The 57,798-nt window shown below is 35.0% G+C and overlaps 3 protein-coding genes across 6 annotated transcripts in view; 1 reads left to right on the top strand and 2 right to left on the bottom strand.

Moving 5' to 3' along the window:
• LOC144956180 (protein timeless-like) overlaps positions 1 to 1,840 on the bottom strand; it is an 81,731-nt gene extending 79,891 nt beyond the window's left edge. The window contains exon 1 of the mRNA XM_078886580.1: positions 1,528 to 1,840. The gene's annotated coding sequence lies outside the window, so the exon portion shown is untranslated. The remainder of the gene's footprint in view (positions 1 to 1,527) is intronic.
• A 10,814-nt stretch (positions 1,841 to 12,654) lies between these two features.
• On the bottom strand, positions 12,655 to 36,182 carry LOC144956181 (splicing factor 3A subunit 1-like). The gene is made up of 19 exons (XM_078886581.1): positions 35,939 to 36,182; positions 32,883 to 33,047; positions 30,389 to 30,411; positions 29,029 to 29,159; positions 28,613 to 28,772; positions 28,185 to 28,247; positions 27,747 to 27,837; positions 26,947 to 27,018; positions 24,857 to 24,939; positions 24,027 to 24,143; positions 22,087 to 22,276; positions 20,436 to 20,540; positions 19,302 to 19,471; positions 18,278 to 18,417; positions 17,118 to 17,374; positions 15,040 to 15,269; positions 14,308 to 14,409; positions 13,518 to 13,589; positions 12,655 to 12,874 (listed from the first exon to the last, which is right to left on the bottom strand). Exons 1-19 carry the CDS (start codon positions 36,048 to 36,050, stop codon positions 12,773 to 12,775), a joined length of 2,385 nt encoding a protein of 794 aa, XP_078742707.1. The 5' UTR covers positions 36,051 to 36,182; the 3' UTR covers positions 12,655 to 12,772.
• A 445-nt stretch (positions 36,183 to 36,627) lies between these two features.
• LOC144956182 (uncharacterized) lies at positions 36,628 to 45,927 on the top strand. 4 transcript variants are annotated; one of them, XM_078886586.1, is made up of 5 exons: positions 36,628 to 36,813; positions 38,452 to 38,646; positions 40,250 to 40,648; positions 42,047 to 42,141; positions 44,532 to 45,927. In XM_078886586.1, exons 2-5 carry the CDS (start codon positions 38,502 to 38,504, stop codon positions 44,631 to 44,633), a joined length of 741 nt encoding a protein of 246 aa, XP_078742712.1. In that variant the 5' UTR covers positions 36,628 to 36,813; positions 38,452 to 38,501; the 3' UTR covers positions 44,634 to 45,927. The 4 variants fall into 4 exon arrangements, with proteins under 4 accessions (XP_078742712.1, XP_078742710.1, XP_078742708.1 ...); XM_078886584.1 differs by lacking the exon at positions 36,628 to 36,813 and adding an exon at positions 36,913 to 36,931 and having other exon boundaries at positions 44,532 to 44,771; XM_078886582.1 differs by lacking the exon at positions 36,628 to 36,813 and adding an exon at positions 36,980 to 37,066 and having other exon boundaries at positions 44,532 to 44,771.
• The last annotated feature ends 11,871 nt before the right edge of the window (positions 45,928 to 57,798 follow it).

The following is a 57,798-nucleotide window of genomic DNA, read 5'->3' on the forward strand; positions in this document are numbered from 1 at the left end:
ATCATGTTTCCCGATAGCTCAGTTGGTAGAGCAATCACTTCACATACAAAGGGACTGAGATCAATCCCGGGTGCAGTCGAGAATTTTTTTCTGATCCCCCTGTCCACCCAGCAGTGATTGGGTAGCTGGGTCTCTTAGATATGGTGGAAAGTATTTCGCAATAGACTAACATTCTATCCAAAGGGTAGCAGGCAATTGCTATTGTCAGTTTCGTACTCTAGAAACTGGGATAAACTCTGGGTCCATGGGCCGAATGGCGCTGAAGGATTACACACTTCATTACTGTAATGATAACACACATGGCAGTATTCACACTTTGTTATATATAAAATACACTTTCTAACGATAGGACAAAATCAAATGAAATAAAGCCTCTCTCTTCTTTTTTAAGAGTAGCGATGTTTCTTTTCTAACTTCCCTTGTTTGAAGGGAAACCGAAGGGTCTCATTCCAGTTCAGATACAGGAACACAAAGAAGGTGAAAGGATATACATGATATAGATGAAATGAAATCGACGTCACTCAGCTCTGTGTTATTGTTTATAGTATAGACAGTCATTTTAATGATTAGTTCTCATTAAATTAAATCAATTCAGACTATAAACCTTCAATGTTAAAAAAAAGTTTTGTGTGTTGTCACATTATATCAGGCTGGTTTACCCTGTGAGTTAATTTACTTAAATGCATCACATCTATATGGGAATGCAAGTACGAGGGACAGCAAAGGTAGGACAGTTAAAATTAATTCCCACAACCTACGTGACATCCAAACAAGGCGTTGACTTTGATCATTTGAGGAGAATTACAAGCAAACTAAAAACAACTAATACTAATAATTCCATTTTTAAAATTATTTTTTTTTATATTGGGTGAAGACACCAGGCGCGATAGGGGGTTAACCGAGAAATTAATTGGCAGAAAGAAATAATTATAATAATAATAATAAATATAATTACAATGCGTAATTTGTATAGCGCCCTTTTCCATCCAAAAGTGCTCGGAAGTACTTACTTATAGACATATATGCACATGCGATCATGCATATCATTCAATAAAATCAATAAAATAAAATAAAATAAAATTTTGGGACAATTTTTATATCAACATCTATGGTCGTGTTTTTATTTTGCTCTATTTTCTTTGCACACGAAGAAGTAAAAAATACCAGAAAAAAAAACCAAATCAAATCAAATACTAGAACTATGGTCCTAAATAGCAAGTGTTCAGATTAGTCGATCAGAGAGAACAAGAGACAGTACCAAGAAAAATAAGAGAGAAAATGGCAAAGACGCTACATGGAGCGATGACCATATAGATGCTACTGCTGGGGAGTCCTAATTAATAATATAGTATATAGTAGTGTAGCTACGGACGCCTCCAGACATGGAAATGGTATCTAAGTCACTAAGTAGACGTATTTCGTGTCAGTATCAACTTGTTAAAGTTAAAGGTACAAAAAAAAAGTCTTACTAATATTATTTTCATTACACGATTCTTATATCAATCAAAGAATAAAATGTTCACGTACCAGGCGCAATTTTGTATTATTTCTTCCTGCCACTGGTCTAAATCCCAGATTATGACACAGAGACAGAACACGAACAACCACAAAATGTATCTCAATTCACACAAAAAATCCAATTCAGGTTGAGAAAGATATGATCAAAAGTTCGTAAGCTTGTTGTGAATCACTGACTAAAACAAATTTCAGACGGCTTATTCAAGTTAAATAAAACGTATAATTAACATCGACATTCAGTGTCAGTGTCACCAATGATGATACCTTACTGGTTGGTGTCACTCGGACATGTCATGTAAGAGCTAAGACTGGGGAAAATACCACTGACAGCTGGGCAATGATTGGAATCAGGAGGGATGGGCGGTGATCTCTGTACTCGATACTAACAATCCTCCTCACTTCATTTCTTGTTGTTATCAACAAAAATGCCTGCTCCACTCACTTTTCTGAATTAACAATCAAAATGTGGGTTTGCTTACGTTAATTTATTTTGTTAATTTTTCAAAAACAAAAACAAATGAGACAATTTTATTTATATTTCATTTAAGAAAAATTATTAACCGAAAAGACAGGCTAAATATTTCTCTGCCGTCTGTCTATCTGGTACTTAAAGTAATATAATTATGTTTTTATAGTGTTTGTTATTGGTTGAAGAAGAGTTTTGAGCCTGAAACGTTCCGTGTTTTGTAATTTGTTCTTTTTAAAAGCTGTTAAGCATTTTTGTTTATTACTTTATATAGTCCGCAGCTTCTAGCAGCTTATTATCACAGACGAAAAAAATCTTGGTAGCCGCTTGCACTCATAAATTGTAAGACTATTATCTAGATAAAGCCAGTTACTCACGCCTGCGTCTAGTGTAAAAGGCTACTTGCAATGAAACAATGCCGAGGTTATATTTATACCATCATTTGATTATCAATGTGGTGACAAACAATTCTCAATCTCGCTTGACTTACAAGACGAAACACAGTACCACTCGGCAACCACAGGAGTTGTTAGAAACAGTTCTGAATCTTCCTTTATTAATGTCCACCTTCACTCAAGAAGATTTTGACATGAACGATAACATTAGATCAGAGTTGTCTTCAGGAAATTTTTAAAAATCGTAGTTTCCAAGTGGAAAAAAAAGAAAAAGTTATTTTAAATAGCTTTAGAAATAAACAATTTGCTCTCAACATGGTCCAAAAATGCTCCAAAGTCCTGAATATAGGTTCTAAGAAGCTAAACTTTCCTTTTCAACAGAATTTATTGATTGAAAGAGACCTATGCAGCTCTGTAGCTGAAGACAAAAAATCGTAATTCTACGAATTTTTTGTAGTACTTGGCAGGAATGCATCAGGTTGAAAATTCAGCAGTGATCTAGGAGCTATGTAAATAAAATTAAAGTGGGTGCAGATGTAACTCCCCGCGGTAAATTGTTCCAATCTGTGATAGTTCTGGGGTAAATGAGAATTTTCTGAGGTCTTTGGGGGATGAAACTGTCCTATGGGAAGTCCTGGATGCTCGCAACGGTGTTGTTTTATTGTTGTTATTTTCTTCTTGTTATTTATTTTTTTAATTTTTAGATTCAGAATGCATTATGTTGTCATCAAAAACCTTAAAGCTTAAAAATTAACTGATCATGTAGGATTATTCGATCTGAAGATCAATTCTGGGTTTTGGTTACCAAGCATGGCAGATCTGCACAAATACTGCTCAGAAAATTAATACATTTCACCATAATAATTTCGGAAAGCTGTTAAGAACAGGGTAAGAAATAAAAAATTAAATCATAAAGATAAGAGAGAGAGAGAGAGAGAGAGAGAGAGAGAGAGAGAGAGAGAGAGAGGGGAGAGAGAGAGAGAGAGAGAGAGAGAGAGGAGAGAGAGAGAGGGGGGGAGAAAAAGAGAGAGATCTACATAAATAGATAGATAGACAGATAGATAGATAGAGAGAATAACAAAAGGAATTAATCAGCATAGTGATGACGACGACGACGACGATGATGGTGATGATGATAATACATGTGTTTTTAATTCAGAAAAGTGAGTGGAGCAGGCACTTATGTTGGTAACAACAAGATATGAAGTGAGTAGAAAAGTGCCAGAAGACAATAGAGAATAAAAATTTATTTTTTTTCGCGGCGGTGGTGGGGTTTGAACCTGCGACCTTATTGGTACGACAACTCCGCCTGGCAGGTGAGAGCGTGGGTCTACCGTGTGAGCTATCCACGAACACAAAAATATTCGTTTCAAACCCAAAATCATTTCTAGATCCCTCTCTCACCACTTCTTGAGACCGCCGATTCGTTCACCACCATCGCGAAGTAATTTTGACCAGCAGTTAAGCTTAATAGCCAATATTCTCATCACAAACATATAACATAGAAACGATTGAGACATTGAGTATGCTCCGGTGTATGGGGTGAATTTTTAATTCAGAAAAGTGAGTGGAGCAGGCACTTATGTTGGTAACAACAAGATATGAAGTGAGTAGAAAAGTGCCAGAAGACAATAGAGAATAAAAATTTTTTTTTTTTTTCGCGGCGGTGGTGGGGTTTGAACCTGCGACCTTATTGGTACGACAACTCCGCCTGGCAGGTGAGAGCGTGGCTCTACCGTGTGAGCTATCCACGAACACAAAAATATTCGTTTCAAACCCAAAATCATTTCTAGATCCCTCTCTCACCCACTTCTTGAGACCGCCGATTCGTTCACCACCATCGCGAAGTAATTTTGACCAGCAGTTAAGCTTAATAGCCAATATTCTCATCACAAACATATAACATAGAAACGATTGAGACATTGAGTATGCTCCGGTGTATGGGGTGAATTTTTAATTCAGAAAAGTGAGTGGAGCAGGCACTTATGTTGGTAACAACAAGATATGAAGTGAGTAGAAAAGTGCCAGAAGACAATAGAGAATAAAAAATTTTTATTCTCTATTGTCTTCTGGCACTTTTCTACTCACTTCATATCTTGTTGTTACCAACATAAGTGCCTGCTCCACTCACTTTTCTGAATTAAAAATTCACCCCATACACCGGAGCATACTCAATGTCTCAATCGTTTCTATGTTATATGTTTGTGATGAGAATATTGGCTATTAAGCTTAACTGCTGGTCAAAATTACTTCGCGATGGTGGTGAACGAATCGGCGGTCTCAAGAAGTGGGTGAGAGAGGGATCTAGAAATGATTTTGGGTTTGAAACGAATATTTTTGTGTTCGTGGATAGCTCACACGGTAGAGCCACGCTCTCACCTGCCAGGCGGAGTTGTCGTACCAATAAGGTCGCAGGTTCAAACCCCACCACCGCCGCGGAAAAAAAAATTTTTTATTCTCTATTGTCTTCTGGCACTTTTCTACTCACTTCATATCTTGTTAATACATGTGTTTGAGAGGTTGCGTACAAATTAAATTTTTAAATAATTTATGATAATAATAATAATAATAATAATAATAATAATATATTATTATTATTATTATTATTATTATTATTATTATTATTATTATTATTATTATTATTATTATTATTGTTGTTGTTGTTGTTGTTGTTGTTGTTGCTGTTGTTGCTTTGCTTTATTATTAATTTTACTTACTTTGATTTGTTGATTGGAAATATTATATTCATGTATGAGTTATATTGGCAATTGTCTGAAAATAAACCTTTGAATTGAATTGAATTGAATATAATCAGAAGATGTATTGTTGAATCGTCAGGCGGGCGAGGCCGCCATGTCCCACTGATACAAAGTGGCCATAGCACTGGACCATAGTCACCCAGACTATCCTCTTGATGAAATGGAACCCTAGAAGCTTCCCAACTCAAACTAGATAAATCTGCCCCAGGGAACCAAGTTAAAAATCAATCGAGCGGCATATAATTTATTGGAGGCATTATTGATACAAGATAAACTATGTTCAGTGAACAAAGCCGATTACATAATCTGCGATATGATTCCAGCAGAATAAATAATGTAATCGAATACAAAATACCCCGTGCCCTCCTTTCCCAAACACACAGCTCTTCTCGTGTGAAATTTCAAGGCCAAGGTTAGATGAGGACGGTGCCAGTCAGTAAGAAATAGGACCCGGATTATATATATAAACATGGATCACGTTGGATGTCAGTCTGTCAGTACCAGCATTACATCGGTCGTGTTGCAGTTTCGATTAGCTGATTTAAAAATAAATAAAGTAGAAATTTGTTTACAAACAACTTGGATGATATCTGGGCTGGTCCGTCGAGGAATATCGATTGTTGTGGTTTTGGCCACGTGACCCTACGTCATATGTTGAACTTGAACTTGAAAATCTTCTGACTTCACGAATGCCAGTTTGGTTATTTAAAGACTTTTTTTTTTTTTTAAATCGGCGTGTTTATTTTTAGAGCCGTTTTGGTATGAAAAAGAAAAGAATGTATGAATTTGGCATTTCTTTTTTTTTTTTTTTCCGAGTATCATTTTGCGGGCAAATCTGAAGATCAGAAATCTATTTCTAAGCAAAAGTAGCTGTTGTGCAAAGGTTGTGACAGTCGGATAGATTGTTTCTTTTCTTACTATTTTATTGGCGGCATTTCTTACGTGCACCTCGACGTGTACTTAGATAACGTACATTGTTACACCATAAGGCAGCTTAATATGCTTCTTGTATTTCACATTTATTTTTTCGAATCATTTGATTTTACAAATTGAGTCAACAAATGTATAGGTACTAATTACAATAAATATATTCATTTTATTCTTAAACAGACAAGACAAGGGGGAATTTTCATGAAGTTGAGACAATTACATAATGACAAAGGGGGGAAGAGAGAGAGAGAGAGAGAGAGAGAGAGAGAGAGAGAGAGAGAGAGAGAGAGAGAGAGAGAGAGAGAGAGAGAGATATTTCTACTTTTATAGCAGAACAAGGGAGGCCAACAGAGCACTTTTTATACCATTTTTTTTTCAAATTTGGCATTCTTTTGCAAAATTAATCTGGTATTCTGAATTGACCTCATTCGTGCCCTTGGTGCACATGCACTAGACTTAATGTCAGAATGAAGTAAACAAATTAATGCTGGGTTCAAAATATCAAAACATACTCCTCACACTTCCGGATAAAGAAAAAAACAACAACAAACCAATGTTCGGAAGTGTGGGACAAACAATAACTGTTACGGGGTGTGGCGTGAAGACCGTGATAAGGGGAAATAATCGTGGATTAATTCTCTGAATGCAAACTGTTAAAATAAGTTAGAATTATTGTTATTTTGTTTGTTAATTTATTTTATGTTTTTCGTAAAAAAAAATGTTTTATTAAAATATACTACAGGAACGCGTGTCTCATTTAATTGGATTAAATAGTCTGATGTCACGTCGACCAGCAACGGCGGACATCGTGGTTCTAAACAAAGAAAATCGGTACTTTTTATTCTTCATGTTGGCTTGAACTCTTCATATGTCCTGTGATCAGAATGTGTAAAAGTCAAAACATGATCAGATTTATAATGCTTTTTTTCTCCTCTGGATACGCTTTTATGCTCGTCGGGGAAATATTTCATAAGGGCGTCCGCCATTCATTGTTCCGATTGTTTAGAGCCAGTTACTAAGTTACCATGAGTCATTACGAGGGAAGTGACGTTACGACTGTTGAAGTGTATTCCTTGCATTCTAAATGCATACGTTTGATCCCACGTGCACTTATTTGCAGGTATGTCAACCCAATTCATTACGGGCTCATTGTTGCCATGGAAATCTTTTTTTTTTTAATGACGCAAAATATTGTCCATTACATGACAATGTTAAACTAGACCCATAATTGCGTCCGGATGTCAGACCTGCATTATATTATTCGTACAGGTCGGCTTGGTCGGATTACAAAGAGATATAATCCGAAAAATTGCCACCGACCAAGAATTCTCAAAACATTTCTTTACAAAATTCTTTTTATTTTATTTCATTTTTTAAAAATTAATTTTTTTTAATTTTTTTTTTGCTGTTATTGGGTTGCCCATGTTCAGACAGAAGTACTAATGTGTTGTATGATTAATGTCTAAAACTAAATACGCTTCAACAGTCGTAACGTCACTTCCTCGTAATGACGTATGGTAACTTAGTAACTGGCTCTATACTATCGGAACAATGGCGGACGACCTTATGAAATATTTCTCCGACAAGCATAAAAGCGTATCCAGAGGGAAAAAAACAAAACATTATAAATCTGATCATGTTTTGACTTTTACACATTCTGATGACAAGACATATGAAAAGTTCTAGCCAGCAAGAAGAAGAATAAGTACCGATTTTCTTTGTTTAGAACCACGATGGCCGCTATTGCTGGGCGACGTGACATCAGACTATTGAATCCAATTATAGATAAGTAATCATGAATCGTTTCGCTTTTTAAACAAAGCCAATTTCTTTCGTTTCTTTCATGAAAAGTAAAAAGAAAAAGAATATGAAAAAACGGATCCGACAACAATACCCCCCCCCACTTTTTTTTTTTGTTTTCCAAAAACAAAAAAACAACAACAACAAACAAAAAATAAACTTGATACCGTACCCATAGTCGTATTCATTTTCTATTATTACCGCTATGTACTCTCATGTAAAACTAATATGAACAGTAAAAGTTAATGCATTGAGTATCAAAAATTTGTGCGCATGCAATAGATGGTGTCTCTTATCAGATAAAGCAGGGCAGCGTGGCTCAGCGGTACGGTCTTTGCTTCGTATCCGAAAGGTACCAAGTTCGATCACCCGCCGCTACGGTTGTGTGGCTTTGAGCAAGTGACCTCGCCCTAGCTCAATGTGCGGCGCTGCACTGCGGCTGACGCCTGGGTTATTCCAGTCTTCCCTTGGAATAGATCCTAAAGAAAAATTTCTCCTTAAAGGATTTTTTAAAAAATATTATGTCTCTTCTGTAGATTGAAGGATTTGTTATCATTTATTTTTAGCACAAGTATACATGTGTACGTTTTTGTTATAAAATTTTCCCCTCTGGGGATTTTTTTTCTCATCGTACTATTATAAAATAATATGACAACTTTATTTATCCACTTCCGGAAATTTACATTGGGTAATTATCATCTTAAATGATTGGGTAAGTTTGGTTGCTTTTTTATTAAAACTTTTTTAAAAATTAATATTTTTTGTTTTTGTTTGTTTCTGTTATTGTGGATCACTACCTACTTATGCTCTCTGGGTACTTAGTGCTTGAGCAGCACATGAGTGCTTCTGTTTTATGTTTTTAAGGGTTTTACGGCGCTTGCAACACATTTAGGTCATATCAGCGCCAGTAAAAAGGAAGAAAGTGGGATATTAAAATGTTCTAGAATTACAATTAAAGCACCCAAGACAAGGTAAGACAATGGGGAATTGGTTCAAACAGGTGTAGATTCCAAGAGCACACCGTCAAAGTACTTAGTTTGAGATCACCTAAAAGTCTCATCCAGACACAAGCACAGGTCCCAACTAAGAGGAATACACTCAAATGTTTACAAATCATATAATATAATATGTAAACTAAATATAATACAATTCATAACAGAGAGATGATTTACAAGGAAAAAATATCATCTCCCAAAACTATAACTATACATTCGACTGTTTCCCTCCCAGCCAAGGAACTCCGACAAGGATCAGGACAAAACTAAGTAATCTCATTCCAAGACAACGACAGGAAACAATTGGAAAACGGGTATGGGGGGATAGAAGACACAGCATGTACCTCCCTGCCCACTATGGGAGGTCAGGATCCCCACCCAGCATGAGTGATTCATTGTGGTTGGGGAGATTGTCATTGGGCTAGCATGAATGACTAGGTATGTATGACTATTATCTAATTTTGCCAATAGGATTCGATAATCTGATGTCACGTCGCTCAGCAACGAGCAGCTTGGTTCTAAACAAAGAAAATCGGTCCTTTTTATTCTTCATGCTGGCTAGAACTAGAACTTTTTCACATGTCATGGGATGAAAATGTATAAAAGTCAAAACATGATTAGATTTATGTTTTTCTCCTCTGGATACACTTTTGTGCTGGTCGGAGAAGTATTTAATAAGGGCATCCGCCATAGTTCCAATAGTTTAGAACTAGTTACTCAGTTACTATGCATCATTACGAGGGAAGTGACGTCACGACTGTTGAAGCCTATTGCTTGATATCTGCATTTTTAATTGGCTGTTATTGTTATTTTTTAATACATAATAGCAGAATATCATCGTTAGCCAATTTCTGCCCTTGTGGCTCGTGGGTGGCATATTATTTTTATGATGTCATTTCCCGAGTCGAACAGAGCACATATGGGATAGTCTAGATTTATTAAAATAAGTTACTAGAATAAGTAAGACAAAGGGGATTGTTTCAGATAGGGAATAGATGCAGATTCCAAGAGCTCACTATCAGTGTACTTAGTTTGAGATCACTTAATATCAATAATCTTATCAAGTCACAAGCACAGGATACTATCAGAGTACTTAGTTTGAGATCACTTAACAATCTCATCAAGTCACAAGCACAGGATACTGTCAGTGTACTTAATTAGTTTGAGATCACTTAACAATCTCATCTAGTCACAAGCACAGGATCCCAGCAAGGAACACACTCTAAAGCTTAGAAAACATGACATTCAAAACAAAAAAGGTATTACAGTACTTGACTGTTTCCCTCTCAGCCAAGGACTCTGACTAGGGACAGGACAAACCAAGTAATCTAATTCCATGACAAAGATATAAAGCAACTCGAAAAACAAATATAGAAGACTCAGCAACTGACCTCCTGCCCGCCATGGGAGGTACGAAGACCCCCGCCCAGCTTACATTTTGTTATCCATTGAATAGATGTAAACAGGAATTGCTCATTACGGCGCTTGCAACACATTTAGGTCATATCACCGTCAGTAAAAAGGAAGAAAATTGAATAGTAAAGACATTCTTGCTGTACAATTAAAAGGGCTAGAAGAAAAAGAAAGACAAAGGGGAAATGGTTCAAATAAGGAACAGATGTAGATTCCAAGAGCACACTACATGAGCTACAGAATCACTATCAGTGTACTTAGTTTGAGATCACCTAAAAGTCTCAACCAGACACCAGCACAGGTCCCTTCTAAAAGGAATACATTCAAATGTTTACAAATCATATGTTAAAAATAAATAAAAATAACAGTACATAACAGAGAGATGATTTACATGGAAAAAAATATCATCTCCCAAAACTATACATTCGACTGTTTACCTTCTACCGTGCCTTGCACAAAGTGACATGTCTGACCAAGTGTCCAAACCATTACATTTTTTTCTTCGTGCAACTTTAACAACTACAAGCAATGGTTCTCGTCTTCCTGCCAGCTTTTCTGGAAACTGTTCAAAATACCTTTCCTGAGGACATACTGCCAAAGTGCCATGTCACTAGCTCAAACTTGCTAACCCAGGACCATAATGCTCCATCACGACACTATAGGTATTCAATAATCTTACAGAATGTGGATCCCTACCCTGGGTTGCCTAGTTCAAATGCAATGCTTCATCATGTATGTCGCTCCTTCCCAAGATGATTTTACAAGAACAAATAACATCATCACCCATGGAAACATACATTCATCCAGTATTTCATCTCACATCCCTGACGCAGACATCCGTGAACTACCAACCACATGTGTATTCTACAACATTGACCTTTTTCATTGACGTTCATTAATATTAAAAAGATGTGTAAACAAACTTTTTTTTATTTTATTTTTTATTTCACAACAACATTATGTAAACAAATAAAAGATAACAATTAAATGAAATGACAAAACAAAACCATAACCTCTTAAGATCAATAAATAAATCAAATTTTGCTCTCTGATTTGCTTTGAAATAAAATCAATGACTGACCTCACCTTTTTTAATGGATAAAATTCAGAAGTAAAATGAGAAAGTGACATTGGCATCCACCACACAATGACATCAATACTTTGATATAATGATTCACTGAATTACCTTTTTTAAAAAGTGAAAAGAAGGAAAAGAAAAAAAAAGGAAAGAAAGAGGTCCAACCGAAATAACTACAATTTCCTTAGAGGATTAAAAAAAAAAACATCGCTTAATCATAAAATAAAAAACAATTTGAACGTTTGACCTGTTAAAATGATTTCAGCTGACATTATCGGCTTTCTGGTAACTAAAACCACACAATATAAAAAATGACCATGTAAGGAAGGCAAATAAAAATTCAGGTAGGATCCGTCACTGAAACATATTTATGATGTGTCTCATTGATTAAGATTCCATAAAGAAGTTAAAAGTTTATAAATGGGGCAACAGATTATTCATTTCCAGTTTGTGTGAAGACAAATGCGGGCAACAGACAAATGAAAAAGATTATAAAGGGGTGAATAAATGACTGACAGGATGCTCTATAACTCTTGAAAAACAATAGCAAAAAGGGAATAGAAGCTTTAGTTCAATTCACGAAGACAGCCGATGTGGAGTTTTTCGGTCTCTCCTTTGTTGAAAGACTTGCATTCGTCTTTAGTGTCTCATTCATTGTATTTTATTGAGAAAGGGGAAACCGAAAAGTCTCCCATCATCCGTCCTCGTGAATCAAACCAAAGCCTCTATTCCACTTCTCACTATTGTTATTTATTTCTTCAAGTTTCAACATTTACATTTAACCCTTCAATAAAATTTCAAGATAAGAAAAGAACTTGATGCCGATACATTGTCTTGATTGTTGTATGTACAAGGATTTTGTTCATTTATCTATCTTCTAGATTATGAATTGTAGAGACCAAGGTCTTTAATAATAAGAAATGAAATGAGTAGAGAAGAGTCAGAAGACAATAGAGAATAAAAACTCTTCAAAGATGAGGACTCAAAGTCAAACCCACAACCTGACTATTGTGGCACCTCTGCCTGAGGGTCTACTTTTTAATCTCCCTTTTTCAGATGAAATTTAGACATACATTTATCCTGAGGACATACTGCCAAAGTGTCATGTCACCAGCTCAAACCTGCCACCCTAGGACCATAATGTTCCATTATGGTACCTCCGCCCGAGGGTCTACTTTTCAATCCCCCTTTTTCAGATGAAATTCAGACATATAATATATATATATATATATATATATATATATATATATATATATATATATATATATATATATATATATATATATATATATATATATATATATATATATATATGTTATACCTACATGTACCACATATAAAATGAAAGGACAAAAACAATTACATGTCTGACATGAACCAACAATAATCAATCCTCCGAGAGAAGCTGGGGTCGTGGTCTACTTCTTACGACCACCTCTTTCCTTGAGCTGCAGATGTACTTGTGCTCCATCCAGGAAATTGTAGAAAGCCAGACTGTTGGAATCTTTGATAAACATACCCTGGAAACAAAAAAATGCATTGAAAGAGAATTTGTCAAATCGCTCTCTTGTTTGTTATTTGGAGGTCCTTGTTAGCTCAATAATAAAGCTCTCACCTCACAAACAAAGGGACTAGTAAAGCGTCTGGGACAGACAATTCATTTTTTTCTGACCTTTGCCACATCCCCCCACCCCCTACTCAAAAAACAGCGCAAGTAATTATCTCCCAACCACATGAGTTCATCAAATGATGTCAAATTTGGCACGATGAAGCATCAACATGTAGGCTACTCTCAAACCCAAATACTGACATTTATTGCTTTCTTCAATTTTTGCTGAGGCATATCTTTGAAATGGCCACCTTCTTGGAGACTTGATCAAGTGCATTTCCCTAACCCTATGCCAGCAAAGATCAGCGAGAAGAAATACCTGCGGCGCTAAGACTGAACAAATTTAATATGTTATGTCTTTCGATTAAAAAAAAAAATTCTTTAAATATTCATCAATTTTACAAAAACTTCACGACAATAGATGCACAATTACAACTTTTACAACCATAAATCAAATTTATAACCTTTCAGCAACATTATTTGCTTGCTGGACACCCAGCATGATGAGAGTATAAATAATAAAGATATCAAATGAGTTGTAACAACTTGCTTACCTCGAAAACCAGTTTCTGTTTGGTAGCAGGGATGCCTAGACTTTCATTCAGTTTAGCCTTGATGACGGACACCTAAGAAAGAGAACAATAAACAATGAAATAGAGAAAGTTGTTTAACTAGATAGTAGGTGACACAGATTACCAGCCACGACTTTTGTTTAAAATACTGTGCCAGATCTAGCCTGTTTTGCTATTAAGGGTTTTACAGTGAATGTGACACAGCTAGGTCAGATCAGAATCAGTAAAAAGGAAGAAGATGAAACGGTCAAAAAAATTTGATTTACAATTAAAAGCACCCAAGAAAAACTAAGATAAATGGGAATTGTTCAAATAGGGACAGAAGTAGATTCCACACTATCAGTGCATTAAGTTTGAGATCATCTAAAAGTCTTATCTGGACACAAGCACAGGATCCCACTGAGAGGAATTTAACTCAAAGGTTGACAAAATATTATATTCAAAATAAAAAAATTATAACAGTGCTTAACCGAGAGATGATTTACAACGAAAAGAAGTAGCATCTCCCAAAACTCATAATACTCATTTGACTGTTCTCCTCTCAACCAAGCACTCTGGCCAGTGTCAGGACAAAACTGAGTAATCTTGTTCCAAGTCAAAGACAGAAAGCAACCTAGAAAAGGAAATACAGTCTTTTTTCCCCCCTTTAAACGGAAATGCAAGTCCAATCTTATTCATAAAATTTGTATAGAATGTGTTGAAAAATGAATTTTACTTACACAATCAACAGTTAGGACAAAAATGTTGACAGGATGTAAATGAATGTACTTACGGAATCTGTAATTGGTAGAGTGTAATCCAGGATCTGCCCATTCAGCTTCCATTCTGGCTTGTCACTGACTTTAGGAACAACCACTGTCATCTTCACATTGCCCTGGACAGAAAGTGACAAATACATATATACAAAGTCAGATATGATAAACATTTCACATACCTACATGAACCAACGATGACTTGTTACTCCCTCAAATGAAAGGTAAATAAATTTTTAAACCCCCCCTCCCCATGTAGCATTTTGATCCAAGAAAAAATTCACACTAGAAAAATAACATCAAAACTGATCCTCCTAATCAGCATTTTCTCCTTCACCTAGCTGAAGCTTGACCTTGAGACGAGAACACCTTTTACAAAAAAAAAATTTTTTAATGAAAACTTGTGCATTTACATAGCGCAATATACACTTAATGTGCTCAAAACCCTTTTCAAGAGTCCCTAGCCAACAGCAACACTTAACATGTAGGTCGAGGTATGAGGCCTTTGGTCAATGTTACAATTTTTTTCAGACAGAGACAACGCTGTCAACGGCCAAGTACTCATTTTACACCTGAGTATGGCGAGAGAATATGAGCAAAGAGTTTTGTCCAAGAACTGAACTATGCACTGCTCTGAGCGGGACTCAAACCCCAGACCTTCCGATCCCAAGACGACTGTCATACCACTAGACCATGTAGCTGCATGTACGTGCCCAACATATACACACACACATATATACATAAATGTTTACCCTGTTCTTCTGTAAGAAGATATCCTCAGGAATCAAGCTCTCCTCCGTCTTCTGTTTCTTGTTAGGTGGTTCATCAATGGGCTCAGGTACCCTTGCTCCTACCGGCCCACCAGGGCCTCCCATCATTGGGGGCTGTGGAGGACCGGGGGGCCTCATCTGAGGGGGCATCATGGGTGGTGGGGCTGGCTGCATGTTCATCCCAACCGGTGCCATCATGGGAGGTCGCATTCCTGGATAGAGACAAAAAGGCATGTGACAATTGCACATTTACCTATATAAACAAACAAACAAAAAAAAACTTGAGCTTTTATATAGCACAATATCCACTAAACATGCTCCCAGCGCTTTACAAAAGGTCCCTAGCCAACAGCAAGACTTAACATGTAGAACGACACATGACGCCTGTTAGGTGATATTACAATTTTTTTTTCGGACAGACACAACGCTGTTAACGACCAGGTACTCATTTTACACCTGACTACAGCGACAGAATGTGAGTAAAGAGTCTTTTCCAAGGACTCGACTATGCGCAGAGCGAGGCTTGAACCCAGGACCTTCTGATCCAAAAGCGAGTGTCATACCGCAAGACCACATAGCTGCACTAAATATTGAGCTTTTATATAGCGCAATATCAACTAAACATGCTCAAAGAACTTTACAAGGGGTTCCTGGCCAACAGCAACACTTAACATGTAGGACGGGACAAGACGCCTGTTAGGCAATATTTAAATTTTTTCGGACAGAGACAACATTGTTAATGGCCAGATACCCATGTAGATATGCTTCTTTTCTTCATATCATAAGGAGAAAAGAAAAAGACAAAATAGCAATGTTGCTTGATGGATGGAATTAATCTATGCATTCCCAGCCTCCTCCTACCTCTTCTTTTTCTTCATCCTCTCCTTCTTCATCTTACAATTCTTCTTCTATTTAACTGATTTTCAGGAACTGAAGCTAATTGGTTAATTGTTTTTAAGGGTATTTACATTGCTTGAAATACACTTTTAAGTCATTTTATTGACAGTAAGAAGGAAGAAGATAGGGGAAGTCATAAAATTCTAGATTTACAATTAAAAACAATCAAGAAAAATGTAGAAAAAGGAGACTGTTTTGAATAGGGAACAAAGAGCAAACTATCAATGTGCTTGTTTGAAATCTTCTTAATAAGTCCCATCCAGACATAAGCAAAGGATCCCAATAAAGAATTATATTAATACACTCAAATGATAACAAAATAGGTTTAAAAACTAGAGCAATAAATAACAGATTTTATCTGGCCGCCTAAAAAAGGATAGAAGACACCGTAAGAATGACCTCCTTCCTAGCCAACTCTTCAGGTAGATTGTTCCATAGTTCCAGTATTACAGTTACAGTTGATGGGTAGAACGAGTAAAGATGAATGTGATTGAGAAAGTGTAGTATCAGAATGTGGTGATCTCGACAATGTCTTGCTACTATGAAAGTATTTTGATAGCAACCTCTGGGCCCTGGAGAACTAACTTGAAAATTTTTTTAAATCGTTTTTTAAATCAGTTTTGATGGTGATAAAAAGCAAAAGAGGGAGGAAAATTTTGAATGGTTGCTTTTTAGTCCCATTTTTACTGCAATAACCACCATTTTTTTTTAGAGCAATTGAGATGATAAACAATCAATGATACTCTACCTAATTTCTGGAGAGTGGGGAACTGCACCTATTTGTTCCACCACACATCAGGTCCCTCTCACGCCAGTACATTTGATTGAGGGAAATGTAATTTTATCAAGGAGGCAATTCCTTCTCTGACTCCAAAATTGCGTTTTTCCGCGGATCCGAGGAAAATGATCAACATTGCAGAGTTGCCAATTCAGGAAGCAAAAATTTACTGAACTTTTACACAAACACATTGACCGTCCCATTTCTGAGTGCTGAACTCCAGTAAAAAGACTTTTGTACCTCTTTTTTTCCCGTTTAGCAGGTGATTGGAAAATATATTTAGGGTTTATAATATATAACATACTGAATTCCGTAAATATATGGAAAATTGGGAACCTTGACACTGTCAAATGTTAAAAATGCAAGGGGACTGACTGAGACTTACCCATCATCATAGGAGGCCTGGGTGGGATGACCATCATTTGGGGAGGCATACTCATCACCCTCTGCATAGGGGGCATGACAGGAGGGCGCGGTGGAGGCGGAGCTATCTGCTCCTTGGGTGGAGGAGGCGGGACCACAACCTTGGCCTGGGGTGGAGGGGGAGGTGGAACCAAAGAATTGGAGGAGGGAGGAGGGGGTGGAAGTGGAGGGGCATGCTTTGGTTGAGCTGGTCCAATTTTTTCCTTTGATTCGTCTGGACTGAAATTTTAAATGAGAATGATTACTGTCTTTGGGTCTTTAATTCATAAATAATTTACAGCATAAAAAAAAGGGGAAAAAATATAAATAAAGAAATGGATATATAGATCATTTTTGGCCCAAAATTTCATTTTACAAGACATGTAAAACAATATTTTTACTATTTAATGGGTAAATTTTTGTTTTTCGGTTTTCTAAAATGTCAATTCAAAGGTTCTCTTCTGCAAAAGTGGAGGCATCTTCATGAGAGATGAGAAACTTTGCCAATTCCATAATTTCACTTTGCTGCCTTTGAAGGGTGCATTATATTAAATAAAATAAATATAAACTTATCACATTTCCATGGTTTCATCCACCTCAATACACTTCACAATGCTTTAATTATCAAATTATTATTATTATTATTACTACTTTTATTCATTTTATGATATCATCATTATTATTAACATTGATTTTATTATTATCATCAATTATCATTATTATTATTTTTATTATTATTATATTAGTAGTAATATTAGTAATTTTAGTACAATAGTAACATTAGTAATATTATTACTATTATTAATTTGGTTATTGTTATCATTATTATTATCAATGTCATTATTTAGTAACACTATTCATATTATCATTATCGACATTCTTCTCCTCTTTAAATTTATCTTGTATGATAAAAACAAAAAAGAACTGAAATGTCATTGCCTTAACAAAAGGAGCAGAAGAAAGGCAGATAAGGGGATACAGCACTAGAAACATACAATGTTTACTTTGGCTTTCAAGCCAGTGCTCTTAAAAACAACCATTTTTAGACACTAAACAGGTCCTAGAACAATTCTTTTTGCCAAATCCCGATGAGGAATCAAGACAAAGGTTCGAGAGCATATTTTTTAAAAACGTATTACATACACAAGTCCCTGAGCCCTCCTGATGGCAGCAATCTGGTCGTCGGTTGAGATATTCTCTCTGGCAAGCTGGGAGACTTTCTCCATGGAGGCTGTGTGGCCATCCCACACAACTTTCGTCTCTTTCCTTTCTTCCTCTCCAATCTAAAGAAAAAAGTTGAAAAGAGGAAGGATATTAGGCCTCATGTCATTTGATTTTTCTGCCTCAAAAAAGAAAAACACAACTAAGAAAAACACACACACAAAAAAAAAATCCACAAAAAACACAAAAAAAAAGCCCAATAAAAATATATTTTTTAAAAAGAAAAAGAAAAAAAAAACAAAAAAGAAAAAGAAGAATAGAAGAAAATACAGGCTTTTACATATTTACAAAAGGGTCCAGATAGCACAGTCAGTTACTCTTTCCTTACCGATCATTTCAGTATTTTCCCAAAATGGCAGGCTTACCCAGCAGAAAAATTGATATTTTAAACTCAAGCAAGCTCTCTACAAAATTCTCTACTTTTATGTTCTTATTGATTAAAAAAAGATCATTCTTCAAAGTTTGTGATGTCCAAAATAAATCTGAATAAGAAAAACGTATATTGGGCCGTAACAAATGTGACGAGTTTGCTGTAGGTGGTAAGGAGAGGGTTAAGAACTTGCCTTACCAGCAGAGGGATCAATAGACTGGTACCCCATTCAAACAGTAAAACATAGCAATAAATTGTAACTATCTGATAAATATAATACCATATCCAGCTTTCATGGGCCATTTAAAGAAAGTGAGGCAAGTGGGTGAATACAACAACTTAGTATATATGACATTGCACAAGAAATTATTGAATGATGCATTAGCTACTCTAATCATGATATACACCCATAAAAAACAAAAAAAAAAACAACAACAACAAAAGAACATTTTGTTTTAATGCTGCTTCGAAGAAAAAAATATAAACATAATTTTGCTTTTAAAACAGTTCTCTTTTTTTTTTAAAAGGATGTTTTTAAACTATTTTAAATTCTTTAAATGAACTACAGCAGCCTACCTTTTTACCAATCTGTGTCTCCTCAGTACCAACACCAAAGATATCGGAACGTCTCTCTGCCAACTGTCTGAGACTGGAATCAATAGATGAACCAGGGGCCAACACCTCCGTGTCTTGGTTCTCTGCCATGGACCTCTGACGATCCTCCATCCATTTAGGATCCAACAATCCTAAAATCATTCAAAACAGTTTTGCTTTTTAAATAAATGATTATGAAAATGTCTGTGAATGAAAATGTGTGAAATTTGAAGATGATGATCTTGTTGATATTTTGTTCCTTTGAAGGCGGTTTAAGAGTTACGAAAGGTCATTTTGACTTACTAGGTATTATGGCATGATCAGATAATATAAAAAATGATCATGATAAATCTAATTGTCTACAAATATGGAAATTTAATGGTTTACATTGCCCAAACATAAATAAGCCCATTAATGTTTGGATATTGTAGTCATCACAACAAAAGTTACTCCATCATAATATACACAGACATGCTTAATAGCTTAAAGCACAACAGTGAACATAATGTTTTGATGCGCTGAAATTTAACTATTTATAATAACTTTTACCCACTCTGTCCACTCTCTGTTCCTATCAATGCATGTAAATAGAGCTTTTCTCTCTCATTTCATTCATATTGGTATGATAAATGTAATATTTGACCTAATAATAATAATAATAATAATAATAATAATATAATCATATAATAAAAATAATAATAACAATAAGTAATAATAATAAAACAATATATAATAATAATAATATATAATAATAATAATAATAATAATAATATAATATAATAATAATAATAATTAATAATATAATATAATAATAATAAATAATAATAATAATATAATAATAATAATAATATAATATAATAATAATAATACTTTATCGCATCCCAAAAAGGACATTTTTTGTACAGACGAGTTATAATTTACACAGTAAAATAAATAGATAATGGAAATATGATGTATAGCCAGAGTTATGCTTTATTAATGAATAATTTCAACGCTGTAAAACTGCTGAAATTGTCACTGTAAATTGAAAATTGAAAAGATAGCAAAACAAATAAATTAATAAATTAATATCTACATTAACTACCCACTGATATAAAATGATAAACATAAACTTACCAATTCTCATATGTTCTTGAACTTTGTGGGCTGGGAACTTCTCGCCAGTGATAGGAGATATCATGTACTGGTCTCCAGAAGCCTCTGGTGGAGGCGCTGGTTTCACTGAAAAAAAAACATGATGATGACATTTCAGACCAGGGATCATAACATGAAATAAATGATAAATCGGCTTACAAACATTGACAGATGGGAAAAACAAAAACAAAAAAGAAAAAATAAACAACAAATAAAAAAAATTTTTAAAGGGCATGTTAAGGTAATAGGAAAGACCTGCAATTGTGTGGGAAAGATGATGATGGTGATGATGATGACGACGACAATGATGATAGATGTGATTATAGCATGAAGACCTGCCTAGTACTACCAAAAATTCGTAAAAATATGAATTTTTGGTTCCAGCTACAGAGCTGCACAGGTCTCTTTTGACTCAATAAATCTTGTTAAGAAGGAAAGCCTAGCTCTTTAGAACCTATATTCAGGACATTGGAGCATTTTTGGACCACGCTGAGAGCAACTTGTTTTTTTCAACAGCTATTTAAATTGAAATTTTCTTTTTTTTTTCCCTGGGAAACTACGAATTTTAGAAATTTCAAGTTGGCAGCTCTCTGACATTAGTGCTTATCATGTAGAACCACATTGTTTTATCTATATCAGCTATTTCCACAACAATTTCTTTAATGACCTCATCTCATCCAGCCTGGAGGTAAATGATGTCATCAGGTTTTTGAGAAATAAGACTATTCACAAAACATTCACAGACGCATTTAAGTAAGCGTTCCACCTGGAATGGAAATAGATTCCTTGTTTCATTGTGATTTGATTTGTTTAACTTTGAATAGCGATCAGTATTTTTCTTTTTTTCCTTCCTTATAATAAATAATAATGAATTATTTTTCTTTAAAACAACAACAATTAATATCATGAAAAGACTACAGTCTGCTGTGAATATCTAATAAATCATAAAATGGAAAACAGTAATTTGGAAAAACGAATATAACAATTTATTTTAATTTTAAAAGGAACAAAACACCAAACACGGAACGTTTCGGGCTTAAAACCAATCTCCAGTCAATAACAAATTACAGTTAAAACATTGATACATCACACTAAATCCAGGCAGACGACAGGAAAGGGTTTTGAGCCCAAAATATTCTGTGTTTGGTATTTTCTTCTTTTTTTTGAGGCTATTATATTCATTTTAATACAATACATTTTACAGTCTACAGCTTTCAATCAGTAATATATTCTAGTGGGCTTTTAGTCTTATTCTCCATCGAAGCGAGGCGACTGAGTACACTTGATAATATTTGGACGAATGGATGATATTGAGCGCATTACCACCCAGAGGAAAATCGTCACATTTGTTACGATGCAGCCAACATTTTTGTCATTTAAATTTCTTTTGTACATCATAATATTTGAACAAAATGTTTGCTATAGTTAAAGTATATTAACACTGTTGAAGTGCTCGTTTAGCAACAAAAAAAATATTTAAAAAAATAAAAGATATATATATATATATTTATAGAAAGAACTAACAGCTTTTGTGTTTGGGTGAAATAAATCTATTTTTGTATAGGTCGAGTGTGAAGTTTTGGGGAAAATCCGGAAAATGCCTGGTAAGGAGAGAGTTAATCACCACTCTTACCTTTAGGATTGTAATTCTTGATAACAACTTGATCAGGGGTGGGAGGTAGTGGAGGAGGAGGAGCGGCCGTTGGTGGGGGTGGAGGGGGAGGTGGTGGAGCGGGTGCCACTGGTTTCTGAACTTCCTCATCCTCCTCCTCCTCCTCTTCTTCCTCTGATTCTGATTCGTCAGATGATGATTGCTCCATACGCTGCAAGTAAGACATGTAACAAAAATGTGGTAACTTGAGATGACATGTGTAATATTACAAGTATAAGAAGCATTACAAAAATTTGATAGCTTTACCAAGCATAGAAACAATTAATTGTTAACACTAACAACAATAATAGTAATGAAAAAAAACCCCAAAAAAACCCCAAAGATATGACCAAAAAAAGCCACTAACAACGACAAATAATAATAATAATAATAATAATAAAAACAATACCATTTAATGCATCATATATAATTTGGTTATTACTCTTGATCATTAGTTTTCGAGAAGTTTACAGGTGTTTGCATTGCAATGCTTGTGGAATTTTTGTGCACTGGGATAAAATAAGGTTTAGATATTTATAATAATGGTCTTTGTTCACAAGCTAACTGGTAATTATCATGCATAGAGCTCAAGACAATTTCCTCTTCTTTTTTTTTTGTTATGCAGAAACCTCAAGTTTGAGGACAGAACTATACACAATTAATTTTCTAAAGATATTAGGAAAAAAAAAAAAAAGAAAAGAAAGAAAGAAAGAAATTGATTGCTGACTGTATCATATAAAAAAACTCTCGAGTTGCATCAGGTGTCCACCCATCTAGAATCTGAATAACCCAATCAAAGGTGTCAAGAAACCAATAGGAAAGTGAAAGAACACTAGCAATGTTTAATAACCTAATAATGTAGCGATGACTATGAAAAATGTTTTTTTTCTCTTTTTGAGGAAAATTTTTGTCTAAAATTAAAGCCCTATCTCCACTGAGTAAAAATGTTTTTGAATTTTGAAAATCCATTCATAAATAAACAAATTATGCAGTTTCAAAGGTGTCATTTATTTGGATGACCCGCAAAGAGGAAAAAAACGCGAAAATATGGGACGCTAATTCGACATTTTTTTTCGACCTTTGGTTGTATCTTGCGTAATAAATAGATTAAAAGATTGAAACTTGAAGAGCAAATTAGGATGGTGTTTTGTAAAATACGGGAAAAGTACTCGTCATATTCATATGAAATTTTACAACCAAAAAGAAGAAATGTTCATGTATTACCTTGTCAGCGACAAAACCTCCACGCCCGGTAGTTTTAGAAATATTTTACTCCAAAGAGTAAAAATCTATTTTTAACGGTCTTCTGGTAATCGCACGAGTTTTGTCGCTTGACATAATCTAAAATGACTTTTTTTCTAACTGTGTGCCAACTTTCAGTCATATTCATCGATAAACAGCGTCGTAATTAATTTTTTAAAACAGCAAAAACGAAACGGCTTCGTCCCATATTTTGACGCGAATTCGGGCACTTCGTGAGCGAAAAAGAGGCCCAAAGATTTGTGCGGGATAGTCATTGCTAAATAATGTGCAGCAGAAAAAGGCGTGCAAATCTACAGAAAGATCACTAATAGAGACAATCTATATTCTTTTTCAACACATCCTCTAGTCATTGGTCACATTGCAAAATGTGCTCAAGATGACTTACATTATAAAATGTGTTCTCAGTCCTCGAAATATTGAATATTATTATAGGTCATTTTGTTCAGCTTGACCTATGATAACAAACAAAGCAGTGTGTTTATATTTCTTTTAAAAATATCCAATCCTTGGACAGCAACAAATCATGTGATTAAAGACTCAGTTGGATAAAAACCTAAATATACATAACTCCCATTGTGTTTAAGTATTCTATAACAAGGAATTTTAGCTCTTTCCAAAACTCTTATTTTTTTGTTTTTACTACACAGTCACTGACTAACCTGTGTGCTGGGAGGTTCTGGTGGCAAAGCTGGTCTTCCATCCTTCTCAGCCTCTTCTTCATCAGATTCCTCCTCCTCATCCTCTGACTCAACTTCCATTTCAACAGCGTCGTCCATCTGCAATCAACAGTTTTATGATATACAGGAACTTGTCTCTTTGAAACCATCAGGTTAGAAAATCAAGTTATAAAATGTATAGGGGGAAAAAAAACTCAAGGAAAGAACAAAGTTTTTACCTATCTGTTCAAACAATGCCCCTTGTTTTTACTTAAAACACAAAAACTAAAAATGAAAAATGTTAAAAATGTACCCAGATGAAAACCCATCTTCTTTTCCAGTAAGATCGCTTTTAATTATAAACAATTGAAAATATTTTTTTTTAAAACAAAAAAATAGTCACTCAGGGCCATTAAATTTAGCCCAGGGAGCAGAAGTTTATCCAGGTTTTGATAGTTTGAAAAGGACAACAGCATTTGCTTGTTACCCTTTGAATAGGACACTAGTCTTTTGCAAATTAATAACATGCATGTCAAGTCTCAAAGTATCAAAACAAGAGAACCTTATTAAAGTCTTGCAAAAAAATATCTAATAATTCTCCCAAGTCACCAGTCCGGTCCTATATTAGATACTCACTCCAAATGAAAGTATATATCATTCGCTGTCTTTTGGCAATTCTTTACTCTTTTCATTTCTTACAATATTGCATGTGAATATTTCTAAACTCTGTTGCAGCCCAAACCTCTAAAAAATAGAAAATTCCAACCCATCAAAAATATTTTTCATTTATTTTAAAAATAAATCTCAACAAACATATTCAAATCACAACTTACAGGAATCTCCCCTTTGACAAAACGTTCCATGTGGAGAATACGAGCACCAACCTCTTCTGGAGTGGTAGGCGGGGGCAAATTGCCTGTAGAATGGAAGACATAAAAATGTTAAAACTGTAATTGGCAACACAAACAAACCAAATAATAATAATAATAATAATAATAATAATAATAATAATAATAATAATCATAATAAATAAACATGAGAAAGTAAATGAATGTATTTCTGAAAATCTAAAGCCAAAGAGCAATGACCCCCCCCCCCCCCCCACCCCCCCAAAAAAGTAATCAAAAAAATATCATTAAATAAAATTAAAAACAAACGACAAGCACTACTGAAATTAAATAGGGCAAGTAGCCAACAGTACCACACTGATACAACCAATTTGTTACTGGCAGCATGCAATAATATCTCGATCTTTACTCCTATCTACATTTTTTCCCCCTAGACATGTCCTCATTTTGTGGGACAACCGTCATTTAATTCATATACAGTAAAATTACTTTAAACCGAAAGAAGCTAAACCGAAAAATACCTTAAACCGCAAAGAATTTAATAAATTGTACTAGTTTCTTCATTATCTTTGTACTAATTCTTACGATGAACCGAAATACTTCTAAGAAGGACTTTCTTTAAACCGAAACAACTTGAAAGCACCTTCCCTTTCTCTCTCTCTATTTTTCTTCAAAAATTCGGGAAGGTGGCCCCATATAATAATGCCCGGCGATATTAAAACAAAGAGCGTAAGTATAAGATCAGGGTGAGGGGTGGGGGGAAGGCAAACACTTCAATCACTGCACTTGGGTTTGGCCAGCACCACGACCGCAGACTGGAAAAGGAAGACAACGGGTGACTGGCAGGCGAAAAATGAGGAAAGAGAGGGAGTTGGGGTGGAGAATCACGCAAGCGAGATGTTCTCGCTCGTGTGTTGATGCTTTGGAACTGACTGGATTTTCAACACGACAATAAGAGGGGGGGGGGGGGGTAGACAACTTACCATTGACATGCCATTTCATTTCCACTTTGATTGAATGGGTGTGTGAGAGGGTGGGGGAGGGGGGAGGGGGTTCTATGTAATTAGGCCTTTGAACCTAATGGCTTTTCAACAAAAGAGAGGTGTATAGTAGACAGTTTAGCATTGACACGCCTTTTCATTTCCATTTCACTTCACCTCTGAGTAGCTGCGCATCATTCATTATCAATCATCGCACAAGAACTTTCGATCTTATTTTAGCTTTACATTTTACTAAAAGATGTCTAAAAGAAAGCACTGTGCTTACACGTTGGAGTTTAAAATTAAAATATTATGTGAAGTCGATGAAAAAAAAGTTGATCAAGACGGAGATATGTAAAAAACACGGCATCCCGAACACAACTCTTTCAACAATTTTGAATTGAAAACGAAAACCCCCAAAAATATTTTTAAAACACACAAAAAAAAAAAAAATAATAACATAAAAAAAAAAAATGATTTTTAAAATGGTTACGAAGACGGCATTTATTCAACAACTACATTTATGGGGAAATCCATGATACGATTAAATGAGCAAATTTCTTAAATAGTTACTCCCCTTGAAAAACATCGCAAAACGGGAACTTGCTTTAAACCAAAATGTCTTTAAACCGAAATGGTTTAGAAGGTCCCCAAAATTTCGGTTTAAAGTAATTCTACTGTATTTGTTATTTCCAGGACACTTGTCATGCCTGTACATGTTAAGCATTGCTGTTTTTTTGAGATCCCTTGTCAAAGGTTTAGAGAGTATTTATTGGATTAAAATGAAGCCCTTCTGCCATGACATCATAAGATATCGTCGCCTAGGCATTCCATAGATAATTCATCAAACAAGATGTCCGATGTCAACAGGAATCACCCATGTTGTCCAAGTGAGCAAAATTGGGGGTTAACAATATTGCTCAAGAAAAAAAAAATAAAAGTGCCTGAAGTGGGGCTCGAACCTGGGACCTGCCATGTCACAATGCAATGCCTTAACCACTTGGCCACTTCAGCCCTAGTTTTGGATGCTGCACTATAAAAGAGATCATGTCTCGCATTATTCAAATTCAATTTTGGTTCACGATATACACTCACCAGTCTCAGACGGTTGAAAATCAACAGTTTCAACAACAACAAAGTCATGCCAATCGATCTGTGCGTAGGACACTGAGGAAGGAAACACGACCAAACATTTTTTTTTAATGGACCTTTAGACATAAAGTACTTAATGAAAAATGTTAATCATGTAACTTGATCATGGAGTAAATAATAATACAAATAAATATTTTTTTAAAGTTCAAATGTTTAACAATGTCAATAATAATAATAACAATAATAATAATAATAATAATAATGCAATTTATTTATATTGCGCCTGTCCTATACAATATAGCTCTTGGTGAACAATAGACATGACATGCAATATACATGATAAAAATTTACTCTTACATATCATCAATTACAATTAAAAGATAAGAATGCACGAGGTGAAACTACCAAAAAAAATTAAACATTTCAAAATAAAAAGAAAGAAAGAAAAAAAAAAATTTCAAAATAAATTGCTCCATTAATTCTTTCTACATATCATCTAAATATAGTCGAAACAGATGATCATTTAGTTTTCTTTTAAAAACTGTTTCAGAATTTGTAAAACTAGAGCGCTGATAAGAAGAAAATGAATGATGATGATGATTATGAAAATCTGCTCTCCTGGCTGTTGACACAAGAATTAATTGAGCACTAATGAGACATTTACAACGGACCTCAGACCTTCACAACAAAGACTTTTTTAAACATGATGTGTAACGACTGTATAATCTATAAAAGTCAGTCAGTGTCCAGGAAGAATAAATTAAAATAGATACAATGTGGATGACTCCTACAGTTCATTTTACCTCTTTCTTTTTCTACAGCTTCTTCTTCCTTCTTCTTCTCTTGGTCTTGATGTTTGGCCCATTCCACTCGATATTTCACTTGGTCCAGCACCTAAAGCAATATAAAAATATAGTAAGTAGAACATTGATTGAAGAAAATCACTTAATCAATCCCTTATACTTTCAAGCCTTTTTTATTTTTTCATCCAATCAAGGTTAATAATGTATTTCTCAATGCTCAAATCCTTAACTTTTCTGTTTCAAGCATTTCATTACATTAAACAATAATAAAAACTGCCATAGTGCTACTTTTGTGGATGTTTTAGACTTCTAAATAAAATCATTGCCATCATTCAGTCTTTTCTACTTTAAATGCCTCCTGCTAAGGTTAATTTATTTAAATATATGATAGTGAAATGGAAAAAAAAAAAATTAATAAAAAAAAAAAAAACCTCTTACCTCTTTAGGTTGACTGGCCTCTTTGTCTAGCTTTTCTCTCAAATTTTTGGGAGGAATCAAAATCTGCAAAGTAAAATAATAAATCGATAAATCATTAATACTTGCTAAACAACGCTTGTTTTAAACACACACACGGAGAGAGAGAGAGAGAGAGAGAGAGAGAGAGAGAGAGAGAGAGAGAGAGAGAGAGAGAGAGAGAGAGAGAAAAGGGGGGGGGGAGAGAGAGAGAGAGAGAGACAGAGAGAGAGAGAGACAAGGGGAGAGAGAGAGAGAGAGAGAGAGAGAGAGAGAGAGAGAGAGGGAGAGAGAGAGAAGGGGAGAGAGAGAGAGAGAGAGAGAGAGAGAGAGAGAGAGAGAGAGAGAGAGAGTCTATGTGTGTGTGTTTAGCAAAGACATAATAACTAAACCTGACAAACATAGAATCCAACCTTTGTATACTGTTCAATCAGTTTGGTGAAATAGGTGAAAAGACTGTGCTGTGGTCGAAGAAAGTCAAACAAATAGTTCCTCTGTTCTCTCTGCATCACAGTGGTCAGAAACTGGCGACCATTCCTGGCAACAAACTGAGCTGTTAGTTTAACAACATCCCTGGAAGAAAAAGCAAGACAGAAATGTTATTGACTTAATTGTAGCCTGAACAAAAATTAATACACTGAAGACATTTTATAGATCAATCAGAAACATTTAAAAGAAAGGAAATTTGATTAATCCTAACAAGTTTTGAGATAGGAGAATGATTTGAGAGTCAAATTATGAAAATTAAGTTTTGCAGTTCATGACACTTCATTCACTCTTGTCAATGAATATTCGAAGTATATACTAAACAAAACAATAGTTCCCTTACAAATCATATGCTGAAATAGAGGGAGGGTCACAGATGAATTCATATTCCGGTGGTGGATCCTTGGGGACAAAAGTCTCCACAATTTTGATTGGCTCTTGAGGCCTGAGGACTCCGATGAACTGACTCTGTCCCTGGTAGAAAAAAAATAATTTTTTAATGAAATTATAGGACTAAGCATCAAAAGCGGTGAAGAAAGGGTGGATCATTGTTTGTTTTTTTTGGCTTGTTTTCTTTTTTTTAAAAGGTTTTACAGCGCTTGCAACACATTAAAGCCATATCAGTGCCAGTAAAAAGGAAGAAAATGGGATAGTAATAAGTTCTAGAATTGCAACTAAAGCACTCAAGAAAAGGTAAGACAAAGGGGAATTGGTTCAAATAGGAAACAGATGTAGATTCCAAGAGCACATTTTCAAAGTACTTATTTTGAGATCACCTAAAATTCTCATCCAGACACAAACACAGGTCCCCACTAAGAGGAACACACTCAAATGTTTACAAATCATAAACAATATATGTAAACAAAACATAATACAGTGCAAAACAGAGAGATGATTTACAAGGAAAAAAACATCATCTCCCAAAACTAACTATACATTTGACTGTTTCCCTCTCAGCCAGGGTGCCGACCAGGGTCAGGACAAAACCATGTAATCCCATTCCAAGACAAAGACAGAAAGCAAGTTGGAAAACAGATAAAAGGGGATAGAAGACACAGTAAGTACCTCCCTGCCCACTATGGGAGGTCAGGAACCCCACCCAGATGGATCATTGTGAATGTCAGAACTAAAAGCTTGGCATGTGTATGAGTCGAGTATTATTGCCAGTTCAAGAGATATTCTATACTGACTTACACAAGCTTTATCTAAAAAATAAATCCAAAAAAATAATTAAGAAATTGTTTAAATATGAGTCAACAAATTTATCAAAAATACAAAACAAAGAACGGATTGAATAAGTATATTAACTCACTCAACCCTAACACCGACTATATCCGTAGTTAACCTGGGTTACTTTTACCCCAAATGATAGTTGAATAGAACTATGATGTACATGCTCATCTTCATTACATTTTTTCCATTTATTGAAAAGTAGCAAAAACGTCTAGGATTGAGTGAGTTAATCAGAAAATATAGTCGTCAATGGTGAAGAGGTGAAATTGAAAATCATAATTTAATACAATTAAGATATATATATAATTTTCTTTTAAACAGAGATTGATTGGGTGAAAAAAAAAAGGGCAACATGAGGACCAAAATGAGTTTTGTACTACAAACTAAAAACAAATTTCTCTTTTTGGAAAAATGGCAATAGGCTTGATAAATATGAAAGTTCTAGACTAAACTGGACACAGTTTACAAACCTTTGGAGCTTGAGGTTCTTGACCTTTAAAAAAAAAAAAAAAGAGAGAAGAACATTGAATAAAGACAAAGGTATAGACACATTCATTATCTTAAGTATCATCTGAAGCTTGTTTTTTTCTTCTTTTTAAATTCTCAGCATGATTTGCAAGTGATTTTTCAATTATTTTAATTAACATTTACCATTGTCATCAACAAATAATAATAATAATAATAATAATAATAATAATAATAATAATAATAATAATAATAATAATAATAATAATAATAATAATAATAATAATAATAATAATAATAATAATAATAATATAATGATAAGAAGAAGAAGAAGAAGAAGAAGAGAAGAAGAAGAAGAAGAAGAAGAAGAAGAAGAAGAAGAAGAAGAAGAAGAAGAAGAAGAAGGAAGAAGAAGAAGAAGAAGAAGAAGAAGAAGAAGAAGAAGAAGAAGAGAAGAAGAAGAAGAAGAAGAAGAAGAAGAAGAAGAAGAAGAAGAAGAAGAAGAAGAAGAAGAAGAAGAAGAAGAAGAAGAAGAAGAAGAAGAAGAAGAAGAAGAAGAAGAAGAAGAAGAAGAAGAAGACAGTCGTTTACTGCTTTCAACTTAGTTCGACAGGTAAATTTTGCCGGACCCTAGTTCATAACAGACGGCGAATCACGGCCTACACCGAAAGGGAGACTGAGCAATTTTGTCTATTTTGATGATTTTTTTTCTTAAGTTCAAAGTAGCGTAGTAAAGATGCTATAAGATGTTGCAATAAGATATTTTAGAGACATAACTAGTGATTTACATACTTTTATTTGATATTATTTTAATAGATCATTTGGGATTAGATTGTAAAGGAAATAACCCTAAAATGGGTCAGAAATTTTAATTACTTCAAACCATATAAAATCAAAAATTACATAGTTATCGAGTTTATACAATTTAATGAGAAATACTGCAATAATCATCAATATTCGCAGAGCAGAAATATATATTTAAAGTCATTTTGTAATGAAGCATTGTTGAGATATCCGCTCACCTGTACAGTAATATCCTTTTTTGACAACAATAAAAAAATAAAAAAGCGTGATCACCACATTGTCGGGGTTTGTTGATCAAATGATCAAAATTAACTGGTTGTGGTAATGTTAATTGACAATTCTTAGGTAAAGATATGTTATATGCATTCCTCTGCAGTTTGTATAGATCTAAACTATATAATAATAATAATAATAATAATAATAATAATAATAATAATAATAATAATAATAATAATAATAATAATATAATAATAATAATAACAAAAATACTAATACTAATGATGATGATGATAATGATTATTTTTTATGATAATAATATGGTGGTTATCACCTAAATGCCTGCTAATTTGGTAAAACGCTATAATTTCTCTTTAAAATATCATTCTAAATGCCCGTTTTAAAAAAATTGAAATTCGCCTATATGTCCACTCTGAAAGAAAGGAAAAAAAAAAAAAGGAAGAAAGAAGAAAGAATTTTACTGATCATTTGCGGCCAAAGAATTGATTCATCATCTGTTTCTGAGATTTTTATTTAACTTCCCAACGCCCCAAATTACTATCAATTCATTTCATATAATTTACTCCACCCCACTCCACGTTCTCTGGCAATTTCCTTCCATGTCCCTCAAACTGCTTTCTTCCCATGGAGTGTCCAATCAGCATTTCATAAGTGCCCATTTCCAATTGGCTGCTGAATAAGGACAATTATAATTTTAATTGTCCACCAGTCGGTCATCAGCAAAGTCAAGAAAGCTCCTCCGCCAACAAGGAAATATAGCAATATGTATTTACACATCAATTGTACAAAAGCCTTTCATTACAAAGTTTTGAAAAAAATACCATATTAAAGGTAGATTATTACCTTACTTATATTCCCTACTATGGGTTAGGGTAACAAAACTCAGTAAATATAAATTTTTAATATTTTATTAAATTAAAATATTTTTCATGTTGATTTTTTAAAAGAGAAATAAATATAGATTTTTCAAGGAAGAGTAAAGTACACTCGCCATTTCTTGATATCAATGAAAATAATTGCGTCTTAAAAGTGAAAATGTGGCCGTTCTATCCATATAAAATAGAAAAACATAGAAGAAGTGTACGGTCAACAATTGCAGTGTAAAAATCAATGATTTTATGAAAATTGTCCTATTTCCTGGCTGACAATGAAACCCAAGCAGTGATTCTACCTGCAGGGATATATTATAGCCATTCCTCACGTTCTGGACAGCTGTTATGACATAACCACATGGTGGGCTCCCGGTCATTGACGGAGGTCGTTTGCATTGGGAGCGAGTGGAGAGAAAACTAAAGTGTAAGATTCCTAATGAAATATACGGCTGTGAATAATAATAATAATAATAATAATAATAATAATAATAATAATAATAATAATAATAATAATAATAAAATGAGTATTTACAAAATATTCTGAGTCAATTAGGACACAGCTAAAAAAAATTCTTTATTCATTTACCTCTGCCCTCTTTAAACTCTGTGACTTTGTGTTGGTAGTAAGCATGATAGGCATCGGTTGGTTGCAGGAAATTGAACTTGGGGTTGTTCACTTCATTCTGTCTAATCCGATTTTCAAATTCGGGGCCATTTCTAGCAACAAAACTAGCAGTCTTGTCAACAATGTCTTAAAGGAATCTTGGTTAAGAAACAAAAGTAAAAAGTAAAAATAATTTAAATAATCCCAACTATTTTAACAACAAAATCCGCAGCAGCTCATTTGAGACTCAGTTAACATGAGTGCTGCTGCTCTCTTTGTGAAAACAATAAGACTGTGTAAATTAATGAATAGGAACGGAAAAGTCATGGCTGTGGCTGTAGAGGAAAAAGTAGGCCTGTTTGGCTTAAAGCTCAGAGAACCCGAACCATGTTTCCAAAGACGATCTCTGAAAAATGGATGTGTATACTAAGCATTATTCTCTAAGTATATATTCAAAACTAATTAAAACTCATAACTTTATAACTTAATACCTTACCCCATACTTTAAAAAAACAAAAAATTTATTTTTAAACACCAAAGAAAAAAACAAAAGACGAAAATAACAATTGGTACATTGTACTGCAGACATTTTTATTAGTATCAGATATGATAAACTAACACCTAGTGCTGGTAGTGGCTTTTTTAGTGATATTGCAGCCAACTTTTCCGAACATTCAGGCCAGACCAACAGTTTAGGCACAAAGGATCCATGGGTTTAATTGCTCTGAAAGACTACCTGCTTACTGCTTTCAAGTACGCTGTGATTATCCCCAGACACATATTTGAAACTCCGCTCTTTTAAACAATTATCCAGTTTCCAGAATATGGAATGTTTCCAAATGCACATAGAAATAAGGAAAGTTAATAAAATATCTATATAGACATAAAATTAACCAACATTAAATCAGTTGTTACTACATATACATAGAGACGCCAACTGTAAATTTGGCTCACAGGAATTTCAGAACATAAGAAAAGTGAATTGGAATGGTATTTGGCATTGCATTTACATTTACATATTGTATAGTTCTAAATAGAGAACTGATTAGAATTATATTATGCTATATAAACACATTGCCAAATACAATCCCCAAGTTTCCTTATTTTAAATGAAGTAAAGCTCCAAAACCTAAAGCTAGTGATTGTAGTACTGGTGATAGTGAGGATGATGTGGTGTTGGTTGTAGAAGTGGTAAAGATGATGAGGATGTGATAGTGGTTGTAGTAGTAGTGGTAGTGATGATGATGTGATAGTGGTTGTAGTAGTAGTGATGATGTAGTGGTGGTGATGTGGTGGTGATGGTTGTAGTAGCAGTGGTAGTGATGATGTGGTGGTGGTGGTTGTAGCAGCAGTGGTAGTGATGATGTGGTGGTGGTGGTTGTTGTAGTAGTAGTAGTGGTAGTGGTGATGATGAGGTGGTGGTGGTGGTGGTTGTAGTAGTAGTGGTATTGATGATGTGGCAGTGGTGGTAGTAGTAGTGGTAGTGATGATGATGTGGTGGTGGTGGTTGTAGTAATATTGGTATGATGATGATGTGGTTGTGGTGGTTGTAGTAATAGAGGTAGTGATGATGATGTGGTGGTGGTGGTTGTAGTAGTAGTGGTAGTGATGATGATGTGGTGGTGGTGGATGTAGTAGTAGAGGTAGTAAGGATGATGCGGTGGTGGTGGTTGTAGTAGTAGTGGTAGTGATGATGATGTGGTGGTTGTGGTTTTAGTAGTAGTGGTAGTGATGATGATGTCGTGGTGGTGGTTGTAGTATTGGTAGTGATGATGATGTGGTGGTAGTGGTTGTAGAAGTATTGGTAGTGATGATGACGTGTTGTGGTTGTAGTAGTGGTAGTGATGATGTGGTGGTGGTTGTAGTAGTAGTGGTTGTGATGATTATGATGTGGTGGTGGTTGTAGTAATAGTGGTAGTGATGATGATGTGGTGGTGGTTGTAGTAGTATTGGTAGTGACGATGTGGTTGTAAAAGTGGTAGTAGAGGTAGTGATGATGATGTGGTGGTGGTTGTAGTAGTAGAAGTAGTGATGATAATGCAGTGGTGGTGGTTGTAGTAGTAGTGGTACTGATGATGATGTGGTGGTGGTGGTTGCAGTAGTAGTGGTAGTGATGATGGTTGTAACAGTAGTGATGATGTGGTGGTTGGAGGGGGGGATCCGTAGAACAAATTGACCTCACCGGAATTTGACGGAGGTTGCCTGGAACCCGGAAGTTTTTGCTCCAGACCGGAGTTTTTTCCGGTGAAACCGGAGTTTTGGCATCACTGTATACACAATATGCGTCGACTTCGAAGTGGGTGTTATGGCCGAATGGTTTAGTTGTCTGCCCTGGAAGTTTTACCAGAATCGACGTTGTGGGTTCGAATCCTGGTTCCGCCACTTTTAAAATTTTTATTCATTTTTTTTTTTAATTCCGTCTTCTTTTTACAGAACGTTGCAAGGGATAAATGTCCAATCCATCCTCCCCCCACCTCTTTATTTTTTTTATTTTATTGGAGCGAGTCTATTCTTTTCTCCTTTTTGTTTGGCCTTTTGTTCCGATTCTGAGCATGAATTTCTTAAAATTGTTTGTTTTTTAAAATTATTGTTTTTGTTGTTTTTTTCTCCTCTATCTGTATTTTAACGAATTTTCGTTATCCCCAGACAGGTGTCTGGGAATAACGAATTTTCATTATCCCCAGACAGGTGTCTGGGGATAATGACAGCCTTTCAAGTATGTCTCTTCTGCCTGTGTGACAGCATGAACAAATGTTTAATTCGTAGTGTTTATTAGTTCTCTCCTTACCAGCCATTTTCAGGATTTTCCTCCAAACTTCACACCCAACTTTACAACCCAACTAACCCTAACACAAAAATTTATTTTTTATTTTATCACTCAAACAATGTTAGAAAAACTGTTATAGCACTTTATGCGTGTTAGTATTGTAATAAAAATTGACCGAAAAAAGGGAAAGAGAACTCAACAGTACACATCAAAACATAGCAAACTGAAAACAATCAAAGTGGAAAGAGTGAAAATGAAAGTGAAAGGATACTCCGGACTTCTGGCGGGGGGTAAATTATTCCCACCGTTGACTTTGACGCGGGTGCTTCTTCCTCCTGTTTCCCATCTTCTACGGGTGCTTGCTGTATATCAATTGAAGGCATTCTTTAATTTACGTGAACACCACAGTTTCCCATCAATATTTTTGTCCACATCGATCAGAAAAATGAGGCTGCTCTAAATTCTAAAACACGAACGATCGGTAGCCGATGCTGTCCACTTCCGTTTGAGGCTGTCTATGAGAGGACAGATCATTAATTTGATATTACGGTTAAGTTAAATCACTAAAATGTTATCATTTTGAACCAATATCTCTCATAAATCTTGATTTAATTCAATAAAATATTGTTTAAGGCTATTGATACTGATTTTTATTTGTAACAATGCCTTTTTTGTTTTAATAATTTTATATTTAATAGTCGATCCTTTTAATTGTTTCTTGGCAGTATTTCAGAAAGTAGTAATTTACTCTTACAAAATATCCGTAAATAATTCTAATCAATTTAATGTAGCAAAAAGTGCACTTTTGGATTGATCATACAATGGATCATATAAATAATAATAAATGTTATTGAATAAATATGCAAAACCCAAAAATCTCATAAGCTTTGACATAGATCAAACCCTTGTATTTGTGTCATATTTATTTAAAAGGAATCATTTCGTTGAGAAAATGATAATATTGACAAGTGACAAAATTAGACAAAGAACGCTCTTCGACGAATGGAATAAAAATAAGAGTGATATAAAATAATATCACGGAGAGAGCAATAAATAGTCATCTTGTGATCGACATTCATTTTATTATAATTTTCGACAAAGAACTCTTCGAATCGAGGACACTGCATAATTTTACCAATAACTTAAGTGAGTGCCTCACACACTGTTGACTTCGTTGATCATCATGCGGTGAACTTGGCTCTCGACTTTCATGACATGAACTAAAAATGTCACGTAGATGATTGAAGAATGGCATACAGAGAGGGTGGATATCCCTCTCTCCTTCCCACTCTCTCTCTCTCTCTCTCTCTCTCTCTCTCTCTCTCTCTCTCTCGCGATTCTGTATCTTTTACGCAGTTTATGTTTATTGAAGTGTAGTTGTAAATATTTAATGAGTTGAGTAAGTGTGAATATAAAGAAGTAGAATTCGTAGCCGGTAAAATTGGCATTGGAAATCCGGTTTATAGTAATAGAGAACAGTAGCTTAATTAGAATGATCTGTCTATGACATTTTTTTCTATATTATTTATACTGGTTAATCGGAATGAATTGGAACGATTTCAGTTTCAGATGTGGAGCATAGTTGTAAGGATTTTTAAACTCCCAATTTATCAAAAATAGAACGAGGTGGCAGTCCGGACTCGAGGAGTCTGAATAGTCTCCCGGGTACGGACTCAAACTCCAATGTGCTTGCGCAAACACAAGGGTGGGGGTGGGACAGTGTGGGCAGAGGGTGGGACTCATTTAGAAATGGAAGAAGAGTTCAGAAAAAATTCTGTTTTGTCCACAGTATGATTCACACACTGACCCACCAACTCATACCCCTACTTCGAACTCGTCAAATAAAGCATTTTTAGACTACCTATTGATAGTTATTATAATTTTAATTTATACTTTTATTTGCATCAATTTTATGTATTGATAACTGAAATAAAAACAAACAAAAACCATACATGTAGTGTGTGTGGGTGGGTTCGGACATAATAAGACATACATTTTCATTTATTATTAGGTAAACAGCTAAAGCTTTGTTTGTGAAAATTTGCTTTAATTAAATAAACTGACTGACAGATCATTCTGTCAATGCATCATAATTTATCCTTTTTTTCACAAAACATTTATTGAAGAATTAAAAATGGCAATTCCTGGGCGGGGATCCTGACCTCCCATAGTGTGCAGGGAGATACATGCTGTGTCTTCTATCTCCCCATACCCGTTTTCCAATTGTTTCCTGTCATTTTCTTGGAATGAGATTACTTAGTTTTGTCCTGATCCTTGCTGGAGTTCCTTGGCTGGGAGGGAAACAGTCAAATGTATAGTTATAGTATTGGGAGATGATATTTTTTTTCCTTGTAAATCATCTCTCTGTTATGCATTGTATTATGTTTAGTTTACATATTATATTATATGATTTGTAAACATTTGAGTGTATTCCTCTTAGTTAGGACCTGTGCTTGTGTCTGGATGAGACTTTTAGGTGATCTCAAACTAAGTACTTTGACGGTGTGCTCTTGGAATCTACATCTGTTCCCTATTTGAACCAATTCCCCTTTGTCTTACCTTTTCTTTTCTGCTTTAATTGTAATTCTAGAACTTTTTACTATCCCATTTTCTTCCTTTTTACTGGCGCTGATATAACCTTAATGTGTTGCAAGCACCGTAAAACCCTTAAAAACAAAAAACAAAAATGGCAATTCACCCATTCATTTCTGATTTTATGTTTCTTGTGTAAATAGATCTCTTGTGTGTTGCATTCATCTTTAAATACAAATCTTGATTTTTCAGAGTTTTTCGTAAAGTTTTGGGGATTGAGACAAACTGAATGACTGAATGAAATGAATGAATCAGCAAGAAGGATGAGACAAAGAGAGTCACCAAGGAACAGGGAAAATGGAATAACACAGAATGGTCGTGGGGAAAACGTAAAACCAGCAGAGACCACTCCCCCCAAAGAGCAAACAGAGCAGAGATCCAAACTACGTAAAAATGTTTATGTTTCTTTTTTATTCACAATTTCTATCCAACCCTTATATATTGTAAGCGAGTGAGAAAATAATTTCATTCTTTCTCAGTCTGCGAAAACTCGTTTAGCTGAAAATAGCTTAACCAAAAAAGACAGATTAATTTTAACAGAAGAGTCAAAGTTCAAAGTGTTATTTTTTTTCTTTTTTGTCATTGTTGATGCGAATCTGAAAACATTGATTCCCATATTACAAAACCATTGTAGGACCCACCTAGACTTGCTATCATGCACACCAAAAATACGAGTAAGAGGCATATTAGCTAGTTTACTAATTTCCTCACAATAGAAAAACAATAACATCGCAAGTGAACCAACTAGCAGAAATAAACCTCACGCTTAGAATTCTACCCTTCTGTTTCACTTTAATTTACTGTTCTTATAATTATTTTGTTTTGGATTTCAATAAATCCCTTGTTGACTCAACCATTAACAATTGCTTTCTCTGGGTGGGGATCCTGACCTCCCATAGTGGGCAGGGAGGTACATGCTGTGTCTTCTATCCCCCCAACCCGTTTTCAAATTGTTTCCTGTCGTTGTCTTGGAATGAGATTACTTGGTTTTGTCCTGGCCCTGGCCAGAGTTCCTTGGCTGGGAGGGAAACAGTCGAATGTATAGTTATAGTTTTGGGAGATGATATTTTTTTTCCTTGTAAATCATCTCTCTGTTATGCATTGTCTTATGTTTAGTTTACATATTATATTATATGATTTGTAAACATTTGAGTGTATTCCTATTAGTTGGGACCTGTGCTTGTGTCTGGATGAGACTTTTAGGTGATCTCAAACTAAGTACTTTGACGGTGTGCTCTTGGAATCTACATCTGTTCCTTATTTGAACCAATTCCCCTTTGTCTCACCTTTTCTTTTGTGCTGTAATTGTAATTCTAGAACTTTTTACTATCCCGTTTTCTTCCTTTTACTGGTGCTGATATGACCTTAATGTGTTGCAAGCTCCACAAAACCCTTAAAAACAAAAACAAACAATTGCTTTCTGTTGACGGTTAAAATGGTGGCAATTTTATTCTTTCTTTTTTTCCATATGATTTATATGTTCTTTACATCAAAGAGTCCAAATCTTAATTATAGCAATGAGCAATTTTATGATGTTATTGTATGCCTGTTTCCCAAAAACAATAATCTTTTTCACTTTATAACATAATACAAATAATCAAAGCCCAAACAGAAAATTATCTCACAAATAGAGCACAAGCACCCTTCCTTTCAATGTTGAAAACAGTTCTCAATATCACTTAATCACACAGTGTACTTCTTACTACTGCTGATGATGTCATCAAAAAATTAGGAGCAATAAAAGAAAGAAAACTTGACTATTTTACAAGTGTTGCCTCAAGGAAAATTTGACTTGAAATAACTGGATAATATTGTGTTTTGTTAGAAATGAGTCAATTTGTTTACTCTGGTGTAGTTTTAGGTCTCAGATACAAAGTATTTTAAAGCACCTTTTTTAGAATGATAAAGAAACATTTGTGTTATCGTCCCTAGCCTTTATATATTATCCAAATACTTCATAAATTTAGCTTTTTAATTTATGTCCAAACAGGCAACAGGGATTCCATTGCCAAACCAGAGATACTCCAATATGAACCAAATCTCAACAAGGGTTTGCATGCCAGAATCATGCAAAGTATTTTGAAAGAGGCGTCCGCCAAGAGTAAAGACAACAAAAAGTCCAATTCAAATCCTGCAGCTACCAAGCGGAAATCAGAGAGTCCTGTAAAAGATAAACAAAATGGGGTGAAAAAATCCAAGGCAGACACAAATAACGGGCAGCCAGAATATTTTGACTCGTATGCATTTTCCATGCAGTTGATTAATACAGAAGATGAGAAAATTCAAGCTCAAAAGGGGAACAGCCCAAGTGAGAAAAATGTGTTGTTGATAGGGAATCTGCCACAGGATGTGACCAGGGAACAGCTGGAGGAACATTTTAGAAAAACAGGTATGACATACATGTGACGAATATTAGAACTAGACCAAATTAAAAGTTGTTTGACTCGGGTATTTGTAGATTGCACAATGTCATGCAGTCTGCAGAGTTTAAGATTGTACTTGTTTTTCATTTCATTAATAAAAAATGTGGTGTAAAACGCATTTTTAGGAATAACTCCACTGTACTGTTTCAATTGTTTACTTTCATTTTTATATGGGATGTACTATTTTGAATGTGCTTGATTCGCATATGTATGAAATGCAGTGTAAAGTGTACCATCATGAATAGCACCAATGTACTGTTCCAATTGTTTACTTTCATTTTCATATGGGACATTATTTTGAATCACTTTCGGGTTTAATGTGCCATATTTTAAAAATGTATTCATTTAAGACCACTAAGCGGTGATTTCTTTTTAAATATCACATATAGGAGTATAGGTACTAAATAATATGTTTATAAAAGCCTTGAAGTCAGGGTGGATGATCATAACAGTTTCATGCTTGCATGCTGACTTGGAATTAGCTCACAATCAAAGCACAATATAACACCTTAGAGCCATAAGGCTCATGGATCTGGATTTTGCCTTGGTCTCTGTAGCTTTAGACCGACAAAAGCAATTGCTTGCTAACTTGTGGACAGGACTTTTGTGTATATCACAAACTACTTTCTGCCTATTCAAATAGACTCAGGTACTTAATCATTGCTTAATGGACAGGGGAGGATGGAAACAGTGTCAATAATTTAAAAAGAGAAAACAAAAAAAAAACAACAAAGAACTTGAGCTTTTATATAGTGCAATATCTACTAAACACGCTCAAAGCGCTTTACAAAGGGTCCCTAACCAACAGCAACACGTATCATGTAGAATGAAACATGGCATCTGTTAGGCGATATTACAATTTTTTCTAACAGAGACCAAATTGCCTCACAAGATATCAATCGAGTGAAATAATCTTAAAAGTTTTTCTTCTGCAACAGTCAAGCATATGGTATGTTCCTTAATTGTCCTCTAGAGCCAGAGTTGATTTTCCAACTTTTATCTTTGATTTTGCATCAGTTGTCCTTCAGAGGTATTAAGCACATCCCAGTTTCCATAGAATGAAACAGACAATCGCAATTGCTTGCTATGCTTTGGATAGGACGTTTGTCGCAAAGTGCTTTCCATTAGATCAAGCAGAGCCAGATACCCAATCACTGTTAAATAGACAAGGGGTTCGGGGGGAAATCTCGACTTCACTCAGGACTGAACTTGGTCCCATGGCACATGAAGCATGTGCTCTAACAACTGAGCTATTGGGTCCTTCATGATTTGGCATCAGGCAAAGTAAAATTTATTTGCTTTCAAAGGATTTGAAATGAAAATGCGTTTAATTGTAAACATTTTTGGCTTCGTCTTTCTCTCAGGTGGCATCAAAGCTATCCGTATCCCTAGAGACAGAGGAAGTGACAAGGGTCGAGGTTTTGCTTATATGGAGTTTGATGGACGCATAAGTCTTGGGGTGAGTCTTCACTTTGTTTATGGTAGCGGTCAGTGTGGCTCAGCGGTACGGTCCTTGCTTCATACCAAAATGGTACCGAGTTCGATCATCCACCGCTGCTCTGTGTGGCCTTGAACAAGTCACCTCGCCCTAACTCAATTTGCGGCACTGCACTGCGGCTGATGCCTGGGTTATTCCAGTCTTCCCTTGGAATAGACCCTTGAGACAAATTTCCCCTATGGGATAAATAAAGAAATTTATTACAGTAGAATTACTTTAAACCGAAATTTTGGGGACCTTCTAAACCATTTCGGTTTAAAGACATTTTGGTTTAAAGCAAGTTCCCGTTTTGCAATGTTTTTCAATGGTAGTAACTTTTTAAGGAATTTGCTCATTTAATGGTATCATCGGTTTCCCGTTAAATGGAGTTGTTGAATAAATGCCGTCTTCGTAACCATTAATTTTTAATTTTTTTGGTGTGTTTTAAAAATATTTTTGGGGATTTTCGTTTTCAATTCAAAATTGTTGAAAGAGTTGAGTTCGGGATGCCGTGTTTTTTACATATCTCTGTCTTGATCAACTTTTTTTTCATCGACTTCACATAGTATTTTAATTTTAAACTCCAACGTGTAAGCACAGTGCTTTCTTTTAGACATCTTTTAGTAAAATGCAAAACTAAAATAAGATCGAAAGTTCTTGTGCGATAATTGATAATGAATGACGCGCAGCTATTCAGAGGTGAAGTGAAATGGAAATGAAAAGGCGTGTCAATGCTAAGCTGTCTATTAGGCATCTCTCTTTTGTTGAAAAGCCATTAGGTTCAAAGGCCTAATTTCATAGACCCCCCCCCCCCACCCCCACCCCCTCACACACACACACTTAAACAAAGTGGAAATGAAATGACATGTCAATGGTAAGTTGTCTAACCCCCCCCCCCCCCCCCCTCCTTATTCTCGTGTTTAAAATCCAGTCAGTTCCAAAGCATCAACACACGAGCGAGAACATCTCGCTTGCGTGATTCTACACCCCAACTCCTCCTCTTTCCTTATTTTTCGCCTGCCAGTCACCCGCTGTCTTCCTTTTCCAGTCTGTGCGATTGTGGTGTTGGCCGAGCCCAAGTGCAGTGTTTGCCTACACCCCAACCATCACCCTCATCTTATACTTTTACTTACGCTCTTTGTTTAATATCGCCGGGCATTATTACATGTGGCCTCCTTCCCGAATTTTTGAAGAAAAATTGAGAGAGAATAAAGGAAGATGGTCTCAAATTGTTTCGGTTTAAAGAAAGTCCTTCTTAGAAGTATTTCGGTTCATCGTAAGAAATAGTACAAAGATAATGAATAAAATCGTACAATTTATTACATTCTTTGCGGTTTAAGGTATTTTTCGGTTTAGCTTCTTTCGGTTTAAAGTAATTTTACTGTATTTATTTATTTAATTGTAGCCCTTGGAAATGTTGAACAGATTAGAAGAAAATATTTATACTATGCATAGAGTGTGGATAAGCAAAGTACCATATTTGTTCTTTTTACAGTGGAGCCCCATTACAGTGCAATATCTGAAACCTTCGCTTAAATTGTCATACATGAAAAGGGGGTTTAACTAATTTGACAGATTTCGCATAGGAAAAAAGTCTGTTCCATTTTTTTTGTTTTTTTTTTTATATTATAGTATAGTGATAGGTATTGTTACAAAAGTTGACTGACATTTTTATTTTTATTTTATTATATTTATCCCAAAAAAAAAATCAGTTAACATTCAGTCATTATTTTTTGTTTGTTGTAATAAAATAAACTAATATAAAGATTCATAATGCACAATTTACATTTGCACATTATTTTAACTTATTTTTTGGAGAGATCATTGGCAAGTTGAAAGACATGAAAAGAAAAAGTGGAAGCCGATGTATGTTTTAATGCTTGAATAGGTGGTGTGTCATATATTGTCCTTTTGTTTGTCAAGATTTTTTTTTTCATATATATATTCATTCAATCATTCATTTGCATGAATTGCAGTTGGTTTAACAAAAAAGTAAATAACAATGCGAAATTGAATGTAAGCTTCAATTTGATGTACGAAAACAGATAAAATGAATGTTTCAGGTTTCCCCTTTATCAACAAAACAGGATGAATGAAACACTAAAGTAGAATGAGATAATGTGGTAGTGGCGTTGTTAACATTATCTCATTCGTCTGTAGTGTTTCATTCATCCTGTTTTGTTGATATAGGGGAAACCCGAACCGTCCATTTTATTTGTTTTCGTATATTAAATTGAACCTTACATTCAATTTCACATTGTTATTTATTTCTTCCAGCTTCGAGCAGCAACATTTACATTACCCAGTTGGTTTGACAGATTACTTGATCATAAATGTAAATTTTAATTCATCATTTTTCCATTTCAACCTAGATTGCACTGAGACTTCATCAGACAACATTAGGAGGAAATAAAATCAACGTGGAATTCATCCCACTGGGAGGAGGGAAAGGTCAGCAAAACAAGCAAAAATAGTGGCAAGATGGATTACAGAATGTGTTGTGATTGTAAATTTTAATTTGGATTGGAAAGGATATGTAAAAGTTGTCAAATGAATTCACTACTATTAAGTGCACTGACCTCTCCAAAGCACACCCCTATGTGCACATGCAATATAATACAGGAAGGAATTTTTGTACACCCTGTAAACGGATTACCTCAAATACATTAGTAAATTATGTTTACGTGTTGTTAAGATGTAGAAACATTTAACTTATGACCTATATGCTCTTTGTTATGGATTCAAGGTAGTGAAATGGGCGTTTTGACTTCCTTTGTGGGTCAGGGAGGTCATTTACAGCTTCTTTTTTTTTTTTCTCCTTATATCAGTGCTAATGGTTTTCCTCAGATCTGCGGAAATCCGCGATTTTGGAATCAAGAGGAGGAATTTTCTCCTTTTAAAAAATTATATTTCCCCCAATAAAATGTACTGACACTGAGAGACTCAATGTGTGGTGGAACAAATAGGTGCAGTTTCCCACTCTCCTCTAGTTAGCTAGAGTATCAATGATAGTTTATCATCTCAATTGCTCTAAAAGTACGGGTTAATCAGTAAAAATTGGGCTTAAAGGCAATCGGTCAAAATTTTACTCATTTTCCACTATTTGTCATCATCAGCACTGTTATATCTCTGTTTTCCTCTTCCACATTTCTTTAATCTGGAATAAGATTATTTTGTTTTCCTATTATTATAGCTGGGGTCATCAGCTGGTTTTGATTTGTTTTGTTTGTTGTTTTTTTAGGAGGGATATATTCTTCCTTGTGTATCACCTACTACTACTTGTAATATTTATTTAGTTTTAGTTCATCGACCATCCCTCTTGAATGGGATTCTGTGCCTGTGTCTTAATTAAACTTTTAGGTGTTCTCAGAAAAGACAAACAGATATATTACCTTTACATCTCCATCTATTCCCTTGTTTGCACTAGATATTCTGTCTTACTTCGTCTTGAACACTTGTGCAGCTAAACTCAATCCATTCTATTATTTCTTCCCTATTACTGTAATATGGGGTTTCTTGGGCCACTTTTCTTGAAAAAGTGACACCGAATTTATTTTTAAAAATCAAAATCTTATTATGATGAAAAAACATTACTAAATATTGTTAGGTTTTGAAGGGGGAAAAAAGGGTACACATCTTTTATAGAAAGTAGTCCAAGTAACCCCATATTATGGCATCTCACTTTTTACTGTAGTTGAAATGGCCTTGTGTTACACTATCACTGTAAACCTCCTTTAAAGAAAAATACATTCAAAGTGAGACGATAAAGTGTTGTTTTATTTTCGTTAAATTATTTTTCCCTCAAAGGCATGATATACATTCTGAATACATGCCTTTTGACGGAACATTGAATTTCAATCACATCCATTTCTTTATTGTTTGAAATTTGAGGTGAAGGGTCATTGACTTCAATTTAAATCAACAGAGGGCTGTCTGGAGCTCAGAGTGGTAAAATTACGAGTAGTCTATGGTAAAATTGAAAAAGCTTTAAATCGATACATAGATTTGATTCTATGTTTGTACTCCGTTTTCATTTGATACAGTGGAATTTGCATAAAGGGTCATTGACTACAACATAAATCGACGGAGAGCTGTCTGGATCGAGCTCAGAGTGGTAAAAATTGCAAGTAGATTTAATTCCATGTCTGTATTTTGCTTTCATTTTATACAGTGGAATCTGCATGAAGTCAACTTCTTCTTAACGTAAACACCTTTATTGGTCCCAAATTTTCTGTTCTCTATCAAAGTGTGTTTTCCATTGAAAATGGATCAAGTCAACCTTGCGTAAAGTCAACCAATCTTTTCTGCGGAGTTGACTTTATCAGGATTTCACTGTATTTAGTGCAATAGATTTAATGACATTTGGTCATGGAGGAGCATAAATACACTACGCATAAACACACTACGCATAAACAGCACAGATTTTCGTTTTGGCATGGCAAAGCAACTGTTGAGGGAGGAAAGCATGAATTTGATGATAATATGGAAACTTTTGATCGAATGAAGCTTGTACTCATATGTAAAAGAAAGATAGCAGGGATGAGGCTGAAGAGCACAAGTAATACCCCAAAGTCAGGTGCAATCAAATTTACTCTTAAATCTTATTTCTCTGTCTACAAGATGTTGGGGGAAATGAAAAACATAGGACTTATGATACGTGGTAATAACAACAACAAAAAAGGGAGAGGGTGATAAAACAGGTGGAAGAAATTATAATTCTTCAAAAGGCACTGAATGACTGAAAGATGTCATCCTTTTTAGCCATCAGGGAAATGTAGACTAGAGTTTATTCGTGTTTGGATCATACGGCTTATGGAGCTGGAGTTAACCCTTGATCACTGCTGAATTTTTCACCTTAATTTTATTGTTAATGCCAAAATCTTCATGAGTGACTGGGTGGGGATCCTGACCTCCCATATCGGACAGGGAGGTACACACTGTCTTCTTTCCCGTTATATCTGTTTTCCAACATGCTTTCTGTCTTTGTCTTGGAATGAGATTACTTGGATTTGTCCTGGCACTGGCGGGATCCTAGCTGGGAGGGAAACAGTCAAATGCATAGTTATTGTTTTGGGAGATGATATTTTTTTCCTTGTAAATCATCTCTCTGTTATGTATTATTATTTTATTTTGAATGTATAATGTAAGCATTTGAGTGTGTTCCTCTTTGTTGAATTTTGTGCTTGTGTCTGGATGAGACTTGTAGGTGATTTCAAACTAAGTACATTGGTGGTATGCTCTTGGAATCTACCTCTGATCCCTATTTGTTCTCAGTTCCCCTTTGTCTTACTTTTTCTTGGGTGCTTTAATTGTAATTCTAGAACTTTTCACTATACCATTTTCTTCCTTTTTACTGGCTCTGATATAACCTAAATGTGTTGCAAGCGCCGTAAAACCCTTAAAAACAAAAACAAAAACATTCATGAGTGAAGGTGGACATTATTCAGAATCAGACAATAGAAAATGCTTGCCACCCTTTAGGTATGACACTTCTATTGCAAAGTACTTCTGTCAGATTGAACAGTAACAGACATTGTAACCCAATCATTTCTGAATGGACAGATGTGGTCAGAAAATAATCTGGACTGTAGGGCCACCTGGCCTGGGGTCGACATTCCTCTTTTTTTTTTTTTTTGGCAATGGAAGTGCTCTACTACTGCATTGCTGGAATGACGAAATGCGTCATAAGTTATGCCTAAGTCCTCAGAATAAATCAACTCCCCCCGATTGAACAAATTCATCTTCGTTCCTAAATTATGAAATGGTGCCATGACTGATAAATGAAAAGAGATAACTTTGTGGAAAATCTATTTATCCTACACAATGTCAAATTCGTCTGTTTATTTTTATTATTATATTTGATGGAATGGAAGGTAGTGATGTGATATATATAGCAATGATTACGATTATAAATACTGATGCTAACTTTTGGTGCTGCCCATCATCTACTCATATTCATAAAATTCTCATCCCAATCATTCAAGAGATCTCCGTAGTTACAAAGCATTGAGATTAGGGAGCGTTCACATATTACGTCATCAGCTAGGGGGGGAGGGGGGGTCTACCAAATGTTGACATGTGTTGACATGGGGGAGGGGGGGGGGTCAGACCCAAGATGATGTCATCAAAACAGGCAAATCGACGTCATCAAAGTTAATGGACAAATCAAACCCCTAGTATTTGTTTCAGTGGATGGTGGTCCAGATGAGGCTCCAAAAAACGGACAGACACTCGCTGCTTGGGAGAGACATTTCAAGGCGCTGGATATTGATGCTGTATTTGTCTTTACACACGCTCCAGGTTTCAGTGCTTATAATGAGGTGGAAAGAAGAATGGCACCGCTTTCAAAGGATACAGCATCTGTCATCTTACCATTTGATATTCATGGACATCATCTTGATGGAAGCAACAAGACTGTTGATGTTGATCTGGAAAAAAGGAACTTTGAAGCTACTGGAAAAATATTAGCCAATATTTGGTCCGAGTGGATAATAGATGGATACCCAGTAGTTGGAAAATTCATCCCTCCACCTGAAAATCCAAGACCCAAACTTCAATTTCAAGAAACAGATGATTGGAAGATAAAACACATTCGTCAATCCCAATATCTGCTGCAAATAGTGAAATGCAGTGACAACTCATGCTGCAAACCTTGGCGTACTAACTATTCATCTTTTTTTCCAGAGCGTTTTCTGCCACCACCTGTACCACTTGCTTCATGTGATGATGGTTTGGAGATAGGCAATAATGGAAGATTTGAAAGCCTATTTCAAAGTTTGTTCCTTTCAAAACAGCTAAAGATAAATTGCTATGATGAGTATTGCCCATCTCTCAAGAAACAAGATAGGAAAGGGGTATCACTTCTCAAAAGGCGAACTTGCCCTAAATGTTCATTGTACCACTCCTCGATCACAGCAATGAAAGACCATTAACGAAAATGCGGCATACAAGAAGAACAGCAAATGGGAGAAAGTGATGACGATGAAGATGAAATTGATGATACTATTTATAGTACATTGCCAGAGGTCCAAGGCAGAAACATTTTTGAATCAATTAATTTTATGTTTGGAAATTGAAACAGAAATTCATTCCACTAAAAGACTAATATGCTATAAAATAATTTGCCTCCTGTACTATTTTAAATTACACTTTCTGAAATTTTTTTAATAGCACCTGCACCAAGTAGCCTAATTTAAATAATGTTTGTTAGATTTTATCTTTGCAAATTTAAATTTTATGTCCCCATTGTATCGTAAAACATAAATTATCAACAGTTTCTGAAATTAATAAAATGTCTGAATGTGTTTTATCAAACGTTGATAATCAATGTTTATGGTTTGAAAAATGAATAATAAATATTGTGAAATTAAAGTTATCTTTTAGTTTTTATTAAATTAGATGACGTCATCATCTGTTGGGGAGGGGGGGGGTCAGGTCATGATGACAAGTGATGACTTGGGGGAGGGGGGGGGGGTCTAAAAAGGGCAAATTTTTGATGACGTAATATGTGAACGCTCCCTTAATGCTTATAAGGGTATATATATTGTTTATTGTTGTGGTAATAATACATGATGTATTTTTTGAAGGTTTTTGTTTTTTTTAAATTCATTTTTTTCAATCAAATAAGCGATGTTTGGAATCTCCTTCCAGGTGGAAAGGACACAGGCTAATTGGTTCTACATCGTTCCACACTGTTGCTATCCTTCCTCTTCCCTTTTGTCCTTTTCTTGTAGATGTGTCCTTGTTCTGGAATGTAACCATTTGGAATCACCCACGACCTGCTTGGAGTCTTTTGCTCTCAGTTCAGTGAGAGCAAGGGAAATGGCTATGTTGTCTAGTGGTAGGTATGACACTTGTCTTTGGATCAAAGGTCCATGGTTCGAGTGATGCATAGTCGAGTCCTTTTAACTGACTGTACCTAGTTGTAAAAAGTACTTGGCGGTCAACAGCGTTGTCTGTGTTGGAAAGAAATTGTAATATCGCCTTACAGGTGTCATGTTGCTGTTGGCTAGTGACCCCTTGTAAAGCCCTTTGAGCATATTTAGTGGATATTGCGCTATAAAAATGCTCTACTTGGAGACTGAATGATTTATTTTTTAATCCAGTTAGGAAACATTTCATCCACAAGAGATGTTTGTTGAACAGATAATTAGATTTCGTTGGATGGACACTGACACAAAAAGTAGATATCGGGTTTTTTCATAGAATAATAACCTGAAACCATTGCAATCAGGTGTTAACAAAATACAACATTATATTAAAAACCTAACATTTATATAATAACAAAAGTTGAATTAAAAGGAAAGAAAATATCATCTCTCGCAAAAATATCCAATCCAATCTAATCCTACATTTGTGTCTGTCGAGTTTATCTTCAACTTGAAGCTGCAGCAGAATTGATTGGATTTTCTGCTGAGAGACGTTTTTCCTTTTAATTCAACTTTTTTATTATGCAGTTCTTATATATTTAATACAATGTCTATTTTGTAACCATTTCATTGCACTCGCTTCAGTGGAGATCCTGTGGTAGTACCACTGTGGAACTTTATAATGATATGTGGTTTCAGATCTACTTAAGATCACTGTTGAACCAATTTGTAACCTTTCGTCTTACTTGTCTTACTTTTTTATTTCCTCAATCTCCTCTTAACAGATAGCTATACTATAAGTATTTTAGCTGTTTTATCACCTTACTATTACTAATATTACTTACGCTTTAATAACCTAAATATGGTTCAAGTTTCATATGTCCTTTACAACAAAATACAATTAATCACATTGTTTAAAACATTTACTATCTTATTTTATCTTTTAAAAGGCTAACTAGGATGATATATCCTTTCAATGCCTTATACATGGCATGATATTGAAAAAAAACCTTGATAAAATATTGTGTTGTGTTGATTTAATACCAAATTATGGCAAATATGTACATTCAAATTTAAATGTATAAACTTTTTTTGTATGAAACATTTTTTGTCAACAAATATGAACAAGGTGGTTATCTGAATTATTCCGATCTGTTTTATAGATCCTGAAATCCTTTGTTTTAAATATGTTATATATTAATTGGTGCATGGATCTGAATGGAGACGGTGTATTTATGATTTTCATTCTGTATTAGAGACACATTAATCATTCCTCTCTTTTTCTATTCTCCACTTTATCTAATTCTATCATCTTACTTTTTCCATGACCTATTTTGTGTTGCAAGTGTCGTTAAATACTACTCAAACTCTAAGACAAAACAGTTTCATTTTCTGAATTATTCACTATAATCTAGTGTGTTTTAAAAGAGGAGCTTCTCCCATAGTGGGCAGGGAGGTACATACTGTGTCTTCTATCCCCTTATATCTGTTTTCCAACATGCTTTCTATCTTTGTCTTGGAATGAGATTACTTGGTTTTTCCCTGGTCCTGGCTGGGTACCCTGGCTGAGAGGGAAACAGTCAAATGTATAGTTAGTTTTGGGAGATGATATTTTTTTCATTGTAAATCATCTCTCTGTTATGCACTGTATTATGCTTTCTTTATATTATATATGATTTGTAAAACATTTGAGTGTGTTCCTCTTAACGGGGACCTGTGCTTGTGTCTGGATGAGACTTTTAGTGATCTCATACTAAGTACTTTGATAGAGTGTCTGGATGAGACTTTTAGTGATCTCAAACTAAGTACTTTGATAGAGTGCTTTTGGAATCTACACCTGTTTCTTATTTGAACCAATTCCCCTTTGTCTTCCCTTTTCTTGGATGCTTTATTGTAATTCTAGAACTTTTTACTATCCCATTTTCTTCCTTTTTACTGGCGCTCATATGACCTTAATGTGTTGCAAGCGCCGTAAAACCCTTAAAAACAAAAACAAACAAAAAACAGAGGCTAAAGCAAAAGGTGATAATAGAAAGGCTTCGGATGGGATCAATACAGACAATTGATGATTGGGAAGCAAACCCTTAGTCACACAACAATGAACTCTGCCAACAGAGGGTTTGCTTCTGAAACGTCCATTGTCTGTATTGCCCATCCAAAGCACTTTCCATTATCACCTTTTCATTAGTATTTTCACGATCCCAGGCTTCAGGCAGCCCCCACCACCCTCTACTTATAGCATATTTTATTTGTTTTTTGACAATGGCCACAAATCACAAGATTTTATGTATCTGAAAAAATATGTAAACACATGCTTCGCGGTTTCATATAATTGCAAAGTTCCAATACAGAGGTTTCATATAATTGCAAAGTTCAAATACAGAGGCATCATAATACACTTACTTAAAGTAACTTTCTGTCCGTCGAATTTGAAACAAGATGGCAGTGTTCATCTGCTATGCCATGTATTGTGTAATTTGCTATCTAAATGGACTAATTGCTCCTGTTCACAATTGACGATAGAGTTTGGAAATCACAGCATGACGATTTTGTTTGCATGGCCACTGTTGTCTTGCTTTTTTTTTTTATGAGACCTTTTTTTTCCCTTTGTTGTAAATCATCTCTTTGTTAGATGTTTTATGTATATGTGCTAATCTATATTGTATATGAATTAAACATGTATTGTTAGTGATGATACAAATTCAAATGTGTATGTATTTTCAGTTTAGGCAAAGATTCGGGTTAATTTTGTCTCAGACTTGATAAAGAGTTATATCTTCTTCTTCCTCTTAAAGTTGAAATTTTCTCATGGAAGATTGATCAGCTCAGCATTCACAATTATTGTTTTTCCGGGAGCTATCCAAATTGTTCCAAAGTCTTATTCTTGAGGGCAGAAACGAATGAAGATGGCAGTCCACTCTAGATTGTGGCAACATAAATTTGCCAGGTTTCCTTTTGTTCAGTTGGAGGCCCCATAATGCCAATCTGACCTGGGTTTCTGGCCGTTGTAAAATACATTTAGTTTATTCTTCTCTCTCCTTTCCTTTTTTCCCCAATCGTCTACTCCTGTTCTCTCTTTTGTCTGACTCTATCGTCTTACTTTTTCTGGCACTTCAAATACCCATGTTTGTTTTAAGTGCCATTAAACCTGTTAAAACAGTCAAACAAACTATAAAACGTGTTAGGTTTGATTGATGTGGTTATTACAACTTGTCTCTAAATAGGTGTTGGATTACATACATTGTTGAGAAAGATTTTTTTCATTCTTTAATTACTGTTCTGTCCAATTAAGTCAAGCATTTTCAAACTTTAATTATTGAGTCACCAGAGCCCACCGTGAGTGTTCCTGCCATTTATTGCATTGACATTGGTTATTCTAGAATCATATTGCATTGACATTGGTTATTCTAGAATCATATTACATTGACGTTGGTTATTCTAGAATCGTATTGCATTGACGTTGGCTATTCTAGAATCGTATTGCATTGACGTTGGTTATTCTAGAATCGTATTACATTGACGTTGGTTATTCTAGAATCATATTGCATTGACGTTGGTTATTCTAGAATCATATTGCATTGACATTGGTTATTCTAGAATCGTATTACATTGACGTTGGTTATTTTAGAATCGTATTGCATTGACGTTGGTTATTCTAGAATCGTATTGCATTGACGTTGGTTATTCTAGAATCGTATTACATTGACGTTGGTTATTCTAGAATCATATTGCATTGACGTTGGTTACTCTAGAATCATATTGCATTGACGTTGGTTATTCTAGAATTGTATTGCATTGACGTTGGTTATTCTAGAATTGTATTGCATTGACGTTGGTTATTCTAGAATCATATTGCACTGACGTTGGTTATTCTAGAATTGTATTGCATTGACGTTGGTTATTCTAGAATCGTATTGCATTGACGTTGGTTATTCTAGAATCATATTGCATTGACGTGGGTTATTCTAGAATTGTATTGCATTGACGTGGGTTATTCTAGAATCGTATTGAATTGACGTTGGTTATTCTAGAATTGTATTGCATTGACGTTGGTTATTCTAGAATCGTATTGCATTGACGTTGGTTATTCTAGAATTGTATTGCATTGACGTTGGTTATTCTAGAATCGTATTGCTCTGACGTTGGTTATTCTAGAATCGTATTGCATTTATTGTTTTAGACTACACTTTGACAATGGCAGACAACTGTTGAAGAAAGATAGGGGATGGGAAGGAGAGAACAAAATCACGTGCAACTTGCCAGGAACGTCTGGCTAATTTTATTTAATGTAGGTGGTTTATTATTCGAAATGTTTATAAATAAAATATGAAAATTGGAAAGCTGTCGTATCTTCATTGGACCCAAGTTTGTTGTGCCTGGGTTGCACTTGTTGGTAGGAACTGAAGTGCCTTAAACTTAAATGTATCTGGAAAAAAAAAGTCACCTGTAAATTCTGGGTGGTGTCTTTGACCTCCCTTGGGTGGGGAGGTCACTTGCTGTGTCTTCTATCCCCTATATCTGTTTTCCGAGTTGCTTTCTGTCTTTGTCTTGGAATGGGATTGCTTAGTTTTATCCGAGCCCTGTCCGGAGTCTTTGACTGGGAGGGAAACAGTCAAATTTTATAGTTTCAGATGATTTATTTTCCTTGTAAATCATCTCACTGTTAATTACTGTTACTTTCTTCTTTATTTTTGGGTGGAGGGGGGGGGGGGGTTAAATTAGATATGGTTTGTAAGCAATTAAGTGTATCCCTCTAAGTGGGATCCTGTACTTCTGGCTGAGACTTTTAGGTGATCTCAAACTAAGTACACTGATAGTGTGTTCTTGGAATCTACATCTGTTTCCTATTTGAACCCTTCCCCTTCGTCTTTTTACTCTTTCTTGTGTGCTTTCAATTGTAAATCTATAACTGTTTTGACTATCCTATTTTCTTCCTTTTTACTGGCACTGAAATGACCTCGATTAATGTGTCCCAAGAGCCGTAGAACCCCTAAAAACAAAAAATCTCTTGTGAATTCAATCACAGACTTCTTGCTACTATCACAATAACATTATCGTAATACAGATCTCTAGAGAGAATTCAAGTGTATTTTCCGTGAAATAATGACAATAAAGTAAATTTCTTGTGATGTAGATCGAAAAAGAACTGGAAAAGACAGCCTGCGATAGATGGTAATTCTGTGCTGTGGTCGCCAGTCGAAGCTCCACGAGGAGTGATGGGCATATGTAAATTATTGTAAAAAATAAATCTGTTTATTGGTTTGTTTGGTTTTTTTTGTTGTTGTTGTGTCTGTATTTTTTATTAGTTTTTCAAAACTTATTTATTTATATTATTTTTCTTGTAAGGTTTTTATTCCTATGTCGTGTTGTCTTAAAAAATGATATTGATCTCTTATTTTTTTTTTTAGACAATGACAAAGATGACAAGTATTGACTAAGAAAACATTTGACTATCATTGACCAAATCATTCATCTTCCTTCCCTTCGTTATCCAATATTGTTACACTTGACTTTTTGTACGAAACTGAAATTCCAAAATTAATTATTGAAACCATTTTCATCCATATTTGTAAACCATAAAATTTAATACATGAACATTTGGTATTATAATTATAAATAAACATTGTTCATTTTTGTAGCAGTGTATCATTGTTCCTAATTCACTAAATTAAATGTTAAGGTGGTGTTTTGTGTTGAGTCTTAACATATACAGAACTCTGGAACTCTGGGCGAGGTCCTTGTCCTCCCATGGTGGGCAGGAGGTCACGCTGTGCCTTCTATCCCCTTACTATATCTGTTTTCAGAGTTGCTTCTGTCTTTTCTAGGAATGGGATTACTTAGTTTTGTCCCAGCCCTGACTGGGAGGGAGTCAGTCAAATGTATAGTTATGTTATGGTTTTGGGACATTATATTCTTTACCTTGTAAATCATCTCTCTGTTATATATTGTTAGTTATATATTCTGTAAACATTTGCATGTTTAAGTGTACTATAAGTGGGTTCCTGTGCTGGTGTCTGGTTGATACCTTAAGGTGATCTCAAACTAAGTAGGGCTCTTAGAATCTACATCTATTCCTTATTTGAACCACTTCCCTTTTGTCTTACGTTTTCTTGTTAACAGCGCCACTATCACATTATCTCATTCGTCTGTAGTGTTTCATTCATCGTGTTTTGTTGATAAAGGGGAAACCCAAAACGTCCACATTATATGTTTTCGTTTATTAAATCGCAGCTATTTATTTTGTTCTGTAGAGAGAGAGAGAGAGAATTGGCCCTCAAGGTTCTGTTCTAATAGCAATCTTTTACATGTCCTATTTGTTATACCTTTGGTGAATTGATCAGTTCTCATCCGTAGCTACTTATGCATGCATGCGGATGACACTCATATTTATGTACAGTTCACTCCGCTTAATCGCACATCGGTTAATGGCTTATATGCTACAAATTCCTGAAAAAAGGATTTTTTGTTCTATTTAACCGCACATCCATCTTCTCCACTTAATCGCTACACCTTTATTCCATCTTGATTGGAGAAAAATATCTTTAAAATAAAAATAATAAAAATTTAAAAAGGTAATGAAAATGCGTTTCTCATTGAACAATTTCCGCACGTTAATATTGCATCACGCGTGAAAAAAGCTTTCCCCTCAACACAATTCCACTGTCCCTCCTATCCCGACTAGGTCAGACGCGCAATGCTTGTTAACTGACCTCAAAGGATTACCTGACACGACGAGGTAATTGACTCAGCACTTGCTGTCTGCATCACAAGGTGTGGCAGTCCACCCAATGCCGTGTGTTTGTTTACATTGTCTGACCACTCAATTGCATTGTTTTCCTCTCGTGTTACGTAAACAATAAGAATTGAATGGATTACAGAGATGACTCTCGTCTCATCTTTTATTATTGATCTATACGGTTTTTGTCCACATTGATCGTAGCCATCAAGTTATAGTTATAGCCTGACACTGAAATCCAAAAAGACTGGCATTTTGATGTCATTATTTGTTGGGTTTTGTTGTTTTTTTTTGCACCGCCTAGTGAGTTGTTAGTAGAGCTCATGGAAACAAATGGTCCCATTGGTTGAACTATTGAATAAACTCACGATTTGTTTTCTTTTGGGGCCAAAGACTGGCATTTTGACGTCATTTTTTAGTCAGTGTCAGGCTGTAACTTTACGATTACTATGCATTGATAAACTCAACAAGCAACTGAACTCGCATCAACTCAATGCACGCCTTTCTTCCCCATCAGAAGGCTGGCTCTCGAGATGGTAAGGTCGACAGAATGTCGTGTTTTTTAAATATTGTGAGGAAAAACACTTACTATGGTGGTGTCCTTTCTGTCAGCCAATGGAGAAACGAATTTTGAAACAACTTCAGCAGTACGACTCTAATGACATTTACAATGCAGACGAGACGGGGCTTTACTACAATCAACGCTTCACGATTAATATTCTTACAAACAATAATGTCACATTTTGTTGTCGATGAAATGTGAATTAAAAAAAAAAGAAATTAAAAACACAAACAAAAAACAACAAAAAATTTTTAAAAACCTAATGAGTCTAATGTCTTGAACATGATAGTCCTAACCCCGTAGAAAACTCAGAGAAGAGGAAGGTCCTTCATGAATGGCACATGCACGCTGGTGCTTAGATTTAGATGCTATTTTTTTTAGCTTTTCCGCTTAATCGACACACTAACCTGTCCCGAGGGTGTGCGATTAAGCCGAGTCGACTGTATATATACGTATCAGTGGTCCTACGATTT

Source organism: Berghia stephanieae, chromosome 10, assembly GCF_034508935.2.
Source record: "Berghia stephanieae isolate SIO BIC M18660-M18661 chromosome 10, UCSD_Bste_1.3, whole genome shotgun sequence".
Taxonomy (NCBI): Eukaryota; Metazoa; Mollusca; class Gastropoda; order Nudibranchia; family Aeolidiidae; genus Berghia; species Berghia stephanieae.

Excerpts from the sequence above, each read along its gene's own strand:
- LOC144956181 (XM_078886581.1), bottom strand. The coding sequence starts at position 36,050 with ATGCCTTCAATTGATATACAGCAAGCACCCGTAGAAGATGGGAAACAG. Across the intron at positions 24,144-24,856 it reads TTGTCAAAGGGGAGATTCCT|ATGGACGACGCTGTTGAAAT; the intron begins GTAAGTTGTGAT and ends TGTTGATTGCAG. Across the intron at positions 12,875-13,517 it reads AACAGAAACTGGTTTTCGAG|GGTATGTTTATCAAAGATTC; the intron begins GTAAGCAAGTTG and ends TTTTGTTTCCAG.
- LOC144956182 (XM_078886586.1), top strand. The coding sequence starts at position 38,502 with ATGAATGAATCAGCAAGAAGGATGAGACAAAGAGAGTCACCAAGGAAC. Across the intron at positions 40,649-42,046 it reads GGAACATTTTAGAAAAACAG|GTGGCATCAAAGCTATCCGT; the intron begins GTATGACATACA and ends TCTTTCTCTCAG. Across the intron at positions 42,142-44,531 it reads ATGGACGCATAAGTCTTGGG|ATTGCACTGAGACTTCATCA; the intron begins GTGAGTCTTCAC and ends ATTTCAACCTAG.